The sequence below is a fragment of the Ornithodoros turicata genome, chromosome 5 (assembly GCF_037126465.1).
Source record: "Ornithodoros turicata isolate Travis chromosome 5, ASM3712646v1, whole genome shotgun sequence".
NCBI lineage: Eukaryota > Metazoa > Arthropoda > Arachnida > Ixodida > Argasidae > Ornithodoros > Ornithodoros turicata.
Genome location: NC_088205.1, coordinates 45,565,324 through 45,637,412, shown reverse-complemented (window position 1 = coordinate 45,637,412; position 72,089 = coordinate 45,565,324). Strand labels below are relative to the sequence as shown.

General features: G+C 46.1%; 3 protein-coding genes and 2 long non-coding RNA genes across 5 annotated transcripts; 4 read left to right on the top strand and 1 right to left on the bottom strand.

Moving 5' to 3' along the window:
- The first annotated feature begins 9,632 nt into the window (after positions 1 to 9,632).
- Positions 9,633 to 10,268, top strand: LOC135395933 (uncharacterized). Its single transcript, XR_010423223.1, has 2 exons — positions 9,633 to 9,884; positions 9,940 to 10,268. It is a non-coding gene; the product is annotated as an uncharacterized LOC135395933 (long non-coding RNA).
- Positions 10,269 to 11,611: 1,343 nt separating this feature from the next.
- Positions 11,612 to 38,456, top strand: LOC135394425 (adenine phosphoribosyltransferase-like). Its single transcript, XM_064625161.1, has 5 exons — positions 11,612 to 11,757; positions 17,969 to 18,069; positions 33,257 to 33,494; positions 36,093 to 36,171; positions 36,237 to 38,456. Exons 2-5 carry the CDS (start codon positions 17,969 to 17,971, stop codon positions 36,380 to 36,382), a joined length of 564 nt encoding a protein of 187 aa, XP_064481231.1. The 5' UTR covers positions 11,612 to 11,757; the 3' UTR covers positions 36,383 to 38,456.
- On the top strand, positions 36,428 to 43,782 carry LOC135395805 (uncharacterized; the record flags this gene model as incomplete). Its single annotated transcript, XM_064626895.1, has 3 exons — positions 36,428 to 36,458; positions 40,929 to 40,968; positions 41,721 to 43,782. Coding segments are annotated over 3 exons (2,133 nt in total), but the record flags the coding sequence as incomplete, so codon positions are not given.
- Positions 43,783 to 57,095: 13,313 nt separating this feature from the next.
- LOC135395804 (tigger transposable element-derived protein 6-like) lies at positions 57,096 to 57,818 on the top strand. The gene has a single exon (XM_064626894.1). It carries the CDS (start codon positions 57,096 to 57,098, stop codon positions 57,816 to 57,818), a length of 723 nt encoding a protein of 240 aa, XP_064482964.1.
- Positions 57,819 to 60,785: 2,967 nt separating this feature from the next.
- Positions 60,786 to 71,079, bottom strand: LOC135394426 (uncharacterized). Its single transcript, XR_010422895.1, has 3 exons — positions 71,019 to 71,079; positions 61,136 to 61,194; positions 60,786 to 60,943 (listed from the first exon to the last, which is right to left on the bottom strand). It is a non-coding gene; the product is annotated as an uncharacterized LOC135394426 (long non-coding RNA).
- Between the last annotated feature and the right edge of the window lie 1,010 nt (positions 71,080 to 72,089).

Here is a 72,089-nt window from a genome sequence, read left to right as displayed (position 1 = left end):
TTGGGACGTTATGCATTCACTCGAAGCGGGCTTCCCTGGACAGCACGTCAGCTTTGCAGAGGTGCTAGCCTTATTGTTATTACCGCGTTCAACATGGTAGAGGTTTTCAAACAGCATCCATCAGGACATGTGCTGATCGATGCTGTTTGAAGGAACCTTGTTGAAGAGATTACGGTCATCAAACAACAGAAAATGCTCACTTGTTCCAACATAATCAACGCTTGTCCTTTATTAGTTCCCCAAATGAGTTTACATGTATAATAACAGTGATGAACAAATTCAATAGCTAAGGCAGTGGCGGATCCAGACCATTGGCTAGGAGAGAGGGTGGACCCTTTGTCGGAGCGCGTAGTGGGGAGGGGAGAAATGGAAATGCAAAGCATAAACTAATGTTGTTTTTTTTTGGGGGGGGGGTGCGATAGCCCAACCGCCCCTCTCCCAGAAACGTCACTGCACTTACCAGAGTATAAAACCAGGGTTGCATCAAGCATCGTAGCTTGCTATTGGCCTACTTCATCACAGATCACTACTGTAAACACACACAATAAATATTGCATCACTAAATCCCCATCAGAAAGTAATACGAAAAAATATCCGATGCATACAACAATCATCACTGTCCTCCTTCAGATTCACTGTGTGTTGCACTCCCCCAGTAACTTATCATGCGTGGTGCAACCTGCACTGTGCAACCATGCTGAACTTGCTTGAACGCTTGCTGAACTTCAAGGGTGGCATCATTGAAGAAGCACCCTGACCTTCTGTCAAGCAGCCTGGAAACAAAGCAAAAACGTACTCAATATTTGCAAAATCCATACCTAATTTATGTGTTGCACAGTCCAGGAATCTTGTCCTATCAACAAAGCGGCGTCGCACACAAGCTCATACACGCGCCGAGTCGGACAAAAAATGTTGTGTAGAGTGACCAGATCATTGCTAATCAAACAACAGTACATAATTTCACATTTAAGGAATTCGAATGTAGGAATCGGCTACATACCTTACTCGCCATCTTGCTCTCGCCTGTACCTCACAAGCTATTGGCCGGCACACGCACTGCCAACATGGAGAACATGCCAACGGAAATTTGCCTTCCCGCCACTTTCAAAGATCAGTTTCAGCAACACACACGTCTGTACTCGTCCTCATAACGTGAGCAAACACCAGGAAGTATTACCACAAACGTAAACATCACCGAGAAGATTGATGTCGACCGCAGCGGTGCTTCGTATTCTGCTCGGAAATGCGATGGAAACTCAATCAAACCAAATGGCATCAGGGATCCGTTGTCCGTTGTCGCGCGGACGCCTCACGGCCTCACCAGGCTCCAACAGCTCCCCATAGAGCCCATAGTTTGAGATAATTCACACAACACTGGGCACACGACCAATGAAATTGCGACGTGGTGGATATTATGCACAACCAGTCGGCCAATCAGGAGCCTAAATGTCTGGCTGGCTTTTCGGTCGGTCCTGGCTACCATCGACTTCTACTGGATTTCAGGCCTGCCGCTGTTACTCTGTATTCAAAATAACTAAAGCGATTTTGGGGTAAAATAAAGATTTATTTGATACAAAGCACTAATTCAAAGATCTGATACATGGGCGCACTGTGCGTACAAAGCCCACTGCGTTGCTGACACACTGGGACAAAGTTCGAACATGAAGCAGAACGAACACACCGTTCAACTCCTAATACCGAGCCAGTCTCATGAGTGCGTACCATTTCATGATGAGCATCTTCTTTCGCTGCCTGCGGTGCATCCATAATAGCGAAGCGAAAAGCGCGTGTGGCACGTAATCCTGTCTTTGTTGACAGTCCTCGAAGTCCAACGGTGCTCGAACTTGTTCTTCACGCTCCGACTCATGAAGCATTCCGCTACCGCAGTTGACAAATTGTTCGTGGTATAACAGTTGTGTCCAGAAACAGCACAACACGCGTAGACTCACAAGGACGAACTAATAAACCCGCGAACATATTTCTGCAAACTGTTCTGTCGATTGACACCACCGAACACAGGAGGACGACATGCCGGCCATGCTATTTCGAAACTATGCTGAAACGGCCGAGACGCTGTACGCACATGCGCGCTACAAAATGTGATTTCAAAACGTTCTCGACCAATCGGAGCGCGCGCACAGTCTAGGCCAATGGGCTTGCAACATGGTGTATGGGCGCAGTGGTACATACTCTACAGCCGCGTCCGCGGGTACCTGAGGAGGACTGGCCTCACTACCATCTACCATCAGACCATCTGCTCTTTCCCTCTTTCTCTCAACAACTTGGGAGAGTGAGAGGAGCTCGCGCTGCTTCGCACTCCGACTAATATTTCTGGGGCTTCCTTAGCAAAGAAAAACAACAAGTAGAGCTGCGTTGTACAAGGGACACGTCCCAGGAACGCAACTTCTGGGACCTGGGACTTTGGGACATTTTTAGGACGTCCGAATAAAGTTTCGTGTTGTCTGGGTAGTAATGTCACACCAACTACCCCAACTTAGCACTTTGGAGCTGTCTTCAGTCTTACATTGCACGTACCTCCCCCTATCGTGGTGGAGCAATGCAAATTCTCCTGGCCACTCGGAAATCTTTCAAGCCAGCTGCCCGCAATACGATAGCACAGTGGTTGAAACGACCCCTGGTAATGGCTGGACACCTCAATCTTTAAGGCACACTCCACGCGGGGAGCGGCTACCTCCAAAGCTCAGACTAAGGGGGTTTCTGTAGCTGAAATCCTGGAAGTGGCGGATTGGTCCTCCGACACAACCTTCAATCGCTTCTATCGTCGAAACACTTGGGCGAGAGCAAACTTTGGCACCCAAGTCCTGTCCTAACCCTGAAGTTAAGCTTTGAACAAGCAGTTGTAAACCCTGATAGTAAGTGTCGATCGTAGCCGAAGTATAATTACCTGCCCTGGCGAACGGTACTTACCTGAAGTTAGAGCAAGAATTATACGAGGTGTAGAGAGACACTTACTATCAATCAGGGGGTCTTCCCGCCCATGTATGTATTTCCCACCAGAGTTAACATTTCTGGGTCGGTTTCTGTTTTTTGTCGTTACAGGCCGTGGGTACCAGTAGGACAAGCCTAATCCAGAAATCAAATTTTGTCTTCTCCATTTACTTTGGTGTCTTCGCTGTAATATCTTCACTCTGACCGCCTGTAGTTCGAAAGACGGGGAAAGATTAGGGAAGGATGCCTATATAGTGAAGGTCGTGCCATCTGGGGTCTGCCTAGTAAAACTTTAGCTTTGAACTTTACGCCCGACCAGCAAAAAGAGGAAAAGGCAGTTGTAAACCCTGATAGTAAGGGTCTCTCTACACCACTGCTCTACACCTCGTATAATTCCTGCTCTAACTTCAGGTAAGTACTGTTCGCCAGGCTAGGCTCGGCTAGGTGGCGCAAGCTGCCGCCCGTTCCAAACGGTACACCCGCAGAATCCATTCATCCATCCAGCCACACAGTGTTGTTGCCACACCTACAGATTTATCATGAGATCTACCTACTTTTTGGAAAATCTACATATCTACAGAGATTTCTGAAAATCACATGAGTTTTTGCTCCAACGAATGGATCACTCGACACAGTACGTGTTTCGCATCAGTGCACAAAACGACAACGATGAAAAACGTCAGCAGAACGCGGGAATGTGTTTGACAGACTATTTTTTAGAATATTTTCTGCAGTTAATTTGGTGAAAACGAAGCAAAGAAACAACCTCTCAACAACCGCCGTAGTTGAGAGGCTGTTTCTTTGCTTCGTTTTCATCAAATTAACTGCAGAAAATATTCTAAAAAAATAGTCGATCAAACACTCATTCCCGCGTTCTGCTGACGTTCAACGACCGTCATAATTGGCTCCAGCACCGTGTGTCAGAGATTTCCGGCGCACGTCAAAAGAACCCAAGGTGGTCGAAATTATCCGCACTCCTACCCTGCGGCACGTGCAACATGTCGCCACATTGCGCAGACTAACTTTACGTGTAACATCACGGTACCATTACCATTACACCATAACTGGCCTCCTGCACACAAAATGCATGCTGTTGAGTCAAGCTGCTTCGCCGTCGCCGTTGACAAGGATTTGATCCGTCGATCGCGAAACTGGCGGAGCTCGCCGGAGGAGAAGGACGTCTACAGCGAACAGCGAACGAACGATTGGCGAGCCTCAACGCTAAATCAGTTTTTTATGGTATTTGTGTGCGCGTTACCAGTTTGCCTCACAGACTTGACTTGTGTCGCGGTTAGGAATGCTCTATTGGGAACTAGTCTGCCCCGAACCCTACTGGCTCCACACGACACAGGCGGGAAATCCTAAGCATCCACAGCCGGAAGGGGAGTCTACCTCTTTCGCGACTTCCACATCCGAGGGAAGATACAAGTCCTCACACAAGGCGGGAAGCGGTGCTAGAGATGCAGAGTGACAAGAGGCCGAGACAGTTTCCAGAGATCCAACAAACGACCCCTGGCAGTCGCCCAGGACGCTGCTTATATAGGTCCAGAGCATGGTCCGGTACCACTGCGGAGGCTACACTTTATTCAAATAAATATATACAAAACAAGCACTTGGGGAGTTAGTGCGCGCCGGAAGGTGGTTTCGCGTTACAGTTACGAAAGGAGGAGGAAGTCGTTTGCGGGAAAGCCGAAAGTTGAACAAAGAGTTAGGCAATAATATTGGCAAACAGTTATATAGTAAGTCATGACAGTGGAATTGTCTGAATATGTGGTTATTGGAATTGTACTCTTAAAAAGGTGCTCAAAAATACCAGAACCACTTCCGTTCCCGATTCGATACGCACTTGGGAAACATTATATACAGGCGTCACTTTATTTACGCAATTTGCATTACGCTCACTGAGGTTAATAGAAAAGGTTTCTTGGTTAATATGCAGCTCGCGATTATAAAAGTCAATAACAACGTTAGCGTCCCTACAAAACGGTATTCCCCCCAGAACGTCATACTGGAAGTCCTTCCCACACAACCACCAATGTCCAGAGGACGTCCTGAAATGGTCGGAATATCTTTGTCAGAAAGTGACGTAAATAGGATGTCTTCTAGATTTCTATTTGTGATGTCCGTTGGGACGATAAAAGCGTACATCCTGTAGATATTCTACAGTTATCCTGTGGCTTATGTCTCATGTCAAATCAGAAGTTGCGATTGAAATCATTTGGTTTGAATTCCCAAAGTATGTGGTGGGTGTAATTCTCTCCCGACTTGCATGCCACTTTAATAATACAATGTACGTATTGTATAGTAACAAGACAAAATAGCTAAGCTGTATTGACATGCTACACAAATATTTTAATAATTAGCCCCAGACTCATTTTATTTCTGGTTACTTAATTTAATGTTTTTACGTAGTTATACATGCAGATCTCTTGGATGATCCATTCTTACTGGCGTTAAGCACGGAGTCTTGCCTCAATCGGATCTCACTAATGAATGATTTAACACTTTTTGCGTGTCGTTCCAAACAGCACAGAGCGCAAAAGGATATGTACAACAGCATATTAAAATGGTTAATGTCAAGCGCCACTGTGGTTGCACAGTCCTTTGACAAATTTCACTGCAATATTTGTGCAGAAACGTCTGAGCAGATAAGTCGAAGTTACACAGGGATTGAAGCATTGCCCGTCACTCACTCTTGGCGTATTGTGTATGGCAAGACAAAACAGTAGATGTCATAACTCTTCAGCGCAGTTAGAGAGCTCGAATATCAAGTAACTTCAATTTTCCACTACCTTAGAGGGAATTCAAATACTATTGCCCTTTATTTGGTTTCTGTGTCTTCAACACACTATTTAGGAAATTGTCGAAAGTGCGCAAACGTGTGCAAATAATTCATGCTCAAACATAAAAATAAATAAATAAAATAATAAAACGAATAAATAGATTAAATAAATATATACCCAAAGTTTACAAAGTTGTGCACACAACTCCAAATACCTGTGTACTGCAAAAACTGGTTGTGCAATGCGATAGTTCCTGGCTTTAGTTATGTTGCGAGACGTGAGCTTCCCGGTCTTTGAAACCCAAACTTAACTATAGCCGCAGTGCTCTCAACGTCACATGCGACCAAGCAGCATCAACTCGGAGTCTGTTTTCAACTTGGAAACGTCTGTTGGCGTGTTAGCGTCTTCGCAGCCTGGTGAATTGAGTTTCCTCCTGTCCTTCAACTCTTTCGACTGTATAAAAATGTGAATGTCTTTTCATCTGTGTAGTGAGGTGCTTCCTTATGCATTTTGTTCCTGAAGCGTTGCAGAAGCTCTATTACAACAAAGGGGAAGTGGCGTGTGTAGGACAGGTGATCTCCAAGTCGCAAGTCTGAACCAGGAGGTGTAGTAATGACCAGATATTTATCTATAGTTATCTTAACTGCATTCATGATGTGTACTCGTGCTCCACTCGAAGCTCTCAAAATCTCTAGTATTACCAACGTGTTCTTGCCATGTTTATCTGGTGCAATAGTGCATGAAATGCCGAAGTTCTGTGTAGACACTTCTGTGGCAAATCTGTTTCAGTACAATTGCCTACTTAAATTATGCCTCCAATATTCCTTGGCGGCAGTTACTGTTTATACTACATGTCAGCTCTACCCTGTGATATCTTCATGTTAGGATGGGAGCAATTTTCACATTTTTGGTGTACCAAAGTGCCTGGGCTAGCTCGCATCTATATACCCTTTATGGTGCTGGTATAACTTAATTAACCGCTTTCGTTACTCAGGATACTCACCCACTTAGATGAAACACCAATTCCTAGATCTAGCTGCTCATTCCAAGAACTGATGTTAACATGATACATTGTTAGCTAGCTCGTTGCCAAGTGATACACAGATGAGGTTTTTTGAGTGGGGGTACATAAACAAAATACAGAAACCGACACTGAAGATTTGATTTGTACAAGCTTTCGCGTGGAGGTCCACGCTTCCTCAGGTACTCCCCTCTTCGTGTACGCTTCTGAGTGGGAGTACAGAATATTCAATAAAATGTCTTCTCACAGTGAACAGGCTTATGTGATGGAACAGCTTGTATTATAAGATGTATACACAGCATACGGGGGCAGGGGGCATACTGCAGTAACGTTCTGGAATGTCCGGAAAAACATCCTGAGATGCCTAGAAAAATATCCTGAAAATGTCATAAAGGAAGCCACCAGGATTGCCCAAATCAAGTCCCCGGCTGTTGCAATGGCAGTACGAATGATGTCCAATAGGATGTTATCCGGACAATCCGTGATATCTTACGGACATCTGATTGTCCAGTTGGTGACGTCGTATTGACATCCTCAGGATGTGCCTTGGTTGTGTGGGTTCAAAACGATAAAAGACATGGGAAAAATCAAACTGTTCGAAAATTCCACATTCAAAACACATTGTCCTGCTGGTTGTGCCAAATCACCACTGACAGTCTTGATGAACACATGCGGTGCTGGCTGTACAGTCACAGAAGATAACGATGATAAAAAATTGGAAGATATAATGTTCACTGCTGACCCTGTGTCCACTATAAAGTTTCCAACGTGTCCTTGTACATTCACAGGTAACTTCAACAATTCATTTTTCGAAAGCGTTGCGGTAGGGCGGCCAGACGTGCCCCTACAACTGGCCATTCCCGCTTCCCGCTACGGGCAAATTTCGTGGGGGTAGGTCTCGCTGAGCCGAGCTCAGTTGTTCGTCTCGCATTCTTTTATGGCATTGTCGGTAAATGTGACCCCGTCTGTGACAATAGTCACACACGGGCCTGCCATCGTCGCTTCGCCCTCTTCCTGCCGGGGGTCACCGCGCTTGGGTGCGACGAAGATGGACCTCCATGGCAGCCAGTCGCTTTTCGAGGGAGCGCAGGGATGCCCCAAGGTCATCTTGTGGTTGCGGGCGTTGATGGTTTGAGCCGCTTGGTGCGGATTCCACGAAGGCGCTGTGGAGCAGTGTGGGATGGGGAACGGTGGCTGGTGGTGGCGACGACCCTGCGTTGACTGCCGCTTGAGCGAGGCCGAGCTGCTGCAACCCCTGTGGAAACTGCGTCGCTGTGAGAGGCATGATGTTTGCTTGGCTGATGCGTTGCAACGTGTGCAGAAAATCGGCGCACGTCGATGGATTGACGAGGAGCATTTCCTGCATATCTTCTGGGCGCAGTCCCTTTATGAGGTGCCGCAGTTTGCACGCCTCAGTCATTTGTGGGTCCACCCGAGCACAGAGCTGAAGCACGTCGTAGGAATACTGCTCCGGTGTCTCCAGTGGACGGCGTGTGCGGCCGCACAGGTGTAAGTGGAATAATTCCGTCGTTTGCCGCCCACCGAAGTTCTGCGTGAGTTCGTGTTTCCACTGTTCCCAGGTGAGCTGTGCTCCAGTTAGCATCTTGGTGGTATACCACTTCCGTGCGTCGCCGTCGAGGTATAGGCACTTAACTTTTGCTTCGTGATCCCACCCGTTGATCCGCGCAACGTGCCAGGTCAGCCACTTGGATACGCTCTCATCGGGACCTCCTTTAAAGGTGGGTGCTCCCACGGCCGGTCGTGCTGATGGGGTTGCCATTATATTGGGCGCTTGGTTACTTTTCTTGCTGGGCATGAGTTTTGATTAGTTCTTCTGCGAGTTCGAATAGGCGGTTGAAATGATGATCTATTTTGTTCCGGCGTTCTTCTTCGGATGTTTTGGACAGGAGACGAATCGGTTGTGCGGGTTTTGGGCGTGTTGCTTGCAAAAGGCGGCGACGGCGGTTACGTTTTTGACTCGCCGTTAAAGCGTGAACACTAATCGCGTTTTGGGGAGTCGCTCTCATGGTAGATTGGGGATAAATGCCCCGCACCTCCACCACTTTTGTCGCGGTTAGGAATGCTCTATTGGGAACTAGTCTGCCCCGAACCCTACTGGCTCCACACGACACAGGCGGGAAATCCTAAGCATCCACAGCCGGAAGCCCAGGCAAAAATCTGGACTGGTTCCAGAATGGTTCCATTTGAATCTGGACTGGTTCCATTTGAATGTGGATGGTCCCGGAATGGTTCCAGTTGAATGTTGATGGTCCCAGCTGGATTCACAAGTGGGGTGGCTGGTTCCACATTGGTGAAATCAGTGGTACCACTCTGGCCTCAAATGGTTCCAGAGCTTACAGTGGGAGCCTCACAGGTACCATTTTGTTCCCACAATGGTCAATTGAACCACTTGAGGCTCCAAGCTGGGCAGCTTCCCCCTTTGAGATCCGTTAGGAGAAGAAGAGTCCACTCTTGCCATATACGCTTCTGTTTCTTTTTTGTTTTTGTTTCTTGCTTTTTTAGTCATTATTTTGATGTATTTTAGCACACGTATGATGTATATTTCTTGTTTTTTATCCGTTTACGTCTTCGATAAAATATATGCTGTAACTTCAATTCGTGCTCTTATTCTCATCTAAAGGCAAATGTCATAAAATGTACCACCAAAATGTCAAAAGGCACAATCAAAAGATGACACACTCCGCCAAATAATTAGAAGAACTAAAAACAAACAGGCAATTGCACGGGCTGACCCAAAGCAGATGCAATAATTATGAGGGCGCTTCGGTGCGGCGGGAGGCTTTCAATTCAAATTCTAACGGCGGGCCGCGAGAGGGAGCAAAGCGAGCGCAGTGCGCAGGCGCAGGCGTCAGCGTCAGTTTGAACTTTGACGCGTCGTTGCGAGGTCGTTTTTTCTCTTCGGTTGCCGTGGCAGAGATCGGGCATCTCCTGTGCACTATTTACGTGGTTTTAGTGCGTTTTCTAAGACAACGTGATCACAATGATTCATGTGAAACATACTGGCGATATCTCGGAGAAGTTTCGACGCTAGGAAGACACGGCGTCCTCAGAAGAACCGGACGATGAAACGCCAAACGGACTGCACATAATGCTTCTTCCGATGTTAAGAGGTATAAGTGCTTACCGTGGTGCTTCGACTGCTACTGATTATATGTTTTATTTCAGGAGCTAGAGGAACCTGAGAAACATGGTTAGGACGAGTATAGAGATTAGGATCGTTTGGTGAAGAGGAAAATGGTACATGCCGCGACCTACATGGACGGAGGTGTAATCTTCTCTGAGAAAATACAGGTGTCAGGTGGTCAACAAAACGCCGTGTTCCCTGTTGTTCATGTTGTCCGTGAGTGCATCGCAAATTCAACACAAGCACATGCCTCGTCTGAACGCAGTGAGTGATTACCCGTGTGCGACTAAGTACGTGAGAGATGTATCGATTATTTCTTTATCCTTAGTGTATGCTCATAGCAGAATAAACAATAGTTACTTGAACTGTATGTGCTTTTCTACGCATTACTTTCGGTCATGCATTTAGTGGTCCCATCTGCTAAGTGGTCGGATCCGAGACCACTTAGCAGAGGGGACCACTGGATAAATTCCATTGGTTCCACTTCAAGCGCCACCGTGAAACTGGTTCCACTTTTAACTGGTCCCAGCCAGAGAATGGTTCCACATTCCAAGTGGTTCCTGTCCGATAATCCACTTCGAAGTGGTCCCACTCCAGATTTTTGCCTGGGAGGGGAGCCGAAGCTCCACACAACACAGGCGGGAAAAACTTAGCCTCCACAGCTGGAAGGGGAGTCTACCTCTTTCGCGACTTCCACAGCCGAGGGAAGATACAAGTCCTCACACAAGGCGGAAAGCGGTGCTAGAGAGGCAGAGTGACAAGAGGCCGAGACAGTTTCCAGAGATCCAACCAACGACCCCCGGCAGTGGCCCAGGACGCTGCTTATATAGGTCCAGAGCATGGTCCGATACCACTGCGGAGGCTACACTTTATTCAAATAAATATATACAAAACAAACACTTGGGGAGTGTGCGCGCCGGAAGGTGGTTTCGCGTTACAGTTACGAAATGAGGAGGAAGTCGTTTGCGGGAAAGGCGAAAGTTGAACAAAGAGTTAGGCAATAATATTGGCAAACAGTTATATAGTAAGTCATGATAGTGGAATTGTCTGAATATGTGGTTATTGGAATTGTACTCTTAAAAAGGTGCTCAAAAATACCATACAAGTATAAGTATAAATTTAGTATGGCGCGACACTTGGCTGGCTTTGAAGTGAAACCACAACGTTTATAATTCGCGTCCACGCTAATCCACGCTGAAACCACAACATTTATATAACACGTATGTACGCGTTCATTATCTCTGTGGAAATAATATATCGAGCTTTATTGTTTTTGTGGTCCATTGTGATCCTCGCTCATCACTGTGATGGTGGAACGAGCGAGAGAAATGTTCCTACTACACGCGATACGTTACTCTTGCATTGGAGCGCCACGGCTAATGTTAATACACATGTCAGAATATTAAAATCTACGTGCAGTGACACTTTTTTTGTGATCGTAGTGGACATTTAAGTCCGCTGCAATAAAAAAAACGCGGCATCGCAAACCGAAACCGAAAGTTCCAACGCGTAATGGCAGTGCGCCGCAGCAATAAATTCTGGCTGTGGTCTTCAGCTGTGGAATGAAATAAGCCCCTGCTCTTCCACTAATTTAGAGACGCAGGCAGACATTCGAGATTCGAAGGCAAAACGTTCAAGTCACTGAGTTTGGGTGGCTACAGATTTTTAGCTCGATCTACAGATTTTTCGCACTCGGATCTACAGATAATTTTTTTTTACGTGTGGCAACACTGCAGCCACATCCAGCGAAGTTGCGTGTCGCGTTCTTTCATCTTTCATGCGTGTTGATGTTGGTAACTTCAAAATAACTGGTTTCGCGTTCGTCGGTACCTGTGCGGTGCATGTGAAATTGTGGAGAGGCAAGTGCGCCTGCATACTTTGTGACGCGAGCGTAGTGTGATGATATTCATGAACGCTGCCAGCGCACTGCTTGTGTGTGCAGTGGGCATAACGTTTGGCGCGTCACCATTTGAAAGTTGGCTTCACCACATTATCGAATACGGATTTGGGAAGGAGCTGCCACAGCAGCACTAAACTAACCTAAAACTATGCCAACCAGTTTATGTCGTCTTATGTCAGTTTAGTGAACAACTTTGTTTTGGTGATGATAGACTGCGTGCTTTTGTGATGCAGAAAGCTGGTAACAGCGTTGTCCATGGTTCCCGAGAAACCTCCCTGCCCCCCCCCCCCCCACCCCTCTCTCTTTTTGGAGGCGGACGTTGCGGACTGTGTGGGTGTTAAGAGGTTCCTAGTATGACATCTGAGGGACTAAAGAGCGCAATTTTTCACAAGCGACCTTGGAGCTCAGGGGGGCACGCACCCTTGCCCCCCTCTCGGTACGCCCAGGGATGTTTTTCCTTGCGTGTAAATAGTTTACCCGACAGTTAACAACAGCAACCAATGCGAACTACCAGTTTCTTAAGTACCAGTTCCATAAGTCCACCCGCCCAGTCATTGTGAAATTGGTCTCAACTAAGGTTAAAGATAATATAATCTCAAAGAGCAGTGCCTTTCGTGAAACTGGTGTTTCTGTTAGTCAAGATTATTCGTTAGCTACAAGGCGCGCTAGAAGTAAGCTTGTTGAGCACGGGCGAACTCTTGGTCACCCTTTCAAACTCCGCTTTAACAAGCTGTACGCCGCTGGAAAGTGTTTTGTCTTTGATCATTGTGCCAATTGCGTACAGGAAGTACCAATATAGCAAACTGAGAGCAATGTCACGCAAACACGTCCGCCGTCGCCACCACCCCGACAACAGTTATCTGTTATTCTTGCTAACGTGCGAAGTATACTGAATAAACAAGATAACGTTTCAAGTGTTATAGATGATTGCTCGTGTGATGTCCTACTTCTTACGGAAACGTGGTTGACCTCCGCTATTTGTAACAATGAAATCACTTGCTTGCATCCAAACTTTGATGTCTATCGTTGCGATTGTGCAAGTCGTCGTGGTGGCGGCGTCCTTATCGGCGTAAGGCAGGGCGTCCAGTGTTCACCAGTTCATGTCGAGTCTCCTTTAGAAATGTTATGGGTTAAACTTAAGCTCGCATATGTTGACTTACTTTTAGGCGTTTTTTATAGGCCACCAGACTCTGTTGGTTTTGTACCTTTGTTCACTGATGCACTGTTGACACTTATCACATGACATCCTAATGCTAAGATGTGTATCACGGGAGATTTCAATTATCCGGGTATCAACTGGAACATCCCTACTGGGTCTTCGCGTGAGGAATTTGATTTCGCCGATGTTTGTTCTACTCTTGGTTTAACACAACTAATTTCTGAACCTACACGTACTTCGTCCTCAAGTGCATCAATTCTCGACTTGATACTTGTTAATGACCCTTCTATCACTGGACCAATATCATTCCCATTGCATATTAGTGACCACAAAGCTATTCATCTGCCGCTTCGCTTATGCGCTCCTATTAGACAAGCCGCTCGTAAAACAATAAGGCTCTATGACAGGGCTGACTTTGTGGCAATAAACCACGAGCTACTTTCTTACTTTCCATCATTCATGGTCGGTGGTGGTGAACGTTCTGTTGAGGAAAATTGGATCCTCTTTCGAAATAAACTTAATGAGCTGATTGACAGACACGTCCCATCAGTTGTAATAAAACCATCTACGTGCGCTCCTTGGTATTCAAATGACCTAAGGAAGCTCCGCAATAAGAAAAAGCGCCTCTACCGGCAAGCCAGACGAACTGGTACTGAGTCCGCGTACTCAAAATATCACGAGTGTTCGACCGAGTACATAAGGGCTATTCGCCATGCAAAGCGCAAGTTTTATTCCACGGAGCTTACCTCTATGTTATCTAATAACCCTCGCAAATTTTGGAAAATTATTAATCCACCGGCGCGTGATCCCATCCGCCTGACTAACCCCGACGGATCAGCAATGTGTGACGCCGACTGTGCGACTGTCTTTAACGAAGCTTTTGTCAGTGTGTTTACACATGACGACCGTCAAAGTTTCCCCCGTGCTCTCACATCCACCGGCGCTTTCACTCCTATGCCCAAAATTGTGGTCTCCCAGCCCGGGATACTTCAGGTAATTGAGAACATGAAATTATCACACTCTTGTGGACTTGATTCCATCAACTCTAAGGTACTTAAAAATACCAAAGAACCCTCGTCCATGTTCCTGACCTTCATCTTCACGCAATCACTTGAACAGGGGCACGTGCCCCACGACTGGCGACAGGGCAAGGTCGTCCCCTTTTTCAAAGGCGGCGATACGGCATCTCCCCTCAATTATCGTCCCATTTCCCTAACTAGTATTCCGTGCAAAATTATCGAACACGTAATTTACTCAGCTATCTCGTCTCACCTCGAAGGCAACAATTTCTTTTTTGCTCAACAACATGGTTTTCGTAAGGGCTTTTCATGCGAAACACAGCTCTCCCTATTCACCTTTGATATCCTCTCCAATATGGATCGCGGAGTCCAAACAGATGCAGTCTTTCTTGATTTTAAAAAAGCATTTGATTCTGTGTCACATTCAGGTCTTGTACACAAACTTTCGCTCCTTAACCTACATTCCGACGTCTTTAACTGGATCGTGAGTTACCTTTCTAACAGAGCTCAAACAACCATTGTAAACAACTCCTCTTCGGCCTTCCTCCCTGTTTCTTCAGGTGTACCCCAAGGTTCTGTTCTTGGTCCTCTTCTATTTCTTATATTTATAAATGACCTCCCGCACACCATCTCATCCTGCATCAGGCTCTTCGCCGATGACTGCGTATTATACCGTGCTATTAAATCCCGTTCAGATCAAATAACCCTTCAGCAAGACCTTGCGTCAATTTCCAACTGGTGTTCCTTTTGGCGTCTTCCCTTAAATGCTTCCAAGTGCTGCCATGTTTCATTTTCTCGCTCTAGGTCCCCCCTCACCTATCAATACCACATTGACGAGTCGGTTGTCAACACTTCTGATAACTACAGGTATTTAGGGCTTCATTTCTCATCAAATCTTTCCTGGTCAGATCACGTTCATACAATTGTAAGGGATGCAAATCGTAAACTTGGCTTCATACGTCGTAACCTTAGGCCTGCTCCCCCGGACGTCAAACGTCTTGCTTACCTAACCCTAATTAGGCCCAAATTAGAGTATGCCTGCAGCATATGGGATCCCTACCAATCAACTCTTACGGATCTTCTCGAGTCCATTCAAAATCGTGCAACCCGTTTTATTTTGTCCAACTACTCATATCCGTCTAGTATTACCTTGTTAAAGTCATCCATCGATCTCCCCCCTCTTGCACTCCGTAGAAGATACTTTTGTTTGTGTCTCTTTCACAAGTTTTACATCAATCAAGCCATCCGACCCTCTTTCATTGCACCAGCACACTACGTCTCCGCCCGGACTGATCACACATGCAAAGTTGAGCATATCCATTGTCGTTCATCCCAGTTTCTCAATTCCTTCTTTCCACATGCTATTGACATTTGGAATGACCTTCCCCAATCCATTGCCACCATCTCTGATGTTTCTGCATTTCGCAGACAGTTGTGTTCTTTTTTTGAATTATAAAGTGTGTCTCATTTACTTGTATTATTTTGTTTGTGTGTTACTTCACATATGTAACCTCGCGTACTAGTTATATTAATATATTCATTATGTGATAGTGCTTGTTGTATTATTAGTTCACACCCCCCTCATGTAACGCCCCTCGCGGGCATTTGAGGTATTCCCATAAATAAATAAATAAATAAATAAATAAGCGCTGCAAGAAATGGCCGGAAGGCGTTTGCTCACCTTGTTGTTGCAAGGATTCTTCAGATTCACGTGGCGCCGCGATTGCACGTGCTCCGATATGCGTGCCGCACCTTTTCACAGTCCACATTAACTGTCACGCGACAATACTTGCATAGGACAACATCTTCCTTGCCTGAGAGTTCAAAATCTTGATTTTCGCAGACGTAGTCCGAGGCCCCCTTCCTTTTTCTTCCCATCTCAGGTGCCGCGGAAAGACAGGACTGCCGTACGTGGAAAGTGGAGGTGTATGTACTGTCGTAACCTCTCCACTAAACAACTAAAGGCCTTGACATCATGTCCCTAAAAGGTTCACAAGCGCGATGGGGCACCTACAATGGCAGAAGAATGAGATTCCGACCAGCGCACCCGCGGGATAAAAGGATTAACCCTGGAACGCTCAATGTGGTCGCAGGTCATCCAACCATAGCAAATGCCAAGAAAAGAAGCGTAATAAAGGAAAGCCTGCTTGGGCATGTTGGATTCTTAAGCTGGGCATGTGCAGCAATTTATCTGTCATGGTTCCTGGAATGTTCCTCTGTATTCGATGTTTTTCTATTAAAACCGAATGAGGGAAAATCTACCCGGCATAAGTTTCTCGACGTTTTTCGATTAAAACCGAAAACGTGGAGCCCTAGTAATAAGACATGCACAAATACAGTTAATACACAAATGAACTAGAGCTCTATGTTAAACGTTTAAACGTCAAAATGTTTAAAAGTTTTCTTAAGAAACGCATTTTGTAACACGTTTCACAGATTAAACGTTTTCTTAAAACACGTTTAAACGTGTTCTGTTAGATATACGTTCCACAGCACGTATACGTATTTAAACGTTTTCCCATGATACGTTTAAACGTTGTCGTTCGCATAAACATACAGCGGCACGTATACATATATAAACGTTTTCTCATGAGACGTTTAATCGTTTTCTTTCCTCCTCTAAACACTACAGCTTACTTTCCTTGAAAGACAGTGCAGGGTATCGTTAAAGTGGCATGTTACTTTGTCCCACTCATTTGTGACCGTCTTATGTTTAATAAAGAACAGTCACAGCGCAGGGCGCATTTTATTCCGTTTCTTGGTGGTTAATATACCGTTGCCACGACCCTGTTCGCAGCGTACACCGAACTCCGCTCCGTGTGCACCCATGGCATTGGGATCGCTGACACTCCAAAAACGGTGCTTTATCTCATCGGCATCGTCCAGCAGAATTACAATTCTGGGTGTTATCCTATTCTCCATCACAATTTGTTCATAACGGGAGGTGTACGGCTCTTTGTGGGAATTCGCGTCAGCGCATCGTGCCACAAAAGTTGTGCTCATCCCTTTTTTCCTACTCGGGCTCAAGAATGATATCATTCGGGACAGTGATCGCTTCTTAACGCATAATTGGCAAATGTTCTGGTTTTAGAGTGCAATAGTGGGAAAGAGCAGGTTATATGCTTCAGGATAAAGTAGTCGCTCAAGGTGACAACCTTCCGCGTTGGTCTTTTCACCAAAATACCACTCGCGTAAAGAAGGTAAATACGAAATTTTTAGTATAAACTACCCAAAAGATTCAAACGTCATCACCGACATTACAAGCTCGACATGTTTAAAACTGTAGTGAAACACTTTGGTTCATAATGAAATGTACGATGAATGATGGGGGGGGGGGCTTTAAAGCCAAATATGAACTGAAGTATTAAGCTACTTATAAGACAGTGAGAAACTGGCGTAGTTGGTAATTACTGATAGGAACCATGGACGCGCCAGGCATGACGGGGACAACTTCTGTCTCTGTCCGCGTAATGCCTGGCGCATCCATGTTTCCCATTAATGAAGATAAGAAGTTGCTTAAATAGCTATCCGTTTCGAGAGGCATTGCGTTTCGTATTAACAAGACGTTTAAGCGCTTCACCTTGACAGAACGTTCAACTGCTTCATTTTAACAAAACGCTTAAACGTTTCACATTAAGGACACGTTTAAACGTTTTGCATTAACAAAACATTTATACGTTTCGCATTAAACAAAACGTTTCATAAGGAAACGTTTTCCACACTATACGTGAATCTAAACGGCGTATAAAACGTTTAAACGGAAACGTTTTAAACGAAAGTCGGAAAAACGTGTTATATCCCGAGCCCTAAAATGAACCAACAAACAAAACTTGAGAGGTCCTACCCTCCCGGTCCGCTTTTAGACAATTGTGCTGGTGTGGGAAGACATGGGAATACAATTTTCACCCATTGCTGGTGCAATTTCTAAAAGTGTGATTTTCTTGGTCATTACTTGTGTGCCAAGAGTCTCACTTAATTTAGTGTCTTTCCAGATGAATCAAGAAAAAGAAACAAAACAGGATTCACGGATGAAAGAAATTAAAGATGTTGTGCGTACATACATAGATTTTCCCAAGAAAGGCATCATCTTCAGGTGAGACTACAACAGATTATGAAGTGTAACCTTTGCAGTTAAGTGATGCAAAAGTGATGCAGTTAAGTTTGCAGAAATGATGTAGCCTCATTCAGTGGCAAATGATAAAATCGAGTCCTATCGTATGTGATAGTTTTCAGATAACTTGCCAGTGTAGATAGCCTGGACTGATAATGTAGCATGATGTGAGAAACATTTACTCTGTTTTCTTTTTCTCTTGCTGTTTGTTTAATTTGTGCTTCACCCAGTACAGTCAAACGTCCATATAACGCCGAGGGGAGGTAAAACGGGTAGGAACACTTTATTACAATTAAATGGACAAGACTTCCTTTCTTTTTTATTGCATTTTACTACATTTATAAAAGTATAGGTACAATTTCATGTAGAGCCTGCACTTCATCAGAGTGGGCATACTACGGGACATATATATACCAAGGGTATTAACTGTGGATGCACTGAGGGAAGGTAAAACGGGTAGGGACACTTTATTACAATTAAAATGATAAAGACTTTCATGCAAAGCCTGCATTTCATCAGGTTAAAGAATAGCCATACAACAGGATACACACACCGGATATACAGAGTGGTCCACCAACCGTGATAAAAATTCCTAGTAAAAAATGTAGGCCACGGAGAGACATGCGGTCGAGGGATTTTTTTCTGCCAATAACTTTTGCCACGTATTGGTAACATTTATATTTCATTTCAATTGACGGAAAGCTAATTTCTTGAATTGAACTCCGAAATTTCCCAAGGCAACCTAACGTTTTCTTTGCGGAAATGGGTTCCCCGTGGTCATTTTACTCAGTATAGCACATAATCCCACTCGTAATGCAATAGCAATTGCTGAAATAAATTCACCGGAAATCCGTGGAAATGAGCCCTTGGCTCCGCCTCCTTTTTGACGAGTAGTTTGAGCGCAAAGCTGCGAAGAAAGGAGGTTACATTACAGGCTTGTAACCCTTTCCCCCCTCGTGTGGCGTGTCAGTGGAATCTCCTTTCTTCGTAGCTGAAGGTGCTGAAAAACAATCAGTAAAACGTAAAGCAGACCAGACAAGACAAACAACTACAACAGAGGGCCATGTGTCACAGACACATAACAGGGGAAAATATACAGCACGGGCAGCCGAAAAACGCAAGGCGGCCCTTTTGATGCTCTTTCTACTCGGGAGTTTGGAGGAAGGTTCGGTCCTCAGCCGGCCGCTCTGCCAGAACCCCAGACCTGTAGACACATCCACAATTCCTGGGTAGGGGTAGGACGACTAACTTGAAACATAATTAAAAATTGAAGAACTGTAACGGGCCAGTGTGTATGTTTAACCCATGTGGTTGAAGGGAACAACTTTTAGGTAGGATTTGCGATTTCTGTAAAAATGACATTTGTATATATTCAAGGAGTACAAGTGATAGATGAGTGTTGATGATGAGAGATGGTGCATTAAAGTGTATTACTACAGGGGTGGGGCAATTATTAACTATGTCGGATTTATGGCCATAAAATCTTTCTCGCATGGATTTGATGTCTCACCAATATACTAAAATGTTGCATTTTTTGTGCTTAATCAAATAGCATAAACTAAACTAATTGCAGTGTAAAGTGTGTCGGATCTTGAATGTAAGGCAATTAGCGTTAATAGAGATAGGTGTACAGGGGTTTATGAAATGACATGTTCGACAGAGTGTTTTACTGCAAGGAGAGCAACCAGGTTGCTGCTGCATTAAGCTCGAGGAGGTGAGGGTGTTGCGAGACCTGCGGAAAGTAACAATTGGAGCAGTTGGAAAAATATCTTCTCTTATATAATATAAAGATTTTCATTGCTGTGCAGTATGTTCAGATTATGCTAAAAAATAGATCTAGTGTTGTTTGAGGTTTTGTTGTAGATGGTGATGAAGGCGATGTCACTGTGCTGTTTAATAGGCTGATTGGAGAGCAGTGTATCTCTCTGCGAAAAATTACATTTTAATGGAGCATTCTCTATCAGTTTAGGCAGATAATTGTGTTTCTAAAAGTCAGTTGACATCTCTCTAGCACGTCCAGGAAAATCGTTGGGTTCAGGGATAAAAAGGCCCTGTGTTGTAGTTGTTGGTCTTCTCCAGTCTGCTTTGCGTTTTCGTTGTTTTTCAGCTCCCTCGACTAGAGGAGTGTCTTCGATTTGTGTTTTGCCTTTCTATTTTTCTTGGGTATTTCCCTCTTTCCCTCCCTTTCTATTGGTATATATATATCCTGTATGTGTATCCTGTTGTATGGCTATTCTTTAACATGATGAAATGCAGACTCTGCACGAAAGTATTTCTTATTTTAATTGTAATACCTTCGTTTGCCGTGCAATACCGTTTTACCTTCTCTCAGTGTAACCACAGTTAAGTGGGCTTTGGCATTGCTTTTTACTTGTGTTGGAAGTTAGGGTCTCTGTGAAATGGGCAATAAAGTGACATTTAACAATTCCTGTTAACAAACCTATCTCATCTGTTAAGCTGTCAGTCATGAGTCACCATGCAAAATGTTTTCGCTGTGCAGTGTATCGGCACTGCACTGTCAGATTTACACAAACAGCCTGAGAAAACGGAAAAGGCTACGTCTCAGCGTTCCCTCAAAATGCTCTTTTCAAGAGTGACGGTGTCTTTAAAGGTGTGCGTGCAGAACAGAGGCCTCTTGCACGGACGGCAGGTCACCTGCGCCTGTCATTCTTCTTCAGAAGCCCATTTTATTCGTTTCAGAACACGCCACAGCTAAAAAAAATGTGGTGGGTCACTCAGTGCTGCTTTAATTGCATGTACGAGAGTGTGTTGAAAAGTTCACCCCATGACAAGGAAGAGCGTGGCCTGGAGTCATGAACACCACAACCATTCAACATATGCTCCTTAAAGTTCAACGCATTTGGTGCATCATTCCTGAAGCTTCTTTAACCCTTGGAAAAAATTACAGACAACCACGGAAAGTGTTGCGATTTCCAGTGGCAGCTGTTAGCCACGGTTGCTGATGTTGACGTTGTTTTTGTTTTGTGTCTGTGGAACTTATTCGACGTGCTAAAACTACCTAATGTGTGATTTCTTTTAATTACGTGGTGGTGCCTCAAAACAACTGTACAGACATGGACAGGTGGAGGGAGGACAGCAGGAAGTACTGCGAGAGGAGTGGTTTGGTGTGCGTCCTGGGCTGACTTCAGGGGAAAGTGCGCCATCGTTCGGCTGGGAAGTCTGCCACAAAACCCAGGGAAAACATAAGCCATCACAGCCGTTGGTGGATTCAAACCAAATCTTCCATACAGCCTTGGCTACCACGAACGGGCACACGCTTTTACCCATTCGGCCATGCCACTGATCGCTCATTATGGCTGCACAGTGCATTTCGTGACGTCGCCCACGTCATCTGGACTGTGCCCAGGTTGGCAGCACACAAATCATGTATGGTCGCAGTGCAGGGACCGCCCTTTGTCTGCTGCAATGCTATCACATTTCATATGCGTCTGGCATTGTACTCAGTGCAATGACACTGCTTGCCTCGCTTCTTTCGCTGGACGTGGTTCCTTCCATTGGCCTGTTTCGCAATTTCTTTTCCCCACATCACTGCACAGGGTTGGTGACAAGCGGAGAAGCTCCACTGTAGTTGGGAGGGAAGAAATTCGTCCACTAACACTGTCTATGACCAACGGATGACTGCGCCTGGGTGGTCATACTCTGGGATAGGAGAATCCCATTGATAGTGCTCCAAGTCCGTTCGTTAGAGTCCTCCTATATTAACTGTATGGCTGCAATGCTATCACATTTTGTACGGGTTTGGCAGTGCACCATAAAGTACAGTTATTGTTTTGTTATTAATTACTGGAAGGGAAATTCGAAGCAAGGAAGAGATATACATAGCTAGGACTACAATGTGTCTTCGTACGTCTTTTCCTTGTCTCTGTGTTCCCTTTCATCATGTACAACCAGCTAGCCCACATCCCATCTCTCCTTCAACTTTATTAAAACATGATCCCTTAATGCTGTATTGCCCTCTACACCTGGAATCCACAGCTGATGTGGCGTCACGCTGCAGACTGTCATTTGTTTAATTATCGTGGTGCCCGTTCAGAAGGGAGGTATAGCAGGATTAGAAGAATTGCAAGAGATTTAGCATATAGGAATGTCTTCACAATAAGAGTCCCGTAAACAGGGTATGCAAAGTACCTGCAGTAGCTGACATCACATTGCTGTTTTTTTAATTTAAAAGCTTTCTCTTTTTGTTTTGTTTCAGTGGCATGCTTCCGATGTTTTAAAACTACCTAATGTGTGCTTCTCTTTGATGTCCCTGCCCTGCAAGCAGATATGTACTGCTTTCAAGTGCAGTTTGCCCTTTCCACACCTGTGCGCACATCTGTCACTCAGTTTTCTTCCTCTCTGGAGCGGAGAGGCGAGGACGATCTTGGCACACTGACATGGTGATCGCTTGGAACCTTCCCATTAACAACTGCCATTGTAAAAGAAACAACGTCTGCTCCTATCACCCCAGAGTTCCCAGAGAGCCTCTTTCCTTTCGACAACCTGCATTTTCTTGCCTGCTTTGTGAGCCAGTGCATTGTCCTACAAAAGGAGAACGACTTTCCTTAGTTTCCCACACAGCGTTTCCTGTCAAAGCCTCCTTTAACCAGCAGAGCAAGCTACACTAGTACACTGCATTAACTTTTTCACCCATCTGGAGATAGTCAGCATCAAAAGACCTTCCTTGTCCCAGAAAACCATGGCTGTGATCTTTCTCGCTGATCGTTGAGTCTTCCTTTTTCGTCAGCCTCGCAGAACTTGAGTGCCACCATTCCGTGACACCAGGTCTCAGGATCGTAGTGATGCAACCGTGTTTCAAACTGTAACAAGTCACTGAAAAAAAAAAAAGCCACAAAAAACGCTCAAAATGTTGCAAGATCAACAGGGAGGTATCCATTTGGCATTGTTTTTTTTATTTTGGTCCGTTTTCATCTACAAAGATGAGAGTGGCCCCGGATAGAAAGCTCCTGCTCTGCATCTTGAGGAAACTCAGGGATCAATCGGTACTCGGTTTGTCATCGGCATTCAAACATTTTGGCACCCACTGGGCTGACCATGTCCTCATACCCAACTCTTCATAAATTATAAACCCGATGCATTCTCTGAATATGCCTAAGGTCTCTGCAGTTGTTTTAGCCGAGATTTGCCAGTCTGCCACTATGCAGTGGACACAATCAACAATTGTGGGTGTTGACACCGTTAGAGATCTCCCTGATATATTAACGTCTTTCACATCGAAATCCCCACTGTGCAAGTTGACACTCAGGGATTTCCCTTGGCGTTTTCTTCTGCATGAACACGAACTTGACGACAGTCCGTGTTCAGTCTTTGAAAATTTCATGCTTGTAGTAGACCTGTTTTTGTTGAAAGCCCGAACAAATGCATACTTCGCGTTACAAGTCTACAATTACTCTTATTCATCTCATTCGTTGTGCCTACAATGACAAGATCGTGTTCATATATCTGGAAGTGGGTCGGGCCGAGAACTTTTCAGCACACCCTCGTACAGATTTATAATTTGCAACGTAACATTGTAGTTTTTTTTTTTTTTTTCGTTTTTGTTTTTTTTACATTTACACTGCTAGCCAAATGCTGACTTGTGGACTTGGGAACATGAAACAGTTTGTGGAAGTTCCTTAGATGTCATTTAATAAGGTACCTTGTTTACTAGTCACAAGTTGTAAGGAAAAGACACACACACAAAAAAATAACAGATTGGATATGATGTCTTCTGAGCACACCAATAGAGGACCTATAAGGGAGACATTTAGGGTAAATTGTATAGCATTATTTATTGACACCAGCTCCGGTGGCATAGTGACCGCATTCCATGCCAAGACTAGGAGGTGACACCAGTTCGAATCCCCACACCGGCTTTGCTGTCTAAGGTTTACCCCTCGGTTTTCCAGCAGATTATCCAGATGAATGTCGGCACAGTTCCCCCGAAGTCTGCTCAGGAAACATACTAACTCCCCTGTCCCCCCCCCCCCCCCTCCACTTCTTCCTCTTGTCCTTTCTCCATCAATTTCATGTCTATATGCCTCGTGCATCGCGATCGTTGCGCCGCTCCCGACGCGTAGAAGCGCCGGGCGGAACTTCTTCCAGGAGTTGCTCTCGCGTCTTGGCTTTCATGCCGTGCTTATAGCTGTGTATCGAAAAGGGTTAAGAACTCGTCAGTTTGGTAGTTCATATCTTAAATTGGCTAAAATCTGTGTTGTAAAGGAAATAAGGATTGCACGTTATTATTCCATGACGCGATAGAAATTAAGAAGGCAGGAAAGAAGCGCATGAGTATGCCATCAATTCAGTTATCAGATCGGATTGAGGTGTTTCGAGAAGCTAAAGGAAAATCCGATGCTACGGATAACAGGAAAAGCAACAGTGGGAGATAAGGCACGGGGACAAAAAAGATAGGCTGGGCAGTGTCAACTTTGAGAAGAAGGCGAGACTTCAACAGGACATCAACAGGATGCAAGCGGAACTTGTGCACAATAAAGTTTCTTGGTTCATCAGTCAGTGTTGGGTGTTGGGTCCTCCTTTTTACCTCCCTTACACTGGGGGACTCTAGGGACTTTAAGTTATACCTGTGCTTCTTGCAAGTAATTTGGTCGCTCTTCATTTGTTATTTGGACAATACCTTGTTGAATAGTGTATTCCCCTCCACAGACAATGCCCTCTCACCATAAATGTTGCATTTGTGGCTACTCAAACACATACCTATAAAACAAAATAAACACATTACAGTAAACCTCCGATAACTCGAAGTCGTAAAAACCGGAAAAAATTTCGAGATAAGCAGGGTTTCGAGATAAGCAAACGGCGAAAATTAGTTGCCACGATGTTACCCCACTGTACTATGTTATGAAACGTAAAGAAAAAAGCGCTCCTACAGTAATATGGCTCATAAACAATTCCGAAACCATTTATTTTTTAACATCGTCTGAGAAGGATATCTCTGGAATAGCAATCTGCTCGGCATTCGCGTCTGGGAACAAGAAAGCATCTTCAAGCACTTGAATGCAATGCATGAGATGCTCTTCCCGGCACGTCACTACCATGGGAACTCTCGACGGTTTCGGTGTTACTCTGTTCACCACTTACTGGAACCTTGCCATCGTAAAGCGCATAGCCCTCGATGTTCAAGTCCTCTAAGTCACTCTCCCCACAATGGCGAGGCGTATCACGTCGTTGCACAATTCATCACAGCCACCGAACTCGTCTGCTGGCTCTGGTACGGTGGTGGAAGACCAGAAACCCACATAAATGAAACAGTTCACGATAATGGCTTGATGAACTTGCTCACAGGCCTTTGATAACTGCCACCTTCCGCTCCAAAGTCAGAGACTTGCATGTGCGTTGTTCAGCCATCACGCCGCGAAGAACGAAACGAAACTACGAAACTGAGATGCTCGGACGAATGCAGAGGAGGAGGAGTGACGTTGGGTGGAAAGCGGAGTGCGGTCTGCATGCCACAGCTAGCGGTGCGTGAGTAACTAGAACCACAGACCGTGCAAGGACTGAAAGGCTTTGACCTTGACTTAGCCTGGGGGACCGAACAATGCACGTTATCAGCCATAGGTACAGTTGTAGCGACTCGCCAAGTACGGTCGCACTGCCAGATGTACAACGAGAGACATTTTCTTTCCTCTTCTCCTCATTTTCTTTCCTCTCGCTTCCCTTTTTCCCTTGCCGCGCTCTGCAGCTGAAAAGCTGTAAATACAGGCCAGTGGGCCTCCGACCATTGAAGTAAATAGATTGCTTTTAAACACACTCAACTGCTTCCGTGTTCTCCGTGCCTTTACTTGTGGCGACCTGACATATTGGTGACCCGGTTTTTGGACTTGCGTTCTGTTTATGTCAACTCCACATCAATGGCCACTCAACAAGCACCTGCTGACATCTCTGCCATTCAGATCAAACTCCCGGAATTCTGGCCCAACGACCCTCAAGTCTGGTTCACCCAAGTGGAAGCACAGTTTGCACTACGGAACATATCATCACAGACGACTCGCTTCAACTACGTTGTTGCCGCATTAACCCCATCCGTCGCCACAGAGGTTCGTGATGTACTTCTTTCGCCACCAGATGAAAAACCGTACGACACTCTGAAAGAACAACTGATCAGCCGGACATCAGCGTCAGAACAACGACGTATACAACAGCTGATCACATCGGAGGAGCTGGGCGACAGGAGGCCTACTCAACTTCTCCGTCGTCTGCAACAACTGCTCGGAGAAAAGGCCAGCACCATTGATGAGACTCTATTGCGGGAGCTTTTCCTTCAGCGCCTCCCAGCCAGCGTTCGTATGATACTGGCGTCAGCGAAGAGCACAACGTTGTCGGACATCGCCAACATGGCCGACAACATCATGGACGTTGGCTCCCCGATCATCGCTGCCGTCGGATCCCAACACGAACCCCCGGCTATTATGGAGCTCCGGAAGGACATCATAGACCTCAAAGACACGTTAGCCGCACGGGAAAGCCACGCCATCGATGACCTCCGCGCCGAGATGAACAAGCTGGTCAAGATGGTGCAGTCGCTCGGCCCAACGCAGCGAGGCCGGAGCCGATCAGCTTCACGCCGACCAGCGCCAGCCCGACGACAGTCTCCAGCACCGAGCAACAATGGTAATGCACTTTGCTGGTATCACCAAACATTCGGCGACAATGCCAGACAGTGCCAACCACCGTGTTCGAGAGCGGGAAATGGGACGGCCAGCAGCTAACGGCGGTAAGCGAAGCTGGTCACCCACCCACCCGCCACCGACTCTTCTATGTCACGGATCGCGTCACCAAACAACAGTTCCTCGTCGACACGGGTGCACAAGTGAGCATCATCCCGGCGTCAACAACGGATCGCCGTGGCAAACCGGCTGCACCTGAACTCTACGCTGTGAACGGCTCCGCGATTCACACGTACGGTGAGCGTTCCCTTACTTTGGACATTGGCCTGCGACAAACATTCCGACGGATATTTGTGGTTGCTGATATTCCCTACGCCATCATCGGAGTAGACTTTCTACGCTATTTTGGACTACTAGTGGACATTCGCCAAAATCGCCTTCTAGATTCAGTGACATCTATGACTACTCCTGGCACACTATCACGCCTTCTTTCACTGAATCTCACTACCATCCGTCCCGGCCTTTCAAACACGTTTTCCAACATCTTGGAAAAGTACTCGTCTCTCACCCGTCCTGTAAACACTGAGCTACCTGTCAGCCACGATATCAGCCACCACATCGAGACCAACGGACCGCTGACATTTGCACGACCCTGTCGATTGTCACCTGAAAAGCTGCAGATCGCCCGGCGCGAATTTGAGCACATGCTGCAGCTAGGCATCATCCGACCATCGTCGAGCCCCTGGGCTTCGCCGCTGCACATGGTGCCCAAGGATACTTCAGGTGATTGGAGGCCGTGCGGGGACTATCGTGCTCTTAACCGAGTTACGGTCCCAGACCGCTATCCCATACTGCACATACAAGACCTGACCGCATCACTCCGTGGAGCGACCATCTTTTCACGGATAGATCTGAAGCGGGCCTACCATCAGATACCCGTCCACCCCGATGACATACCGAGGACGGCAGTCACCACATCATTCGGACTGTTCGAATTCGTTCGTATGCCCTTCGGATTGCGAAACGCCGCGCAAACGTTTCAGCGCTTCATCGATCACGTCGTCCGCAGTATGGACTCCTGCCACGCGTACATTGACGACATTCTTGTTGCAAGTGCGTCACCTGAAGAGCATGAGGAACACCTAAATGCTTTGTTCGCAAAATTGGAACAATTCGGCATGGTCATTAACACAGCGAAGTGCGAATTCGGAGTGTCATCACTAGACTTTCTCGGACACAAAATCGACAGCAACGGAATTCGACCACTACCAACGAAGGTTCAGGCAATCACTGACTTCCCAGCTCCAACGACGAAATGTCGCCTGAGGGAGTTCGTGGGACTTGTCAATTACTATCGCTGATTCGTTCCCAACTGCGCCGAAACCATCGAGCCTCTCCACAAGCTTCTCACCAAAAAGCATAAAAACGACGAAATTGGACCGTTGGAGTGGGGCGATCGAGAGAACGCTGCCTTTGAGGATATCAAACGCCATCTCGCCGACGCAACTCTGCTAGCCTACCCACAGCCGAATGCGCCAACATCTCTTATGACGGATGCGTCAGACACCGCCATCGGCGCCGTCCTCCAACAACGCATCAACGACGAGTGGCAGCCCATCTCTTTCTTTTCTCGCAAGCTGAGTCCGACAGAACGCAACTACAGTACATTCGGACGAGAACTCCTTGCAGTATACTCTTCAATTCGCCATTTCAGTCACTTCCTCGAAGGACGCAAATTCACCGTATTCACAAATCATAAACCACTGACATTTGCTCTGAGATCGGTGAAGGCCCAGTCCGGATCCCACACATCTAGAGAACTCCGGGAGATGTCGTTCATACTTGAATTCACCTCCGACATCCAGTACGTGAAAGGCAAGAACAACGACGTCGCCGACTGTCTTTCTCGGATACACGCTGTAAACTCAACGCCACCGGCTCGCACCGACTACAACGCCATTTCTGAAGCTCAAAAAGATGACCAAGAACTCGTCCAAATTTCAAGTAGTCCAGGAACGCTGACTTTCCAGAGCATCACTCTTCCAGATTCCAACACTACCCTTGTGTGCGAAACATCGACTGGAAAAGCCCGACCATTCATCCCTCTAGCCTTTCGAAAGGACATCTTTCACGGCATCCACAGCCTTTCCCACCCTGGCATTAGAGCTTCCCAACGACTCATCACGTCAAGATTCTTCTGGCCATTAATGAACAGAGACGCGTGACGCGTGCCAGCGCTCTAAAATTCATCGTCACACGTCCAGCCCCATCTCAACCTTTCCGGCACCAGAAGCACGCTTCGCGCGAGTTCATTTAGATATTGTGGGTCCTCTTCCCCCATCCCAAGGCTACCGCTACATCCTCACCGCAGTAGACCGCTTCACCCGTTGGCCCGAGGCAACGCCCATGGAGGACATTACCGTCCCAACGGGGGCCCGCACTTTCGTTTCTACCTGGGTTGCTCGCTTCGCCGTACCATCAACAGTAACAACAGATAGAGACGCCCAATTCGAGTCATCCCTCTTCAAGGAACTTCTCAACATCATAGGATGCGACAGATTACGCACGACAGCCTACCATCCAGCTTCAAACGGCCCCGTCGAGCGTTTCCACAGGCAGCTAAAGTCATCTATCATGGCTCGTGGGGATGTTCGATGGACAGATGCCCTCCCTTTTGTCTTGCTCGGCATAAGAACAGCTCTCAAAGCTGACATCGGCTGCAGTGCTTCGGAGCTCGTTTACGGCACCCCGCTGCGTCTCCCTGGCGAGTTTATTACACCTCTCCCTGCAGCAAAGATTCCGGATCCCGCTAACTATGCCCACCAACTTCAACAGTTTATGGCCACACTACGCGCCGTCCAACCAAGAGCACTGGACAACGACGCATCGTTCGTGAGCCCGGAAATGGAATCTTGCTCGCATGTGTTTCTTCGCCACGATGCAGTCAGGAAGTCACTGCAGCCCCCCTACGACGGCCCATACCGCGTTCTCAAGCGCAGCCAGAAGCATTTTACTATACTTATCAACGGACGCAACAAAGTCGTCAGTGTTGACAGACTAAAGCCAGCAATAATTGGCAACGGGAGCAGCGACAGAACGGGAACCCTGCCTCAACAAAAGACACCCACACGTCTTGAAAACCCCTCCGGCAAGCCACCTGCAGCGCACAGGACACATGCAGAAGAGCCCTATATCACCCGCTCCGGCAGACGGGTGCGGTGGCCACAGCGACTTGTGCTCGGACACTGACGAGTATTTTTGTTTTGTTTTTTTCGCTCGTTTCCTCACTAGAGGGGGAGTACTGTAGCGACTCGCCAAGTACGGTCGCACTGCCAGATGTACAACGGTTTTCTTTATCTTTACTTTCTCTTTTCTCCTTCTCAGAAAACACTGCGCTCCCGTCCTCTCTTTCTTTCCTCTCGCTTCCCTTTTTCCCTTGCCGCGCTCTGCGGCTGAAAAGCTGTAAATACAGGCCAGTGGGCCTCCGACCATTGAAGTAAATAGATTGCTTTTAAACACACTCAACTGCTTCCATGTTCTCCGTGCCTTTACTTGTGGCTACCCGACACGGTGACCTACCGGTGGTGGAATTTCGAGATATCCGTACTTGGGCAAAGAAAAGCTTCTACTTAAAAGGGCCCAAATACATAGGAAGCATTGGGACAAGGATTGGGACACCAAAAAAATTCGAGATAACCGATATTTCGAGATAAACGAGTTCAAGTTAACGAGGGTTTACTGTATGTATGTGTGTCTAAACGTGAACATCTCACACATATAAATTCTACATGTATGTGTCCACTGCCTCATATACAGGGTGTCTCACCTAACATGCAAGAATGAATTGTCTGAACAATATGGGGTCAATGCTATGTGTCTCAGTGTAGATTTAGCCATTACTTCTCAGCGCTTTTATCAAATTTAATTTGCATGGAATTGGATTGTCCCAATATATCTCCGAAAGTTCTGTAGTCAACCTGACGTTTTCTGTTTGTTTGGTTTTATAGCAAAAATTGAAAGCCCACGTCGGATTTACCCCACTGCATTGTAAAATAGATTCCCCACTGCTTTGGTAACAGCTCAAAAAGATATGCGAGCAACGTCATTTCGAAGGCATTTCCACCATATACGCCATGTGCCATTCCACCGTTCTGTCACATCACTCATGTGTTCACTTTTATAAAGGTTGAAGCCCTTTACGCAGCTGTTTCTGCAAATAAGCTTGTCTTTAAATTTAACATGCACAATGTCAGTGGTCGCTACGGTCAGCATTGCAATGACACACACATGATCGTCTGTCACGATTCCTGGAAGAAATGCGCACCTCTCCCACTAGGGGATGCGCTCGTGGCGCCCCTGTAGGCGCATGGGGCATACACGCCACTCGTAGCCGCAATTGCTTTGCGGCAGTAACGTGGAATCAAACAAAATATTTACTGATACATTTTCTGTTGATAAAATTTGAGTGGATTCATACTGAGAGAGCCTGTGCTATGGGCACAAGAAAACAACACAAAGATTCCTTTGTGCTGTATCTTTTTTTGTGGTAGCACGCCTGACACACAATCAGAAGGGTGCGACTTTCTTCACTGACTTTTCCTCAATGACCCTCTTTCAGTGCTTTTTTCTTTTTGTTTCTTTTTTTCTTGTTCATTGACCAGCTTGCCAACCCATATGCCATCTTATCGATAAGAGTGGAGTGCACTTTTCTGAAATCACACTCCCAATTAGGTACTTACGAGAAAGTGTCCCTGCACTAAATCTCGTGTCTCCAGAATATTGGACTTTATGGCACCGCAATTCACCTCTCACATGCTATTCTCCCAAAACTTTATTTCCTGAAATGATGCGCAAGTATCATAAACTTCGTATCTAATTTTGGCAACTATGACATTGTGTGTGGCGACTAATCTGCCTACATTGCTCCTTGATGGGCGATTTCCGTCTTCTCACCATAGCTACTGGCAGGCTTCCAAAGCTTGGTGAAGAATGATGTATGTATGTATAAGAATGAGGAATGGTGAAGTGAGTGAGTGATGGGATGTTCGCATTGTTGCTAGGGGAAAGATACCAACTCTGTGGTATCACCTGCTCTTAAAGAATCCACATCTATGTAAATTATTATCTATAAAAATTATGGAAGCGTGTAAGATTTCCTGACAGCATAGGGGCTTTTGGGTAAAAGTGAAATAGTAAAATGAGAGAAAATCCTCAATGAAAGCCATTCTATTTTTAAAAAGATTATGAAGTGAGCACGTACGTCGAGATATCCATTGCCAAATTTTGCTATGCAGATTACCTAAAGCTGCGCACCTCAATAGCAGAAGACCTTCGCCATCGGAGGCTTATCTGGCCCGCAAAGAGGCTGATCTGGACAGCAGATCAGCACCTACTGCTATCATCTCCATCGCTCCAAAACACGAGGCCCTCTGACGTCCGTCGGTCCTGCACCATGCAGTTTTGGTTTTGGCTCAGCTGCATAGCAAAATTTGACGATGAATATTTCAATGTAGATGCTCATTTCTGGGTTCTTTAAAAATGAAATGGCTTTTGACGATGATTGTCTCCCATTCTGCTATCTCTGTTTTGCCTGAAAGCACCTAACTAAAGGGTTGATTAAGATGTTTAGGCAATTAGTCGACTACAGTAGTTACATATTTTCGTGAAACGAATGTCTACCTGGCTGTATAACCCACCTGCAAAAACAGTATCTATGCTGTTCTCATAGCTTTTTGAAGGAAGCCTGGTGCAGTTAAACAAAACATTTGTGTACTCAGTCTTTGAGCAAAGTTGGTCCGAAATGAAATGATCATAGTATTTCTAGTCCATGGTGGCACTTTATGGGAGCATGGACAGGCTAAACAACATATGTCACGAAGAGTAGAAATCAGTGTTACAAGCCCTTAGACAGATCTTTGCACAACATGTATAAAAGTAGCACGCTATCTTGAAGGTCGGAAAACTGCCTCCCTCAACTGTAACATCACGTAAGCCGCACAGTAGTGAGGTGCACGCTAACTTTGTCTTTTCTTTTTTTGTGTGGCACCGCCAGTCCTATATTGGGAGCCGAGCAGTTGCCTCTCGCGGTAGCAGATGATTCTCGCCATCCAATAAGGGTGCTCGGCTAATCTGAAGTCACACCACAGAAGAAACTGGGGAATATCACTGCTGCTCTGCATACTCTTGTAATCCAATTTTCACAATAGAACTTCCCATGCTTTCCAAAGGAAATATTTTGAATGCCAGTTCCTGAAGGGTAGTATGTTCATATCACACGGTACAAAAAATATATATAGATTTATGTTGCAGATGCCTTCCATGTTTATTTAATTCTCCATTATATATTTCCTTGATTCATGGCAGACCACATTGTAAGGAATTCCAACAAACTGTTCACATATGCGTTGATCGATCTTGGTGGAAAGCAGATCTATCAGGACGGAAGAAATTTAGTACTTCCTGTAATCTCTTTGAACTGAACTCGACTATTTGTCTGTCTGAATGTATGCAATGTATCTAATACCCTTCTTTGTTCTAAATAGAGACCTGATGCCTGTATTCCAGCAGCCTCGACTGTTTCGCAATGCAATAGACATCTTGGCTGAAAAAGTCAAACAGGCAGTCCCTGACATTGCAGCAGTTGTTGGCATTGAGGCAAGGGGCTTCATCCTTGGTTCACCGCTTGCACTGGCACTACATGTGGCATTTGTACCTGTGAGGAAGCCAGGCAAATTGCCAGGGAATGTTAAGGCATTGGAATATGACTTGGAATATGGCAAGGTATGTATTGTGCCTAGAAAAAATGACAACTAATTAGGCCGTCGGTTCCCAAGCACTGACATTGCTTTCTGTGCACTTCCGAAAAAACGCGCAAGTTCACTGTCTTCCTTCCCAGAACAAAAAGAAACTTTACTCACAAGTGTTTACAAAATGTACTGTACTCATCCAGACAAGCTTCCATCCCAGACAGCCACTTAAAGAGACAGTATAGTCTAGAATAAAATCTATACAAATGCTGTCACGGGCTTTCGTATGACGTTCTGAGTCACTGTGAAAAATATTTCAGTTCAATTTGGAGCTACTATTTTATAATTAAATTTTATATTGAGAGCTTTGACTGCCATAATGTCAATGTCACCAGGTTTCAGTTTGAGTTCTGTCAAGCAATGAAGCCACCGATTTTAGACAAAACTTGCCGTTTCTGTTCTGTTATATCTTGAAACAGTTGTCAATCATCTTTTCCTCAGTGTTGAAGCCTTGTGACGTCCGGCAGGATTTAGGTAGCTTATAATCACCATGAAGGCATGTCCTCCTGGTGTCTGTGCTTGACAGGTACCTGAAGGCAACCAACAATTTGCACGTCTCTAAACAACACTTTCACAACTTTTGTTTCAGCTATTACTGTCACAGCGGGAAACATATCTTGTAGTGAAGTGAGGCAAGTGCGGGCATGTGCTTTGTTTTTGACAAAAAGAAAAATGCTATGCTAACTTGACAAATTTAGGTTTCATTAATCAATTTATATTTCCTTACATTAGAATTAGTAACTTACTTGTAGCTCATGGCAAATGTAGTTGATCGCATATTTTTCCGTAGCATGCTTTTTTCATTAACATTTTTTGCCATGATTAGTGAAGCACCCTTAGGTAGTGTGCACTTGTTGCATGAGAAAGAATGTGTAGCATTATTGGCTGTTAGACTTCATACTTATTCATGCCCCAATGGCTGCCTCACCTGCAAAAAAGAGAGGTCTCTTCATCCCTCCCTTATCCTGTGTATTTGCCGCAGCATTACCTAAGCCTTCTAAATATGGCATTAATAGGCAGCATGGAACAACAGTCTCTGCATGCACGTACACAACAACAGAGCTGCGGTACCCGATGGCAAGGAAGGCTAAGAGAAAAAGGTGGGGAGATGAAAGGGGGACACCGCAAATACTGTTTTAGTTCAAGCTCTCAAAAGTTATCAGGCAAAGCCCGAACATGCAGAATCTGTTGAATGCAATAAGAGGTGTGGAGCGAATTGTGTTTCCTCCAAGATAAACAGGTATTGGGTAGCGTGGCCAATTATCCTGGCAGTGACTGTGGTGCAGGAAGCATCCCAATGAAGGCTACTGAGGGATGCTCTAATGTTTTCTGTGATGGGTAGTTCTATGAACAAGACCGAGAGACACGGACACAGAACACGGCACACGCAAGTTCCCAGACACAGCAATAAAATGTATTGACTCATCTCAACCTATATGCTAGAAACCTTCGAAGGGGGGCAAGAGGATTAAATTACGTATGACTAACTAAGTGGCCCCTAGTGGCGAACTCTAAGGATTCATGAAACAGCATTCAGTATATGTAGCATTCCCACGCAAGCATGGTTGGCAGTCTTGACAATCCTGTGAGCAATCAACCAGTTCAGAAGACCCAGCCATTCTTTCAACATTTGCTGCGTGTTTCCTAATCCCTTCATTTTGGGCGTCGGCACATTTGCTCAGTGTACACAATGTCACACTCAAGCGGAATAGAATAGACAATGTTCTGCTTGTAATAAACGAACGGCTTCCTATGCCTCACGCCACAATATTCAGATTTCACGCTGATGCAGGCCAGATGGCATTAGAAAACAACTTCGATGTTATAGAATTTTGCAACAGCAAGGATGTTGTGTGCAACTGCATGGGAATATAGAATCGTAACCATGTTACGAGTGTGTACACCATTGCATGGTCTACACTGTGCGTTTCCAAGCAATTTCATGGCCCTCTTTGCAAAGAGTTGGCTGTCATAACCGGCCAGCATGAGTCTCTCACATTGCCTCTGTGAACTACTCCCAGCGAAATGAAAACAACTTTTCTTCATTGCAGCATTCAAGAGGGATGAACAAACACCGAACTTGACAAGTTTAGAATGTGCACTTGAGTAGGGCAGGACCGGCTTGCAGTTTTCCTTTCCATATGACCAACAAAGACCCTGGTTAAAGTGAAATGTCAGGACCAGGAATCCCAACATCCTTTGAGAGGGTTGCCACAAAATTCCAATTCCAAGCATGGCGAGCTCTGGCGGACTGTGCAGAACGCGGTGGCGACTAACTAAACTTTGCGTCGAACTGTAAACCAGCGTTAACAATGCAGGACGATGCGGCTTCTGTTTTATTGTGAGAGGTTTGCTGGTTACTATGCTCTCTCCTTTGAGATATGCATTGGTTAAGCTAGAAGAATTCCCTGAGAATGCGACCATCAACCTTGTCCTAGAAAGTTATTTTAGCACAAAAACAAAAACACTAAATCCAATGAAAGAGTGCGTTTTGTGTTTTTCTTGTCGTCCCTGGTCTCGGGTTTTTTCGCCAGTGAACTAAATTTGTTGTCATCCTTCCTGTACCCCCTAGGACAAGTTAGAAGTACAAACGGATAGCTTTCCCAGCGGTGCGAAAGTTGTCATCATAGATGACCTTTTGGCTACAGGTGGTAAGTACACTTTTTCTCTACACTGCGCTATTCTGACATAGTTACAAAATGATGTTTGCTTGCAGGTACAATGAGAGCAACGTGTGATCTAATCAAGTCTCTGGGAGCTACCGTCGCACTATGTATGGTGGTAATGGAACTTGAAGGCTTGTCTGGTCGCCCTTCAGATCCTTTCTATTCAATGATCAAGTTCCCAGCTTTCAATCCATAATGGACCAGCATGCTCCTGGGCACATAATTAGCATTATACGCCTATCTTAAGGTGGCTGTGTTTATATCTCAATTGTGGACACAAGTTATAACTAGAAATGAGTGCGGGTATGAAAATTTGTACCCGCACCCGCATCCGCAGCAATGTCATTGGTGCAACCCGCATCCGCACATCCCGACGGGTACCAGCATACCCGCAGCTCAATGCGACGCATGTTTCAGTTACGCCGCATGATCGTTACAGCACAAAATGATTTATTGATGATGGGTACACTGTCCGTTAGCCACTTTTCTAACAGTCAGACGCTGTGGTGACTGGTTGCCCGCTTACTAACGCGAAGCGATTCGTCGTGTCGAAAGATAGCCAAATTTAGCCCTATGTGGCAAACATAGCCAAAGAGTCACAATAACAACTTGATGTTGAGATGATGAATGGGGAGTTTCAGCGCCATGGGCGATACCCTACCCCATTTTTATTGCCCACACTACCAACCTTTGTGGTCTCATAATCAGTTGGACTCTCATCAGTTGGACTCATAATCAGTTGGACTCTCGCCCTCCCTCTCTCGAAGGGTAAGCATAAAACGTGGTGCCAGTAAATGACAAAGCTGTCATCATCTCGTACACCACGGAAAGACTGGATATGGAACGTCTTGGAAAATATTTTGGGCACAATGTTCGCGATAAATCCGGTCGTACACCAAAAGCCGACAGGCTGGTTTTGTGCCTGTGGGTATTGCGGGTATACCCGCGTAATCCGCGGAGGCAGTGCGGGTCTACTCGCGCCTTACCCGCAACCCGCCATGACACGTAAATGTGTACCCGCAAAGAGCAAACTTGCGCGGGTATCCGCGGGTATACCCGCACCGCACTCATCTTTAGTTATAACTATAGCACATATCATTTAGGATGTGGTACATAACAGCAGCTGCATGTGTCTTGGCTCGTTTTAATGAATGATTTTGTCAACTTCGAAAAATCGAGGTTAGAAAACTTAAGAGGTCAGGAAGTGGTGTGAAAAGAACATAGGTTTGAGGGAAAAAAAAAGTGTTTGTTTTACCTTTGCACATGGATGAATATTGGACGAGGTGAGCAAATATCGATCTGCAAAAACTATTCACATTAAATAATTCTATATCAGTCATATGAGTTTAGCGACACAATAAAATCTGTCGTGAAAGTTTTGAATGGCACAGTCGGGGGACTACACCGATTGGATACCCTTATACAGTATATAGGGGGATATGTTTATTTAACAAGAAAATGAGAAAAAGGAAAGATTCGACAGGTAAAAAGCCGGCTTGCTACTGAAAAAAAAGTCACCACGACAACGTGAAAATAGCTGTGTAGGAGACACAAGTCAACTGAACTGAACAACTCGACCTATCGTCTGCATGTAAGCCAGTCTATATAGATTTAAAATAGAAATCAACAGAGTAAATATAAGATGCTCGGCTTGGGTAGTTCAGACTGCAAATGTCGACTGACATTTGCCATGTAAGGCGTGTCAGTCAACTTTTCAACCACTTCCCATACGTCACTGCTGAAGGTCACCGGTAATTTCATGCGGAAGTGACGTCAGTGTTCATGTGACTCCTCCCTTCCGTGTCGAGCGCCTCATAGGTCCCGATAGGTGTATACAAGGTGCTTGGTGTGATAGCTACATGTTTAAAATTGGTTTCCCAGTCGCTTCTGAAGCAGTATGGGTGCCTGTTGTGAAGGGCTGACTATTGCCTTCAGGGCTACACTGCCAGGTATTGGCGCAGTGACGGTAATACTGCGTGCTTTTCCTACATTGTATGTATGGAAGAATATGAAATTACGACATTTTGATTTTGACACCTTTACTTTTAGCGGCACCTGAAAATCAGGGGAGGGTAACAGTAATGGTAACGGAAACAGAAACGGTATACTGTATAAGTGGTTAAATTCGCGGGCTCAATAATTCGCGAATTTGTGAGAAGCCAGGATCAGGCAATTATTCGCGGAACCTTAAATTCGCGGTACCGCCGCGTCGACCGGGGCCCTCCACCTTGAACTTCCTGGAAGAGGCTAATAAAAGGTATCACAACTGGGCAACTCGTTCAGTTTGTCTTCCTTTTGAGCAGTTCTGACTGAAAGGGCTGCGATTAGGGGGTCCTACTCGGCTTGTATCTATGCCATTGCCGAACTGCCCTGTCTCCCGTCATTCTTGTCATCGCATCGAGCAGGTGCGATTGGCGCTCGATAGTGATGCGACAATTACAAATACAATTACTCATCGCGTGGCAGAGTGCATACACGCTTGCTGGATGATCCAGGCGTACAAGGAACTGGAATCACGGGGCGCCTACATCTCCGCGGGATTCGTACATGAAGGCGGGACTACTGTCTCCAGTTGACAAGACGCTAGATCCTACCAAAGTGCAAAGTTGGGGTAGTTGGTGTGACATTACTAGTTTAGGCTGCCAAGGGGGACGTCGGACAAAGTAGGAGACACGACAACAGAAACAGCTTACTCTCAACTGACGAAATTTAATGCAAGGAACAAAAACATCAGAACTACAAGATATGATGACGTCAACAGCAATGACAGCAGGGTTAGCACACTCAAACGGCGATATCACGATCTGTGCGACTGTCATTTAGATAACCACATTCCGCAGAAGACAAGGCTATTGAAGGGGAGCTAACACAATCGGGACCATGCTGAAAAATGTTGAAGGCCTCGTGTATCTCCCTCACTGTCTGATTGGGATGCTTGGCAAGCGTGCACGTGCGGTCAAATGACGGTGTACAACCGCAATCCCTTACATGTAGTGCAAGGTGACCACTGGGCGTGTTTTTTTAGTGCAGCTGCATGTTCAAGTAACCTAACATTAAGACACCTTCCAGTCTGCCCTATATAGTACTTGCCGCAGGCCAAAGGGATTTTATAAACCAAAGATGTGTCACATTTTACGAAAGGCCTCTTATGCTGGACTTCACAACCCCGGCGTGGCTTGGGGTTATTGACTCTGGAGCACAGCTGTTGTAGCTTCACCGGAGCGGACAGGACCACTGGGACACCATGTCTTTCGGCTACTTTCTTGATGTTGTGCGAAATTTTATGTACATAAGGAATGCAGACTGGTCTTCCTTCGGGCCTCCTCCTCTCTGTGGTCGAGGCCTGCCGCATCTCGGTGATGAGGGTCTCTGACACAGATTGGGTGAGGGTGTCCGGGTATCCACCAGCTGCCAACTTCCCCAGCTGTGCTTGGAAGCTGTGCTGCATCTCATGTTCACAAGACTTGTTGAGCGCAGAGCGCAACATGGTTCGAACAATGCCCCTCTTGACAATTTTGGTATGGCAAGAACTAAAAGGGAGTACGGCCTTCCTGGACCTCGGGTGGTAGGACCAGCATTTGTGAAACGCAGAATCAACCATTCTAATGTCCAAAAACTGAGTGCAACCTTTCACAGGCAGTTCGAAGGTAAAATCGAGGCCACCGGCGTTGGCTTTGAATAGATCTAAAATATAGTGTGTATCCATCCTCGAGGAATCCGAATCTGTGAAAAAAATTAGGTAATCGTCCACGTAGCGAAAAATCCTAAAGATGCACCTATCCTTCAATGTTTCGTAGACCTGATTGTCCACAGCGGCCAGGAATATCTCGCATAAAACCGGTGAAACACACGAGCCGATGGGAGTTCCTTTCTTCTGAATGTAGAACTGTCCAGAGTTTTGAACTACGGTCGAAGACAGATAAACCGTGAGTAGCTCCATGAACGTCGAAATGGAGACTCCCGCATTATTCTGGAACCGTACTCCTCCCGAGCGCTCGATGATATCCTCCACTGACTGTAGGAGTTGGACATCTGGAATTGAGTAAAACAGGTCGACAACATCAACTGAAAAAACGGTCATGTTTTTCCTTGACTCTCCCTTGAGGTAATCCACAACAGGTCCGGAGTTGGGTATAACAAAAGGGTCCGGAACATCGAGTTCAGAAAGATGACGCTACAGAAACAACGACACACATTTTTGCCAGGTCCCATTCTCCGAAACAATAGCTCTGAAGGGGACACCGTCTTTGTGAGTTTTTGCCGTGTAGAAGACTTTAAAGAACTTCTCTTTGCGGCTTCTCACATTCTTTGCTAGCTGCAGAAGATCAGCACTTCCACAAATGTCCAACACCTTGGTCCGTGCCTTCCTTTCATCGTCCGCCGAAGCCTTCCGGAAATTCTTGTCCAGTGCCTCTTCGCTCTTGTGGACGTAAAGTTGCCGAGGAACTACAACAAATCCACCCTCCTTGTCCGCCGTAACGAGATTGACATCCGCAGACTCGGAGTACTGCACAACTTGTTTCATTTGTCGTAACCGTGACCTAGGTAGAGCCGCGCTTTTAACTGCTCCAACCGCTTGGCCAATACAGGAAGCCTGAGCATCTTCCGGCAGGGGCCTGGCTACATTCCTAATGTACCCCAGGACTTCAGCCTTACTGGTTGCCGGCTGTAGACTGAACTTGGGCCCAAGGCCGAGGACCTTCGTCACACTTTCGGGCACAGAATGGCTCCCCAACACAATAACACCTTGAGGGGTCGGGTCCACAGTTTTGGCCTTCTTGAGTGAACCGAGCAGCGTCGACAAGCTCAACCTCCACAAGTGCTCAGCGAAGGTGTTCCCCATGCCGCTGTAGTATTTAAAGCGGTTCGTAACACTTGCACATGGCGCAGATTGCATGTAACACAACGACCGCAACACATCCTTGAAGAACTTGACATGGCGCCAGGCCTCGCCTCTCAGAATCTTGCAAATTCTTCGTGTGTGGGAAGGGGTGGGATCCATCACCCCACATAGTGTCCGGATGTCCTCTGGCACAAAAACGCGGTCCAAGGCGAAAGCGTATGTTCGGGCACGACAAAGTGCACGAGCGCCAAGAAACAAACATGATGCTATACGACGTTCCAAAGAATAGGAAGGGTCAAATAAGGAGACCCCCATTATTTGACATCCGCAGACTCGGAGTACTGCACAACTTGTTTCATTTGTCGTAACCGTGACCTAGGTAGAGCCCCTTCTTATTTGACCCTTCCTATTCTTTGGAACGTCGTATAGCATCATGTTTGTTTCTTGGCGCTCGTGCACTTTGTCGTGCCCGAACATACGCTTTCGCCTTGGACCGCGTTTTTGTGCCAGAGGACATCCGGACACTATGTGGGGTGATGGATCCCACCCCTTCCCACACACGAAGAATTTGCAAGATTCTGAGAGGCGAGGCCTGGCGCCATGTCAAGTTCTTCAAGGATGTGTTGCGGTCGTTGTGTTACATGCAATCTGCGCCATGTGCAAGTGTTACGAACCGCTTTAAATACTACAGCGGCATGGGGAACACCTTCGCTGAGCACTTGTGGAGGTTGAGCTTGTCGACGCTGCTCGGTTCACTCAAGAAGGCCAAAACTGTGGACCCGACCCCTCAAGGTGTTATTGTGTTGGGGAGCCATTCTGTGCCCGAATGTGTGACGAAGGTCCTCGGCCTTGGGCCCAAGTTCAGTCTACAGCCGGCAACCAGTAAGGCTGAAGTCCTGGGGTACATTAGGAATGTAGCCAGGCCCCTGCCGGAAGATGCTCAGGCTTCCTGTATTGGCCAAGCGGTAGGAGCAGTTAAAAGCACGGCTCTACCTAGGTCACGGTTACGACAAATGAAACAAGTTGTGCAGTACTCCGAGTCTGCGGATGTCAATCTCGTTACGGCGGACAAGGAGGGTGGATTTGTTGTAGTTCCTCGGCAACTTTACGTCCACAAGAGCGAAGAGGCACTGGACAAGAATTTCCGGAAGGCTTCGGCGGACGATGAAAGGAAGGCACGAACCAAGGTGTTGGACATTTGTGGAAGTGCTGATCTTCTGCAGCTAGCAAAGAATGTGAGAAGCCGCAAAGAGAAGTTCCTTAAAGTCTTCTACACGGCAAAAACTCACAAAGACGGTGTCCCCTTCAGAGCTATTGTTTCGGAGAATGGGACCTGGCAAAAATGTGTGTCGTTGTTTCTGCAGCGTCATCTTTCTGAACTCGATGTTCCGGACCCTTTTGTTATACCCAACTCCGGACCTGTTGTGGATTACCTCAAGGGAGAGTCAAGGAAAAACATGACCGTTTTTTCAGTTGATGTTGTCGACCTGTTTTACTCAATTCCACATGTCCAACTCCTACAGTCAGTGGAGGATATCATCGAGCGCTCGGGAGGAGTACGGTTCCAGAATAATGCGGGAGTCTCCATTTCGACGTTCATGGAGCTACTCACGGTTTATCTGTCTTCGACCGTAGTTCAAAACTCTGGACAGTTCTACATTCAGAAGAAAGGAACTCCCATCGGCTCGTGTGTTTCACCGGTTTTACGCGGGATATTCCTGGCCGCTGTGGACAATCAGGTCTACGAAACATTGAAGGATAGGTGCATCTTTAGGATTTTTCGCTACGTGGACGATTACTTAATTTTTTTCACAGATTCGGATTCCTCGAGGATGGATACACACTATATTTTAGATCTATTCAAAGCCAACGCCGGTGGCCTCGATTTTACCTTCGAACTGCCTGTGAAAGGTTGCATTCAGTTTTTGGACATTAGAATGGTTGATTCTGTGTTTCACAAATGCTGGTCCTACCACCCGAGGTCCAGGAAGGCCGTACTCCCTTTTAGTTCTTGCCATACCAAAATTGTCAAGAGGGGCATTGTTCGAACCATGTTGCGCTCTGCGCTCAACAAGTCTTGTGAACATGAGATGCAGCACAGCTTCCAAGCACAGCTGGGGAAGTTGGCAGCTGGTGGATACCCGGACACCCTCACCCAATCTGTGTCAGAGACCCTCATCACCGAGATGCGGCAGGCCTCGACCACAGAGAGGAGGAGGCCCGAAGGAAGACCAGTCTGCATTCCTTATGTACATAAAATTTCGCACAACATCAAGAAAGTAGCCGAAAGACATGGTGTCCCAGTGGTCCTGTCCGCTCCGGTGAAGCTACAACAGCTGTGCTCCAGAGTCAATAACCCCAAGCCACGTCGGGGTTGTGAAGTCCAGCATAAGAGGCCTTTCGTAAAATGTGACACATCTTTGGTTTATAAAATCCCTTTGACCTGCGGCAAGTACTATATAGGGCAGACTGGAAGGTGTCTTAGTGTTAGGTTACTTGAACATGCAGCTGCACTAAAAAACACGCCCAGTGGTCACCTTGCACTACATGTAAGGGATTGCGGTTGTACACCGTCATTTGACCGCACGTGCACGCTTGCCAAGCATCCCAATCAGACAGTGAGGGAGATACACGAGGCCTTCAACATTTTTCAGCATGGTCCCGATTGTGTTAGCTCCCCTTCAATAGCCTTGTCTTCTGCGGAATGTAGTTATCTAAATGACAGTCGCACAGATCGTGATATCGCCGTTTGAGTGTGCTAACCCTGCTGTCATTGCTGTTGACGTCATCATATCTTGTAGTTCTGATGTTTTTGTTCCTTGCATTAAATTTCGTCAGTTGAGAGCATAGCTGGGCGAACTCACTCATGAGGGCCCTCATGAGTGCCCCTCACCCTCACCTCACGCCTTTGAGGTGAGGGTGAGTGAGGGCAAGCCCGCGATGAGGCCATCCGTGAGTGCACTCATGAGGTTTTGCCCCTCACGAGGTCTCCTGTGAGTGCACTCATGAGGTTTTGCCCCTCATGAGGTCTCCTGTGAGTGCACTCATGAGGTTTTGCCCCTCACGAGGCCTCCTGTGAGTGCACTCATGAGGTTTTGCCCCTCATGAGACCTCCTGTGAGTGCACTCATGAGGTCTGAGGGGCGCCAGGTCTGTGTGAGTGAAGTCACTGGTGAGGCCTGAGGGGTGTGAGGTCACTATGAGTGCACTCAGAAATGAGGTCAAATGACCCATGCGAGGCTTGCGCAAATTATGAAGGCACTCACACGTGAGGCCTTCAGTAACGCGAAGCCTATTGACGACGCTCAAGCCATGAGGAATCTGGTGAGTGCACTCACCCTCATATGTGGGATGGACAGGGTATCTATTTATTGATGACGAAAAAACTAGACCGTGGCAGGGACCGCTTTGTCCTGCGCAGCCATCTGAAAAGTGCACATGGTGCAGTTTGAAGGGGTGGTGTGCACGTTTTTAGAACTTTCGTCTACGTGGCGCTGGGAACACAGCGAAGCGCCCTAAGCTGACTGATTGATTACTTGGTGATATGGTTCCAATGACCCAACTACCAGCAGGGTGTACATTAAAGGGCTGGTGTGCACATTTTTAGCAATTTCGTCTATGTCTCGCTGGGAATACAGCTAAGCGTCCTGAGCTGACTGCTTACTTGATGATATGGTTCCAATGACCCAACTACCAGCGGGGTGCACATTAAAGGGCTGGTGTGCGCATTTTTAGCAATTTCGTCTATGTCTCGCTGGGAATACAGCTAAGCGTCCTGAGCTGACCGGTTACTTGGTGATATGGTTCCAATGACCGAACTACCAGCGGGGTGCACATTAAAGGGCTGGTGTGCACATTTTTAGAACTTTCGTCTATGTTGCGCTGGGAACACAGCGAAGCGTTCTAAGCTGACTGCTTACTTGATGATATGGTTCCAATGACCCAACTACCAGCGGGGTGCACATTAAAGGGCTGGTGTGCGCATTTTTAGCAATTTCGTCTATGTCTCGCTGGGAATACAGCTAAGCGTCCTGAGCTGACTGGTTACTTGATGATATGGTTCCAATGACCCAACTACCAGCGGGGTGCACATTAAAGGGCTGGTGTGCGCATTTTTAGCAATTTCGTCTATGTCTCGCTGGGAATACAGCTAAGCGTCCTGAGCTGACTGGTTACTTGATGATATGGTTCCAATGACCCAACTACCAGCGGGGTGCACATTAAAGGGCTGGTGTGCGCATTTTTAGCAATTTCTTCTATGTCTCGCTGGGAATACAGCTAAGCGTCATGAGCTGACTGGTTACTTGATGATATGGTTCCAATGACCCAACTACCAGCGGGGTGCACATTAAAGGGCTGGTGTGCGCATTTTTAGCAATTTCGTCTATGTCTCGCTGGGAATACAGCTAAGCGTCCTGAGCTGACTGGTTACTTGATGATATGGTTCCAATGACCCAACTACCAGCGGGGTGCACATTAAAGGGCTGGTGTGCGCATTTTTAGCAATTTCGTCTATGTCTCGCTGGGAATACAGCTAAGCGTCCTGAGCTGACTGGTTACTTGGTGATATGGTTCCAATGACGGAACTACCAGCGGGGTGCACATTAAAGGGCTGGTGTGCACATTTTTAGAACTTTCGTCTATGTTGCGCTGGGAACACAGCGAAGCGTTCTAAGCTGACTGCGTACTTGATGATATGGTTCCAACGACCCAACTACCAGCGGGGTGCACATTAAAGGGCTGGTGTGCGCATTTTTAGCAATTTCGTCTATGTCTCGCTGGGAATACAGCTAAGCGTCCTGAGCTGACTGGTTACTTGGTGATATGGTTCCAATGACCGAACTACCAGCGGGGTGCACATTAAAGGGCTGGTGTGCACATTTTTAGAACTTTCGTCTATGTTGCGCTGGGAACACAGCGAAGCGTTCTAAGCTGACTGCTTACTTGATGATATGGTTCCAATGACCCAACTACCAGCGGGGTGCACATTAAAGGGCTGGTGTGCGCATTTTTAGCAATTTCGTCTATGTCTCGCTGGGAATACAGCTAAGCGTCCTGAGCTGACTGGTTACTTGGTGATATGGTTGCAATGACCGAACTACCAGCGGGGTGCACATTAAAGGGCTGGTGTGCACATTTTTAGAACTTTCGTCTATGTCGCGCTGGGAACACAGCGAAGCGTTCTAAGCTGACTGATTACTTGATGATATGGTTCCAATGACCCAACTACCAGCGGGGTGCACATTAAAGGGCTGGTGTGCACATTTTTAGAACTTTCGTCTATGTCGCGCTGGGAACACAGCGAAGCGTTCTAAGCTGACTGATTACTTGATGATATGGTTCCAATGACCCAACTACCAGCGGGGTGCACATTAAAGGGCTGGTGTGCACATTTTTAGAACTTTCGTCTATGTCGCGCTGGGAACACAGCGAAGCGTTCTAAGCTGACTGATTACTTGGTGATATGGTTCCAATGACCCAACTACCAGCGGGGTGCACATTAAAGGGCTGGTGTGCGCATTTTTAGCAATTTCGTCTATGTCTCGCTGGGAATAGAGCTAAGCGTCCTGAGATGACTGATTACTTGATGATATGGTTCCAATGACCCAACTACCAGCGGGGTGCACATTAAAGGGCTGGTGTGCACATTTTTAGCAATTTCGTCTATGTCTCGCTGGGAATACAGCTAAGCGTCCTGAGATGACTGATTACTTGATGATATGGTGCAAGCGACGCAACTACCGGCGGGTGGATTTTAAAGCGGTGTTGTGCGAGTTCTAACAGATTTCTCCAAATCGAGGTTTGAATTTGCGACGTATCTTGTACTTTTGCCACGTTTCTAATCCTTTTCTCATCTGGAGACCGCATCCTAGCGTCGTAGCGTCTCTCGCCTCTTGCCACGTTTTTCTTCATTGCAGTGCAGACACTGATACACAGTTGTGGCTCCGTCGTTTATGGATCCGAGGTACTTAAAATGTCTCTTTAAACTCCCAGGTACAGCATGCGTAGGGTCCTTAACAAGTTCGCCCTCTGCGCAACGCTTCTTCGGGCGGCTCATCGTTCACGACCACTTTTGAAATAGCACTGAAGGTGCACGACACTGGCGCAATACGTTACTGGCCACAAGAAACACCCGAAATCACAAGGACTCCGTGTTACCACCCGTATACGCGGCAAAATTATATTGCACCCACCGTACTAATCCTTTTTACTTTATGTCATTTATAGCCCCCAGGTGCCTCAAACAAGCGATAACATCAGAAGGTTTCTCACAGCCTCGCTATGCGCAGACAGACCGGCGTCGTCCTTGTGTCGCAGTTCAACGAACTACAACCTTTCATAGCTTCGCTACAACCTTCTTAGCATAGCTACAACCTTCAAGGCTTACACTAGGACATATGCAGCGCTCGCCCCTAGCTCCGAAAAACGTGGCGCAGGAACCCTTTAAAGCGGTTGAAAAGGCTCCTATCGCGGTGCAAGAGCGATATCTGTAATCATGTGGGACATTTTCCCACAGGGACTTCGGTAGTGTTGGACGCGAACACCCGCAGAACGCGGCACACCGGCCCTTTAAAATGACCGGAAAGGCTCCTATCGCGGTGCAAGAGCGATATCTGTAACCATATTGGACACTTTCCCACAGGGACTTCGGTAGTGTTGACCGCGAACACCCGAAGAACGTGGCACACCAGCCCTTTAAAACGCCCGGAAAGGCTCCTATCGCGGTGCAAGAGCGATATCTGTAACCATATGGGACACTTTCCCACAGGGACTTCGGTAGTGTTGACCGCGAACACCCGAAGAACGTGGCACACCAGCCCTTTAAAACGACCGGAAAGGCTCCTATCGCGGTGCAAGAGCGATATCTGTAACCATATGGGACACTTTCCCACAGGGACTTCGGTAGTGTTGACCGCGAACACCCGAAGAACGTGGCACACCAGCCCTTTAAAACGACCGGAAAGGCTCCTATCGCGGTGCAAGAGCGATATCTGTAACCATATGGGACACTTTCCCACAGGGACTTCGGTAGTGTTGACCGCGAACACCCGAAGAACGTGGCACACCAGCCCTTTAAAACGCCCGGAAAGGCTCCTATCGCGGTGCAAGAGCGATATCTGTAACCATATGGGACACTTTCCCACAGGGACTTCGGTAGTGTTGACCGCGAACACCCGAAGAACGTGGCACACCAGCCCTTTAAAACGACCGGAAAGGCTCCTATCGCGGTGCAAGAGCGGTATCTGTAACCATATGGGACACTTTCCCACAGGGACTTCGGTAGTGTTGACCGCGAACACCCGAAGAACGTGGCACACCAGCCCTTTAAAACGACCGGAAAGGCTCCTATCGCGGTGCAAGAGCGATATCTGTAACCATATGGGACACTTTCCCACAGGGACTTCGGTAGTGTTGACCGCGAACACCCGAAGAACGTGGCACACCAGCCCTTTAAAACGCCCGGAAAGGCTCCTATCGCGGTGCAAGAGCGATATCTGTAACCATATGGGACACTTTCCCACAGGGACTTCGGTAGTGTTGACCGCGAACACCCGAAGAACGTGGCACACCAGCCCTTTAAAACGACCGGAAAGGCTCCTATCGCGGTGCAAGAGCGGTATCTGTAACCATATGGGACACTTTCCCACAGGGACTTCGGTAGTGTTGACCGCGAACACCCGAAGAACGTGGCACACCAGCCCTTTAAAACGACCGGAAAGGCTCCTATCGCGGTGCAAGAGCGATATCTGTAACCATATGGGACACTTTCCCACAGGGACTTCGGTAGTGTTGACCGCGAACACCCGAAGAACGTGGCACACCAGCCCTTTAAAATGACCGGAAAGGCTCCTATCGCGGTGCAAGAGCGATATCTGTAACCATATGGGACACTTTCCCACAGGGACTTCGGTAGTGTTGACCGCGAACACCCGAAGAACGTGGCACACCAGCCCTTTAAAACGACCGGAAAGGCTCCTATCGCGGTGCAAGAGAGATATCTGTAACCATATGGGACACTTTCCCACAGGGACTTCGGTAGTGTTGACCGCGAACACCCGAAGAACGTGGCACACCAGCCCTTTAAAACGACCGGAAAGGCTCCTATCGCGGTGCAAGAGAGATATCTGTAACCATATGGGACACTTTCCCACAGGGACTTCGGTAGTGTTGACCGCGAACACCCGAAGAACGTGGCACACCAGCCCTTTAAAACGACCGGAAAGGCTCCTATCGCGGTGCAAGAGAGATATCTGTAACCATATGGGACACTTTCCCACAGGGACTTCGGTAGTGTTGACCGCGAACACCCGAAGAACGTGGCACACCAGCCCTTTAAAACGACCGGAAAGGCTCCTATCGCGGTGCAAGAGAGATATCTGTAACCATATGGGACACTTTCCCACAGGGACTTCGGTAGTGTTGACCGCGAACACCCGAAGAACGTGGCACACCAGCCCTTTAAAACGACCGGAAAGGCTCCTATCGCGGTGCAAGAGCGATATCTGTAACCATATGGGACACTTTCCCACAGGGACTTCGGTAGTGTTGACCGCGAACACCCGAAGAACGTGGCACACCAGCCCTTTAAAACGACCGGAAAGGCTCCTATCGCGGTGCAAGAGAGATATCTGTAACCATATGGGACACTTTCCCACAGGGACTTCGGTAGTGTTGACCGCGAACACCCGAAGAACGTGGCACACCAGCCCTTTAAAACGACCGGAAAGGCTCCTATCGCGGTGCAAGAGAGATATCTGTAACCATATGGGACACTTTCCCACAGGGACTTCGGTAGTGTTGACCGCGAACACCCGAAGAACGTGGCACACCAGCCCTTTAAAACGACCGGAAAGGCTCCTATCGCGGTGCAAGAGAGATATCTGTAACCATATGGGACACTTTCCCACAGGGACTTCGGTAGTGTTGACCGCGAACACCCGAAGAACGTGGCACACCAGCCCTTTAAAACGACCGGAAAGGCTCCTATCGCGGTGCAAGAGAGATATCTGTAACCATATGGGACACTTTCCCACAGGGACTTCGGTAGTGTTGACCGCGAACACCCGAAGAACGTGGCACACCAGCCCTTTAAAACGACCGGAAAGGCTCCTATCGCGGTGCAAGAGCGGTATCTGTAACCATATGGGACACTTTCCCACAGGGACTTCGGTAGTGTTGACCGCGAACACCCGAAGAACGTGGCACACCAGCCCTTTAAAACGACCGGAAAGGCTCCTATCGCGGTGCAAGAGCGATATCTGTAACCATATGGGACACTTTCCCACAGGGACTTCGGTAGTGTTGACCGCGAACACCCGAAGAACGTGGCACACCAGCCCTTTAAAATGACCGGAAAGGCTCCTATCGCGGTGCAAGAGCGATATCTGTAACCATATGGGACACTTTCCCACAGGGACTTCGGTAGTGTTGACCGCGAACACCCGAAGAACGTGGCACACCAGCCCTTTAAAACGACCGGAAAGGCTCCTATCGCGGTGCAAGAGAGATATCTGTAACCATATGGGACACTTTCCCACAGGGACTTCGGTAGTGTTGACCGCGAACACCCGAAGAACGTGGCACACCAGCCCTTTAAAACGACCGGAAAGGCTCCTATCGCGGTGCAAGAGAGATATCTGTAACCATATGGGACACTTTCCCACAGGGACTTCGGTAGTGTTGACCGCGAACACCCGAAGAACGTGGCACACCAGCCCTTTAAAACGACCGGAAAGGCTCCTATCGCGGTGCAAGAGAGATATCTGTAACCATATGGGACACTTTCCCACAGGGACTTCGGTAGTGTTGACCGCGAACACCCGAAGAACGTGGCACACCAGCCCTTTAAAACGACCGGAAAGGCTCCTATCGCGGTGCAAGAGAGATATCTGTAACCATATGGGACACTTTCCCACAGGGACTTCGGTAGTGTTGACCGCGAACACCCGAAGAACGTGGCACACCAGCCCTTTAAAACGACCGGAAAGGCTCCTATCGCGGTGCAAGAGAGATATCTGTAACCATATGGGACACTTTCCCACAGGGACTTCGGTAGTGTTGACCGCGAACACCCGAAGAACGTGGCACACCAGCCCTTTAAAATGACCGGAAAGGCTCCTATCGCGGTGCAAGAGAGATATCTGTAACCATGAAAAATTTTCTTTGTGAAAAAAAATGGCAGTGTTAGCCGCGAATAAGCCGCGGGCCAGTAAAGGCACACATTTGAGGGCCGTGAGGTGAGGGCGAGAGAGGGCGTTTGTCCGTGAGGGTGAGTGAGGGCATATTGCCCTGAGGGCCGTGAGGGTGAGGGCGAGTGAGGGCACGCGCCGTGAGGGCCGTGAGGGTGAAGGCGAGTGAGGTCATGTGCCCGTGAGGGCCGTGAGGGTGAGGGCGAGTGAGGTCATGTGCCCGTGAGGGCCGTGAGGGTGAGGGCGAGTGAGGTCATGTGCCCGTGAGGGCCGTGAGGGTGAAGGCGAGTGAGGGCTTGCGCTTGTGAGGGCCGTGAGTGTGAGGGCGAGTGAGGGCATGCGCCCGTGAGGGCCGTGAGGGTGAGGGCAGGTGAGGGCATGCGCCCGTGAGGGCCGCGAGGGTGAGGGCGAGTGAGGTTTCACCAAAATGCCCACCTATGGTTGAGAGTAAGCTGTTTCTGTTGTCGTGTCTCCTACTTTGTCCGACGTCCCCCTTGGCAGCCTAAACTAGTAACGCTAGATCCTGAGGGGTATCATTGCCGCGTCACTCACTCTTCCAGGTGCTTCCGCGCAAAAATGTAGCTCCTACTTCTCATTGGCTGCTGCGTGGGACGCCTTGCATTCTAGTTGCCTCCGCGGGGAAAATGAAGCCATTATTTCAATTTCATCTATTTTTGTTGTACTGTTTATTAATAGGCCTGTTCTTTCACACTAATGTTGCACGGACGATCTTTTTCGCGTTGTTGACGTACTGGGAACTTTTTGCCTGCTTTGTAGTGTGTTGAAGGTTGAAGTCGTTGAAACCGGTTGAAGCCGTCATGGCTATAGAAGCCCGCTCATATTCGAAACGTTGAAAGTGTATCTGAAGCATGCGAAGCACTTCGTAATTTGTCAGCATTTGTATCACCGCTATGTTTGTCATGGGTCATCATGAGGCACCTCACGCCAGTGATATGGATTTGATGGAACAAATCGGATTCAAGTCAAGTCTTTATTTTCAAGAAGCAAATGAAGTCATTATGTATCTAGAATTATAGTTTTTTTTGTTTCTTTCTGTATTTATTTATTTCTGCTCTTACGCAACAACGCCTTACGACATTACTGTGGCGGGGATACATACAAATAAAAGTAAGCAATAAGTACAGCATACAAAAAGAAAAATTAAAAAGCACACATTTCTTAGACAACAGGTACTCAGGTCCCGAAAAAATAAGCTCTATACATCCGTTGGGCTGAATTTTCCTGCAGTGATCAATCTCGATATGTACGATGGAGGTTCCTTTGTCATATACTAATTTTATCATGAATAATATTATCTGAAAATTGCAAACGTAACTGTTGTCTCCTTGTCGACAAACTATCCCAACCTAATCTTGACTTTATCTCGCTTATACTAACATCCATGCAACTCATCTGGCCGCAATATTCTGAACCCTCTCCCGAATTAAAAACATTTCATGCGGATCCCATGTACATGCACAATCCAGAGTAGGGCAAACCATAGTAATGTATGCATCCCTTTTAACTCGAGTACTAGCCCGTTTAATATTATGGAAAACAAAGTGAAGCATCTTTCTTGCTTATTTGCCTATTTTCATGCCAAATCAAATCCCATTTCAAATCCGGGTTTGTCAAATCCTCTGCAGAATCCAGAAATTTGGAGAATTTGGTAGAAAACATGGCCAGGTGGTCAACTTAAGAGCGTCGTGCTGCTATTCACTGAAAGTATATCGTGTCAGGTTAGCCGGAGATGAATAATAAAACACACGAAGTTTCAAATTTACAAATGCATCCAAAGTAAGGCAGACGCTTGGGGTAATTGGTACGGTGTAAAAACAGCACAAAGAAAGAGAGAGATATACACCACGACACCGAACGCCCAACCGATTTAATAAAAGGAAAAATATACATGTACAACAATTATTTCTTATGTAATGTCTTCCCGCAATTACAGTTTTCTGGCATCTTCCACCAAACTGTACACTTTTCTAGCTCCTTTTTGTTTTTCGCTTTTTCTTTTTTTTTTCTTCTAATGTACAGGCACGCAACGCTTCGGAACCGGTTCTGCAGTAAAAAGTTAAAGGTATCAATAATATATATGAGGATATATAATTGGGAGTTTACGTCGCGAGACAACGAAGATCATGAGCGACGTCACAGCGGTCGGTCTGTGGATTGCTTTTGCCCACCTGAGGATATATGAGGAATACTTCAGATTTCGAAGAATACAAGTTGACACGCGTGTGGAAACAGTCCGGGTGCAATATGTCACGAGGAGCTTTCACAATTTCGCTGCAATACCACACTACTATATTGAAAACAATGATCATGTATGAACAAATTAATATAGTGCAAGAGAACTGATGTACTCTATAACATTTTTTTTTTAGTTCGTATTTGAGTCTCGTCGTCGTCGTCTTCTGTGTTCTTCAAACTCAAGGAAATGTTACATCTTTCAATAGCCTTGTGTCCAGCTAGACAAAAAGTCCAAGTGAAAATTGCCTAAAATCTGCCGGAGATCGGTATTTGGTTGGCACAAGTCGCTGCAACTTGGGCTGACGTCGTCATATTGTCACCTGCGAAGGCAGTTCGTAAACTACGTTGGGCTCAAAGCAGTGGCCTAGCCCAAAAATATTTATGGAGGAGTTCTATGGGGACTTTACATGGATGAGGAGGATTTCATTATCATCTCCCTCTTCCAAATGCACTAACCAAACTTACATTTTTTTTTGGGGGGGGGGGGGTTAAACCCCCAAACCCTGGCATATAAATGCGGGCCAATATTGGCCCAGCGTTGAGAGGAAACTCCAAAACAGCAGCTGCTGCTCGAAACAACAAAGCAACGATGCTAGTCTATGTAGTTCAATTCGATGTATACAAGTCCATTTCTACATTTTTTCTTCAGCTTGCAAAATTATTTTCAGACAAGGCGAAAACCAGCTTCATACATTGAGCCATAGTGACACGAACAGCATTACTTAAACGAGTAGGAATTTCCATTTCCTACTCGTTTGTAATGTGTATAACCTTTGACAATAACAGCTGTCGAGCAGGTTGGTTCGTATACATATCTATTCCAATAGCGGCAAAACGATGGTAAGACAGGCCACACACGACCAGCAGCAGCACTTTCAACGTTTGGATTTTATTTTTGCAATATACACACCTGCCAGGTACAGTTGTAAGGCACACTGCGTTATAGAATAGAATATCGCGTAGAGGGGTGCAGAAGGTGCATGGGGTACCCATAACCATGGTTGGTTAAGAATCTTATTATATTTGGACCATACTTGGCCCATCATTGCTGGTGCCTCATGGGACGCTATCTAGCCAACTAATGCCCGACTAGAAACCAAGCTTGGTTCTACAATGGCCCCAACGGCAATGCATGTTGGTCCCCGTGTTTGTTAGGACGGACTGTCACATACTGGCCCAAAGTTGGCGGTATTCAGTTGGCCCGAGTAAGGCCGATGTCAATGAAAGCTTGGCCGAACCCTCTTCTTCGCAAGCTCGGCCCAACTAGAGTGACTCTAGGCCCAACTAGACCAAACAACGTTTAGGTATAGGAATGTCGTTTTTCTTCATGGGAAGCACATTGCTCTGCTTAGAGTTAACAGATTCTTCGTCCCGCTCTGGTTCATAAATTTGGTGCCCCGTGTGTTTCTTTTCTTTCATTTTTGTTTTCTTTTAAATACAGACAGGCAAGCTTTGTGCTGATGGCATGTATATAGTTTCCCTTCAGTTGACAATTGAACCCCGTGCATGCAAGAATAAGGGGATAAGTCGAAAAATCCCCAACCGAGAAAACTTCAAGTGAGTATTTGGTAAAGTGATTGCAGCCGGGTTACCTTGACTAATGCAATGGAAAATGTGTAAAATATCTGTTTTTTTGGGTCTGTGACTTAGCAGAAATTGTCCGTGAGCATGATATATCATTTTTCAATGTAACACCGCATGCACACAGGGTTATCGCGCAAATACAAGCAGCTTTCACAAGTCGTACTTGGATTGCTGAAGAACCAGGTAGGGTGACGCAGGGGCGGATTTGGGGGGGGGGGGGTCCGGATGTCCTGACCCCCCTCAATTCCAGACTTGAACATAGGGTTCAATGGACCAATCCCAGCATGCACCTGGCACTTGTCCATAGCGGATCCCCCCACCCCCGGGAAGATTCTTGATCCGCCCTTGGGGTGACGTCACCTGTGCGTTGCAGAGCAGCATGGGTCGCGCGTATCGCGCTGCTAAACAAGCACAATCTTGAAAATAATATCGTAGGTGACCAGCATAATATGACTTATTAGCTTAGTGCTCACGTTTTTTTTTTTCTTTTTTTTCGATTACAACGCTCAGTATCACTGCCGACACAGTCGTGTTAGTTAGGAAGAACGTGTTTTCCGAGTGGAAGCCGCAGTTCAATTTAAGCTATCATTTGTATGCGTGTGTAGAAAAGGGGCAAGATCTGACTGCCCATCCCATTGACACACATACATTTCTCGTTTCTTACCCTCCTGTAACAGGTCAATAAATTGCAATACGGTCCTAAATTTTCTATGGCAGGTACATGCTGGTATGTGGATGTCATTGCAGCAAAAATACACGAAAGGGGATTGCATTACATGCATGGATTGCTTACTGCATACAGAGGTTCAATTACTTTATATATGGTTATCTCTAAATTAAAAACCGGAGACTGGGGGACAAAAAACGACAAACACAGACAAGCTTGTCTGTGTTATGGATCTACACAACCAGCTCGCTTGCTACGTACCTCTATCCTCTCGGTACTGTGTATATATTTTTGTCATTTTCTTTGGGGACTGTGTTGCACGATTTGCCCTAAACATACCCGATCATCGTGATCATTTTGTGACCTTAGTATCAATGAAGAAGTATTCTTGATAGAAGACAATTTGTCGCCTTCTCTTATGCTTTTGTCATTTTTATCTGCCTCTCTTCCTTTCTACTTAATCTGCATATCAACACACTTTGGTTATGAACACTTCACTTTTTGTAACCAGTTGGAAGGAGAAGTGGTCACGAGATAAGGGTATTTCGAGGCTGTCGGGATCCGGGGCTCAAGAGCAGGGGCAATCATATAAGGCCGAAAATCACTAGACCGAACTATCAGAAAGCTGGAAAGTCGGAAGACAGAACTATCGAAAAACCGAACAAAGAGGAGCCGTAAGATATGAAAAGCATTAAAATTACAATTACTACATAAAGTATACTTTCACTAAGTCGATGTTATATGTGAATTGCTGTAGCAAATAAATCATATATAAAAAAAAAACAAAAAAAAAGGGCTGAAATCACGGGACCCGCTGTGCTGGATATACGTATATAAACTCAATAAATTGCAAACTAAATTTTGAACATCTCTCAAAGAAACTCTAAAAAAATCTTGTGGGCGACACATGATTCACATTTACCACTTGCACTTGTGTCTGTTTTCCCACGGTGGTGGTTCCTCGGAAGAACCCGTTCATGCCTTTGAAGACCTTTTTTTTTTGGGGGGGGGGGGGGTAGCAGAATTCGCGAATTCAATCTCCTCTTGTTGTTTTACCAACCACCAACCAACCAACCTGCTTTGTACATGAGCTATGGTGCTTCTGCGCGGATATAGGACAGCGTTACGTTTCTGATCCTTGTTGTTTAGTTTCAAAAGCAATTGCCCTATCTACAGTCAAACTCCTTTAGAGCGAACGCCTTTTTAACGAAAGTACCAGTAGAACGAATTTTTTTCGCGGTCCCGCCAGAGCCCCATAGGACTAATATATTTTTCAAACATTTAGTACAAATTTCTTTACAACGAAAATACCTTAATAATGAACAAAAACGGGCCCAGTGTTGTGCGCGAAAGCAAGGGCGTTTGCAGCCATGTGTGGTGTCGAAGAGAAATTCAAAGGAACGCAGGGGTGGCTCCGAGCCTTTCGTGCACGGCACGGCATCGTCTTCAAGTGTGTGTCAGGAGAAGAGAGGTCGGCCCCTCAAGATGCTGTGCAAGGTTGGCGAGACCAAGAAATGAAACAGGTGCTGTCACAGTATGCCCCAGAAGACATTTTTAATGCGGATGAGACCGCGCTGTTTTTCAAGCTGCTACCAGAGTGTACGCTGGCAGTGAAGAATGACAATTGCAAGGGAGGGAAAAAATCCAAGGAACGCATTTCGGTCCTCCTTTGCTGTAACATGACCGGGACAGCGAAGCTGAAGCCGCTAGTGATAGGCAAGTCTCGAAATCCACGCGCATTCAAGAACGTACGCAGCCTCCCGGTAGACTACAGATGGAACCAGAAAGCCTGGATGACTTCGGCGATATTCACCGAATGGCTGCTGCAGCTAGAAAAGAAAATGAAGGAACAGAAAAGGCACATCGCTCTCATCCTGGACAACTGTTCTGCACACTGCAAAGTTCCCAAGATGACGTACGTCACGAGTGCTGCTTCTTCCACCGAACTGTACGTCGGTGCTTCAACCCCTCGACCAAGGCATTATTCGCTCGCTCAAGTCGCATTACCGAAGACGGATGCTAGAGAAAATCCTCGTCAACATCGAAGCAAAAGTTCCAAAACCAACGAACATAGATATCCGCCAGGCCACTGAAATGTTGGCTGGCGCATGGCGGAGTGTGACGCAAGAGGTTGTTGAAAATTGCTGGCGCAAAGCCGGGTTCATCGAGTCGAGAGACGACGAGGAAGACGACGGAACCATTTTCACCGCAGCTAACTGTTGTGACGAGCATGAATCCTTGCAGAGGGCATGGGTAGGATATGCAAGAAGGATCAACCTCCCGGAAAACTGAAATGAAAAAATGAAGAAGCGCCGACTGTGACTGCTACCGAGGCGCTACAGATGATAGATAAACTGCAGTGGTTTCTTTCTTCTTGTAACAACGTGCCTGAAGCACACTTTGGAAGCTTGGACAATCTGCATATTTACTGTTCCGAGAATGCAATGAACACACTTGTTCAAAAAAGGCTAACTGATTTCTTTGTGCACAAATAAATGTGTTCTGTAAGTGCATATTAACAATTTGAGTGGTCTCTCCCTTCTTGCTTTTATGGTTATCGCCAGGCGGACCGAGCGAAGCGGAAATGTAAACAAACAAGATGGCGGACATCCCTTTTAACGAAGTGACCTTTACTACGAAATTTTTTCGCGGTCCCCTGAGCTTCGTTCTAAAGGAGTTTGACTGTACAGGGTTCTCAAACACGCGGCCTCTTGGCCGCCAAAGAGAACGAAGCTACCCTCTCGAAAAATTTAAAGACGAATTAGGAGAACAGATTTTCAGACATTGTTTTCAGCCTGGCCCGCCGTACTGCTGCTGCACTGTCCATGTTAGGTAGAATACACTGCATGCGAGCAGTTCGAGCAGGCTCTCGAACCTCACAAAATTACGGAGACGGCAACCTGGTATTCGCGTGCGGTATGGTACACTAGCACACCGTAGCTAATGCGAGGATTGAGTCGATCTTCTGTCCATCCTAATTCTTATACTAAATGAAATACGTAGTGACATTAAAAGCCGATTTTTGAGAGAACTCAGCCAAAAAGAAAAGCAAACTGCCAGTTCGAAAGAGAGGTAGTCGATGTGGCTTAAATAAGTGGTTCTTCCAGTTGTACTACTGAAGGTTCTATTTGTCTGATGGATAAGGAACTTGAATTTTTATTCAAATCATAGGAATTGTTTTCACTGGTGTCACCCCTTATCACTACGGTGGTTTTGTTTGCACATGCCTAAAAATGTCATTTTTAGGGTCTTGTCTGACATACTTGTACGGACTTCTTCACTACGGAGCTATGGCAGACAAGGACAGCAGGAAAAGATCACCACTAGGTGTAAAGTTCCTTTTTAATCAGGTCGTCTCAAAACCCCCAATCCCAACATTCAACCTTCCTTTTCTGTTTTTCCAGAAATAAACCAGTTGATTGTGGAGTGGTGTGTTGTCATTGTCTGCCGTAACTACATAGTCTAAGATGTCATACCAACTAGCCCACTCTACATTGTTAATCAGTTTTATACTTGTAAAGTGCTGGACAAAAGTTTACGGAACATACTCTGGCGTACTCCTCCCTCCGAGTGACAAACTGGCAGCGAATGGTATCGTACGGACTTGCATACAGGTGACTTGGCTACCTATACGCCCATGTCTAAGTCTGTACGGTCCCATTGACTGTCACTATAAGGAAGGAATACGCCGGAACGTGTTCTCTAACATTTGTCTAGCACTGTATTCGTTGTTTTGACATGGTGGGATAGCAATGCACCTGCGCACATGACTGCATCGGGTTTCCTATCATTATAGTTTAGTTGTAAGCAGCTCTGTCTCTCCATTGTCCCGTCTGTATGCTCTTATTCCCTTTTGCAGTTAGGTACAAACTGGCCCAAATTTCTGCACTTCTTATTAAACACAACATAGCAAGCCCGAAGCCATAGCCCACCGTGCCAGCTAGCTCTTTCTCTTTGATTTTCCATACTTATTTTTCCAACTGTGAGCTAAGGCAGCAATACAGTAAGTAAATAGATAATTTGGAGTGCTCCTGAACATTCTCCTAAACCTTTGTGAAGGTCGAATAGTTTTTCATACTTTCAGCACTCTATTTGAAAGGCCACCCATTTATTGGCGTTAGCCTAGTAAGCCCGTTAATTTTTTGTGTTATCCACTGTCCGACTCCACAATAACTATGTCGGTCCTGTTTTTGTGTACAATGTTATGTATGATATACCAAAGTTTTATGGTAACTACAGTAGTTTCTTTTCCTTGTGGCCCTCCATGATGTGGTCTAAAGTCAATGTGCCCTGTGGCTCCAATGGCGTTCTTCGGACCCCAATATACTGTGTCGTAAAGTTTTGTCCTCAGTGCCACGGGGGTTCAATGATATAGACTGGCATACAGTTATGTCAAGTACACCCAAAGACCTTTTTTCAAATTCTCGTATTATTGGACTACACAGAAAGAACTACCTTTATAGTACGGAGAGAAAGGGGAAAAATGGTGGCATCCAGTACATTCTCCACGTCACTTTTGTCGAGAAACGGTGATAGCTTTTGCAAAAGACATAGAACAGACATAGTACAAGTCTCTCGCAACCACCTTGACATTTTCTGTGCGAATGAATAACAGGAGTTATAGTCGGTTCCACATAATGTTCACCTTGGCAATATGTTCTGTGATGCATACTTTGACCATCCAAAAAGTGGCAGAACATGACCCCTTCAACTCTAAATGTTACTGTCATCAAAAATATAGTGCTTAACGAAATGTATGGCATTTGCAACTGCAATGATTGCTTTCTATCAGCACTGTTGTAGCCATCGTGCTTGAGTTATGGTTAGTTCAGTGATCTTCTATCACCATCAGGGTTTGTTCTATCAGCAGAACGCTAGCCATTGTGGCAGACATATGGTGGCCCTGATAAGGGCCGTTTGTTTACTTCGTCCAGGTCTGCTGTTTCTTCTCCTGTGCACCATGAAGCTACTGAAGAATTCCTTAGCATGTCCACAGTCCATCTTCTAGTGTCCATAGTTCCCTACGGGAGCACGCTGTTGGCATAAGACAATCCGTGGGATGGGGCATCGTCACGCAGCTGGTGCCTGTGAGATGCCCGGACAGCATTCAGGCATGAATGCAAAAGGCCAATGCAATAATCCCGTGGGAGTGGCGCACTTGATTACAGTATGCCACCAGAGGCCTTCTGCTGGGTCAGCTCTGTTTGAAGACCTTGAACTGAAATTAAAACATAATTGTGAGTAGTGTGAAATTACTGAGAATTATAAGTAAACAGTGTCAGTTACAAATCTGTCCGCTCAGCACGAGAACAATTGTGTGCCTGCTTTGGTTGGCCTAGTGAGGACTAGCATAAGCAGGGGTATGCAAATTCTCCAATAGAATCCCAATACTTCTCTCTCTATCCCATACCCAATTCATGTATGGCGTCTGACAGTCCTGGTTTTTCTGCTCAGCTACAGGGGTTCCACCTGGAAACAACAGGGTGAAATGTATTTAGGCAACAAAAAGCTTCAAGTCTGCAGCTTTTAACATGCTGGATAGCATTTCACTCTCCGTAATCATCATTTGCAAGACTTAAATTTTGGCAGTGTCATTTATAAAATCCTCTACAATTTTTGAAAACAAAACCATCTGATCACTCACTGTGGCATTTCTAAGCTATCAAAGGCTATATGAGGACAGGAAAACGTTGTTTGGTTGTTCAAATCAGGTCGGAGCTTAAAACCTGAGCGGTATCACTGGACACCGCTGCTTGATTGCAGATTTCTGAGCCTTAAATTCTAACTGTATCACATGTTACATCACTCACAGTGGCTTTTATAAGCTATCGAACGCTATACGAGGACAGGAAAGCTGTGTTCTGTTGTTGATACTGTATCATTCGTAACTGCTGCTTGACCGCAGGGTTTCGAGGCCCAAAATTCTAACTGTATCACACGCTGAATCATTCACAGAGGCTTGTATACGCTATCGAAAGCTGCACGAGAACAGGACAACGTCGTTCGGCTGTTGCAACTTGATCGGAGCTTAAAACCTTAGGGGTATCATTCGTAACCGCTCCTTGACTGCAGGGTTTTCAGCGCTAAATTCTAAGTGTATTACACGGTAAATCACTCACGGAGGCTTTTATAAGCTATCGAAAGCTGCACGAGAACAGGAAAACGTCGTTCGGTTGTTGCAACTTGATCGGAGCTTAAAACCTGAGGGGTATCATTCGTAACTGCTGCTTGACTGCAGGGTTTTGAGCGCTAAATTCTAAATGTATTACACGTTAAATCACTCACTGAGGCTTTTATAAGCTATCGAAAGCTGCACGAGAACAGGAAAACGTCGTTCGGTTGTTGCAACTTGATCGGAGCTTAAAACCTGAGGGGTATCATTCGTAACTGCTGCTTGACTGCAGGGTTTTGAGCGCTAAATTGTAAGTGTATTACACGTTAAATCACTCACTGAGGCTTTTATAAGCTATCGAAAGCTGCACGAGAACAGGAAAACGTCGTTCGGCTGTTGCAACTTGATCGGAGCTTAAAACCTGAGGGGTATCATTCGTAACTGCTCCTTGACTGCAGGGTTTTCAGCGCTAAATTCTAAGTGTATTACACGTTAAATCACTCACTGAGGCTTTTATAAGCTATCGAAAGCTGCACGAGAACAGGAAAACGTCGTTCGGTTGTTGCAACTTGATCGGAGCTTAAAACCTGAGGGGTATCATTCGTAACTGCTGCTTGACTGCAGGGTTTTGAGCGCTAAATTGTAAGTGTATTACACGTTAAATCACTCACTGAGGCTTTTATAAGCTATCGAAAGCTGCACGAGAACAGGAAAACGTCGTTCGGCTGTTGCAACTTGATCGGAGCTTAAAACCTGAGGGGTATCATTCGTAACTGCTCCTTGACTGCAGGGTTTTCAGCGCTAAATTCTAAGTGTATTACACGTTAAATCACTCACTGAGGCTTTTATAAGCTATCGAAAGCTGCACGAGAACAGGAAAACGTCGTTCGGTTGTTGCAACTTGATCGGAGCTTAAAACCTGAGGGGTATCATTCGTAACTGCTGCTTGACTGCAGGGTTTTGAGCGCTAAATTGTAAGTGTATTACACGTTAAATCACTCACTGAGGCTTTTATAAGCTATCGAAAGCTGCACGAGAACAGGAAAACGTCGTTCGGCTGTTGCAACTTGATCGGAGCTTAAAACCTGAGGGGTATCATTCGTAACTGCTCCTTGACTGCAGGGTTTTCAGCGCTAAATTCTAAGTGTATTACACGTTAAATCACTCACTGAGGCTTTTATAAGCTATCGAAAGCTGCACGAGAACAGGAAAACGTCGTTCGGTTGTTGCAACTTGATCGGAGCTTAAAACCTGAGGGGTATCATTCGTAACTGCTGCTTGACTGCAGGGTTTTGAGTGCTAAATTGTAAGTGTATTACACGTTAAATCACTCACTGAGGCTTTTATAAGCTATCGAAAGCTGCACGAGAACAGGAAAACGTCGTTCGGCTGTTGCAACTTGATCGGAGCTTAAAACCTGAGGGGTATCATTCGTAACTGCTCCTTGACTGCAGGGTTTTCAGCGCTAAATTCTAAGTGTATTACACGTTAAATCACTCACTGAGGCTTTTATAAGCTATCGAAAGCTGCACGAGAACAGGAAAACGTCGTTCGGTTGTTGCAACTTGATCGGAGCTTAAAACCTGAGGGGTATCATTTGTAACTGCTGCTTGACTGCAGGGTTTTGGGCGCTAAATTGTAAGTGTATTACACGTTAAATCACTCACTGAGGCTTTTATAAGCTATCGAAAGCTGCACGAGAACAGGAAAATGTCGTTCGGCTGTTGCAACTTGATCGGAGCTTAAAACCTGAGGGGTATCATTCGTAACTGCTCCTTGACTGCAGGGTTTTCAGCGCTAAATTCTAAGTGTATTACACGGTAAATCACTCACGGAGGCTTTTATAAGCTATCGAAAGCTGCACGAGAACAGGAAAACGTCGTTCGGTTGTTGCAACTTGATCGGAGCTTAAAACCTGAGGGGTATCATTCGTAACTGCTGCTTGACTGCAGGGTTTTGAGCGCTAAATTGTAAGTGTATTACACGTTAAATCACTCACTGAGGCCTTTATAAGCTATCGAAAGCTGCACGAGAACAGGAAAACGTCGTTCGGCTGTTGCAACTTGATCGGAGCTTAAAACCTGAGGGGTATCATTCGTAACTGCTCCTTGACTGCAGGGTTTTGAGCGCTAAATTCTAAGTGTATTACACGTTAAATCACTCACTGAGGCTTTTATAAGCTATCGAAAGCTGCACGAGAACAGGAAAACGTCGTTCGGCTGTTGCAACTTGATCGGAGCTTAAAACCTGAGGGGTATCATTCGTAACTGCTCCTTGACTGCAGGGTTTTCAGCGCTAAATTCTAAGTGTATTACACGTTAAATCACTCACTGAGGCTTTTATAAGCTATCGAAAGCTGCACGAGAACAGGAAAACGTCGTTCGGTTGTTGCAACTTGATCGGAGCTTAAAACCTGAGGGGTATCATTCGTAACTGCTGCTTGACTGCAGGGTTTTGAGCGCTAAATTGTAAGTGTATTACATGTTAAATCACTCACTGAGGCTTTTATAAGCTATCGAAAGCTGCACGAGAACAGGAAAACGTCGTTCGGCTGTTGCAACTTGATCGGAGCTTAAAACCTGAGGGGTATCATTCGTAACTGCTCCTTGACTGCAGGGTTTTCAGCGCTAAATTCTAAGTGTATTACACGTTAAATCACTCACTCAGGCTTTTATAAGCTATCGAAAGCTGCACGAGAACAGGAAAACGTCGTTCGGTTGTTGCAACTTGATCGGAGCTTAAAACCTGAGGGGTATCATTCGTAACTGCTGCTTGACTGCAGGGTTTTGAGCGCTAAATTGTAAGTGTATTACACGTTAAATCACTCACTGAGGCTTTTATAAGCTATCGAAAGCTGCACGAGAACAGGAAAACGTCGTTCGGTTGTTGCAACTTGATCGGAGCTTAAAACCTGAGGGGTATCATTCGTAACTGCTGCTTGACTGCAGGGTTTTGAGCGCTAAATTGTAAGTGTATTACACGTTAAATCACTCACTGAGGCTTTTATAAGCTATCGAAAGCTGCACGAGAACAGGAAAACGTCGTTCGGCTGTTGCAACTTGATCGGAGCTTAAAACCTGAGGGGTATCATTCGTAACTGCTCCTTGACTGCAGGGTTTTGAGCGCTAAATTGTAAGTGTATTACACGTTAAATCACTCACTGAGGCTTTTATAAGCTATCGAAAGCTGCACGAGAACAGGAAAACGTCGTTCGGCTGTTGCAACTTGATCGGAGCTTAAAACCTGAGGGGTATCATTCGTAACTGCTCCTTGACTGCAGGGTTCTCAGCGCTAAATTCTAAGTGTATTACACGTTAAATCACTCACTGAGGCTTTTATAAGCTATCGAAAGCTGCACGAGAACAGGAAAACGTCGTTCGGCTGTTGCAACTTGATCGGAGCTTAAAACCTGAGGGGTATCATTCGTAACTGCTCCTTGACTGCAGGGTTTTCAGCGCTAAATTCTAAGTGTATTACACGGTAAATCACTCACTGAGGCTTTTATAAGCTATCGAAAGCTGCACGAGAACAGGAAAACGTCGTTCGGTTGTTGCAACTTGATCGGAGCTTAAAACCTGAGGGGTATCATTCGTAACTGCTCCTTGACTGCAGGGTTTTGAGCGCTAAATTGTAAGTGTATTACACGTTAAATCACTCACTGAGGCTTTTATAAGCTATCGAAAGCTGCACGAGAACAGGAAAACGTCGTTCGGCTGTTGCAACTTGATCGGAGCTTAAAACCTGAGGGGTATCATTCGTAACTGCTCCTTGACTGCAGGGTTCTCAGCGCTAAATTGTAAGTGTATTACACGTTAAATCACTCACTGAGGCTTTTATAAGCTATCGAAAGCTGCACGAGAACAGGAAAACGTCGTTCGGCTGTTGCAACTTGATCGGAGCTTAAAACCTGAGGGGTATCATTCGTAACTGCTCCTTGACTGCAGGGTTTTCAGCGCTAAATTCTAAGTGTATTACACGGTAAATCACTCACTGAGGCTTTTATAAGCTATCGAAAGCTGCACGAGAACAGGAAAACGTCGTTCGGTTGTTGCAACTTGATCGGAGCTTAAAACCTGAGGGGTATCATTCGTAACTGCTCCTTGACTGCAGGGTTTTCAGCGCTAAATTCTAAGTGTATTACACGTTAAATCACTCACTGAGGCTTTTATAAGCTATCGAAAGCTGCACGAGAACAGGAAAACGTCGTTCGGTTGTTGCAACTTGATCGGAGCTTAAAACCTGAGGGGTATCATTCGTAACTGCTGCTTGACTGCAGGGTTTTGAGCGCTAAATTGTAAGTGTATTACACGTTAAATCACTCACTGAGGCTTTTATAAGCTATCGAAAGCTGCACGAGAACAGGAAAACGTCGTTCGGCTGTTGCAACTTGATCGGAGCTTAAAACCTGAGGGGTATCATTCGTAACTGCTGCTTGACTGCAGGGTTTTGAGCGCTAAATTGTAAGTGTATTACACGTTAAATCACTCACTGAGGCTTTTATAAGCTATCGAAAGCTGCACGAGAACAGGAAAACGTCGTTCGGCTGTTGCAACTTGATCGGAGCTTAAAACCTGAGGGGTATCATTCGTAACTGCTGCTTGACTGCAGGGTTTTGAGCGCTAAATTGTAAGTGTATTACACGTTAAATCACTCACTGAGGCTTTTATAAGCTATCGAAAGCTGCACGAGAACAGGAAAACGTCGTTCGGCTGTTGCAACTTGATCGGAGCTTAAAACCTGAGGGGTATCATTCGTAACTGCTCCTTGACTGCAGGGTTTTCAGCGCTAAATTCTAAGTGTATTACACGTTAAATCACTCACTGAGGCTTTTATAAGCTATCGAAAGCTGCACGAGAACAGGAAAACGTCGTTCGGTTGTTGCAACTTGATCGGAGCTTAAAACCTGAGGGGTATCATTCGTAACTGCTGCTTGACTGCAGGGTTTTGAGCGCTAAATTGTAAGTGTATTACACGTTAAATCAGTCAGTGAGGCTTTTATAAGCTATCGAAAGCTGCACGAGAACAGGAAAACGTCGTTCGGTTGTTGCAACTTGATCGGAGCTTAAAACCTGATGGGTATCATTCGTAACTGCTGCTTGACTGCAGGGTTTTAAGCGCTAAATTGTAAGTGTATTACACGTTAAATCACTCACTGAGGCTTTTATAAGCTATCGAAAGCTGCACGAGAACAGGAAAACGTCGTTCGGTTGTTGCAACTTGATCGGAGCTTAAAACCTGAGGGGTATCATTCGTAACTGCTGCTTGACTGCAGGGTTTTGAGCGCTAAATTGTAAGTGTATTACACGTTAAATCACTCACTGAGGCTTTTATAAGCTATCGAAAGCTGCACGAGAACAGGAAAACGTCGTTCGGCTGTTGCAACTTGATCGGAGCTTAAAACCTGAGGGGTATCATTTGTAACTGCTGCTTGACTGCAGGGTTTTGAGCGCTAAATTGTAAGTGTATTACACGTTAAATCACTCACTGAGGCATTTTATAAGCTATCGAAAGCTGCACGAGAACAGGAAAACGTCGTTCGGCTGTTGCAACTTGATCGGAGCTTAAAACCTGAGGGGTGTGATTTGTAACTGCTGCTTGACTGCAGGGTTTTGAGCGCTAAATTGTAAGTGTATTACACGTTAAATCACTCACTGAGGCTTTTATAAGCTATCGAAAGCTGCACGAGAACAGGAAAACGTCGTTCGGTTGTTGCAACTTGATCGGAGCTTAAAACCTGAGGGGTATCATTCGTAACTGCTGCTTGACTGCAGGGTTTTGAGTGCTAAATTGTAAGTGTATTACACGTTAAATCACTCACTGAGGCTTTTATAAGCTATCGAAAGCTGCACGAGAACAGGAAAACGTCGTTCGGCTGTTGCAACTTGATCGGAGCTTAAAACCTGAGGGGTATCATTCGTAACTGCTCCTTGACTGCAGGGTTTTCAGCGCTAAATTCTAAGTGTATTACACGTTAAATCACTCACTGAGGCTTTTATAAGCTATCGAAAGCTGCACGAGAACAGGAAAACGTCGTTCGGTTGTTGCAACTTGATCGGAGCTTAAAACCTGAGGGGTATCATTCGTAACTGCTGCTTGACTGCAGGGTTTTGAGCGCTAAATTGTAAGTGTATTACACGTTAAATCACTCACTGAGGCTTTTATAAGCTATCGAAAGCTGCACGAGAACAGGAAAACGTCGTTCGGTTGTTGCAACTTGATCGGAGCTTAAAACCTGAGGGGTATCATTCGTAACTGCTGCTTGACTGCAGGGTTTTGAGCGCTAAATTGTAAGTGTATTACACGTTAAATCACTCACTGAGGCTTTTATAAGCTATCGAAAGCTGCACGAGAACAGGAAAACGTCGTTCGGCTGTTGCAACTTGATCGGAGCTTAAAACCTGAGGGGTATCATTCGTAACTGCTCCTTGACTGCAGGGTTTTCAGCGCTAAATTCTAAGTGTATTACACGTTAAATCACTCACTGAGGCTTTTATAAGCTATCGAAAGCTGCACGAGAACAGGAAAACGTCGTTCGGTTGTTGCAACTTGATCGGAGCTTAAATTCTGAGGGGTATCATTTGTAACTGCTGCTTGACTGCAGGGTTTTGGGCGCTAAATTGTAAGTGTATTACACGTTAAATCACTCACTGAGGCTTTTATAAGCTATCGAAAGCTGCACGAGAACAGGAAAATGTCGTTCGGCTGTTGCAACTTGATCGGAGCTTAAAACCTGAGGGGTATCATTCGTAACTGCTCCTTGACTGCAGGGTTTTCAGCGCTAAATTCTAAGTGTATTACACGGTAAATCACTCACGGAGGCTTTTATAAGCTATCGAAAGCTGCACGAGAACAGGAAAACGTCGTTCGGTTGTTGCAACTTGATCGGAGCTTAAAACCTGAGGGGTATCATTCGTAACTGCTGCTTGACTGCAGGGTTTTGAGCGCTAAATTGTAAGTGTATTACACGTTAAATCACTCACTGAGGCCTTTATAAGCTATCGAAAGCTGCACGAGAACAGGAAAACGTCGTTCGGCTGTTGCAACTTGATCGGAGCTTAAAACCTGAGGGGTATCATTCGTAACTGCTCCTTGACTGCAGGGTTTTGAGCGCTAAATTCTAAGTGTATTACACGTTAAATCACTCACTGAGGCTTTTATAAGCTATCGAAAGCTGCACGAGAACAGGAAAACGTCGTTCGGCTGTTGCAACTTGATCGGAGCTTAAAACCTGAGGGGTATCATTCGTAACTGCTCCTTGACTGCAGGGTTTTCAGCGCTAAATTCTAAGTGTATTACACGTTAAATCACTCACTGAGGCTTTTATAAGCTATCGAAAGCTGCACGAGAACAGGAAAACGTCGTTCGGTTGTTGCAACTTGATCGGAGCTTAAAACCTGAGGGGTATCATTCGTAACTGCTCCTTGACTGCAGGGTTTTCAGCGCTAAATTCTAAGTGTATTACACGTTAAATCACTCACTGAGGCTTTTATAAGCTATCGAAAGCTGCACGAGAACAGGAAAACGTCGTTCGGTTGTTGCAACTTGATCGGAGCTTAAATTCTGAGGGGTATCATTTGTAACTGCTGCTTGACTGCAGGGTTTTGAGCGCTAAATTGTAAGTGTATTACACGTTAAATCACTCACTGAGGCTTTTATAAGCTATCGAAAGCTGCACGAGAACAGGAAAACGTCGTTCGGCTGTTGCAACTTGATCGGAGCTTAAAACCTGAGGGGTATCATTCGTAACTGCTCCTTGACTGCAGGGTTTTCAGCGCTAAATTCTAAGTGTATTACACGTTAAATCACTCACGGAGGCTTTTATAAGCTATCGAAAGCTGCACGAGAACAGGAAAACGTCGTTCGGCTGTTGCAACTTGATCGGAGCTTAAAACCTGAGGGGTATCATTCGTAACTGCTCCTTGACTGCAGGGTTTTCAGCGCTAAATTCTAAGTGTATTACACGTTAAATCACTCACTGAGGCTTTTATAAGCTATCGAAAGCTGCACGAGAACAGGAAAACGTCGTTCGGTTGTTGCAACTTGATCGGAGCTTAAAACCTGAGGGGTATCATTCGTAACTGCTGCTTGACTGCAGGGTTTTGAGCGCTAAATTGTAAGTGTATTACACGTTAAATCACTCACTGAGGCTTTTATAAGCTATCGAAAGCTGCACGAGAACAGGAAAACGTCGGTCGGTTGTTGCAACTTGATCGGAGCTTAAAACCTGAGGGGTATCATTCGTAACTGCTGCTTGACTGCAGGGTTTTGAGCGCTAAATTGTAAGTGTATTACACGTTAAATCACTCACTGAGGCTTTTATAAGCTATCGAAAGCTGCACGAGAACAGGAAAACGTCGTTCGGCTGTTGCAACTTGATCGGAGCTTAAAACCTGAGGGGTATCATTCGTAACTGCTCCTTGACTGCAGGGTTTTGAGCGCTAAATTGTAAGTGTATTACACGTTAAATCACTCACTGAGGCTTTTATAAGCTATCGAAAGCTGCACGAGAACAGGAAAACGTCGTTCGGCTGTTGCAACTTGATCGGAGCTCAAAACCTGAGGGGTATCATTCGTAACTGCTCCTTGACTGCAGGGTTTTCAGCGCTAAATTCTAAGTGTATTACACGGTAAATCACTCACTGAGGCTTTTATAAGCTATCGAAAGCTGCACGAGAACAGGAAAACGTCGTTCGGTTGTTGCAACTTGATCGGAGCTTAAAACCTGAGGGGTATCATTCGTAACTGCTGCTTGACTGCAGGGTTTTGAGCGCTAAATTCTAAATGTATTACACGTTAAATCACTCACTGAGGCTTTTATAAGCTATCGAAAGCTGCACGAGAACAGGAAAACGTCGTTCGGTTGTTGCAACTTGATCGGAGCTTAAAACCTGAGGGGTATCATTCGTAACTGCTGCTTGACTGCAGGGTTTTGAGCGCTAAATTCTAACTGTATCACACGTTAAATCACTCACTGAGGCTATTTATAAGCTATCGAAGACTATATGAGAACAGATATACGTTTTTTGATTGTCCAAATTTGATCGGAGTATCATTCGGCACTGTTGCCTGTAAATCTTCCGAAATTGAACTTATTTAACGGATTTCACCACAGCTGAAACAGGGCGCGAATGTTTCACTAAAAATTCGGGAGTACAAACACCAAGGAACTAAAATTACTTACCTCCATGTGGTAATTAGCATGAAACAAGAAGCACAACACACACACGTCCACCTACGTCAGCGCGAAACCGACGACTGAGAGCAATTGATGTCAGGCGCCCACAGCTCCCCATAGAGCCCATAGTTTGAGATAATTCAGGCACCACTGGACATACGACCAATGAAAATGCGTCGTGATGCCGAGCAGCCAACCAATAAGCAACCTCTCATTTTGGCTCGGCTTTCGGCCGGCCCTGGCTGCCATTGACTTCTACTGGTTTTCATACCTGGCGCCCGTTATTCCAAAATAACCAAGACATTTTTGATAGGCGAAATACATATTTATTGATGCAACGTATAAACTCAAATGCTTGACTCATATATTCACCGTGCGTACAGGACGTTTCGTTCCTTGAATAGACAGCAACCAAACCAAGTTCGAACTTGCAAAGCACACATACAGTCTACTTCTGGAGGCGAGCGAAGTCCACGAGTGCGTGCGTTTCACAGATGAGCATCTTCTTCTCATTCTGGCGATGCACCGTAGGTCACACAGTCACGGGGAATACTTTTGTCGTTACGAACAGTCTCTTCTTAGTCACTGTATTTGAAAATGCGACAGCGCTCGAAAGTGTTCCTCAGGCGTCAGCTCACCAAGCATTCCAGTTCCGACCCGGCAAGAATGTCCGTAGGTTGACACTTTACCGGAGATCAGTACATGGCCAGAGTCACTATAGCTCACGAATAAACCCGCGCGTACACTTCTTCTTTGGTCGTTGTGGTCAACCGACATCGACGAGCCGCGGAGACGCAGCGACCTTGCTTGGAGCTGGCCGACTGCCCAGACTGCCCGCGATAGTGATGGGCGATACTATCGAAACATTCGATACTATCGATAGTTTTGGACTATCGACTGTCCAACTATCGAGTGAACCGGAATTTCGATAGTATCGCGATAGTTTTCCGGACTATCGATAGTGTCGTGACTGGACTTCACCGAGCTTCACGTCGCTTGAGCCAAGCCAATCCAGCACATCTTCTCAATTCGCGTTTCGCTCCAGCACACTATCAATAGTTTATTGAGTTCGAGTTT

What these genes read in the sequence shown, in the direction of transcription:
- LOC135395804 (XM_064626894.1), top strand. Translation starts at nt 57,096, where the DNA reads ATGTGTGGTGTCGAAGAGAAATTCAAAGGAACGCAGGGGTGGCTCCGA.
- LOC135394425 (XM_064625161.1), top strand. Translation starts at nt 17,969, where the DNA reads ATGAATCAAGAAAAAGAAACAAAACAGGATTCACGGATGAAAGAAATT. An exon ending in AAGAAAGGCATCATCTTCAG is followed by an intron (nt 18,070 to 33,256) that starts GTGAGACTACAA and finishes TGTTCTAAATAG; the next exon opens with AGACCTGATGCCTGTATTCC. An exon ending in TGACCTTTTGGCTACAGGTG is followed by an intron (nt 36,172 to 36,236) that starts GTAAGTACACTT and finishes GTTTGCTTGCAG; the next exon opens with GTACAATGAGAGCAACGTGT.